The following is a 72,089-nucleotide window of genomic DNA, read 5'->3' on the forward strand; positions in this document are numbered from 1 at the left end:
CCTGGACTGGTTTGGTCGGGAGCATGTGCAACAAACATTTGAAAAACTGCACTTTAACATCAATGAATGACACTGAAGTTTAATCTCTACATAAATGAGACTGAGTCTGGATGTGCTGCTCTGTCATTAACTCCTAAGTTTAGGGAAAGTTAAAACTAAAGAGGACAGTTCAGATCAGACTTGAGAATGAGCTTATTTTGAACAAACATCTCAGACTTTCTGAGCTTCAGCACCTCTAGCAAGATATTTTAACAACAAGCAACTCAAGAGATCCAGAAGTTGCAGAGAGTTAGCTATAGCTGAGCCAAAGTACATGTGGGACGCTAACCTAGCAAACATTTCAGACTTTTCTCTGTGAATTCTGAGAAATAATTTCCTATTTAATGACAGAGCTACACATCTTAACTCAGTCTCATTAAAACAGACTCTAATTCAGTGTCATCCATCCATATTAAAGTGCAGTTACCCAAAATGTTTGTTGCATGAGCTCCAACAAAACCTGTCCAGGTAGAAGGCCACTTTGACAAACAGGAAGTGGAAGATTCCAAGCAGATCTATAGAAGGGGGAACCGGACTGTACTAAGTGTGGTCGAGTATAGAGGGGTGTTTTGTGGGTTTTTAAGGCTGATAATGATTATTAGTGAGACATTTGGAGTAGATATTCATTTGCAGTAAATGAAAGTATTTAAAATCTTGGAGTTAAACTTTGAAGAACACAAACTCTAACAGAAAACTTTGTTGATACGTTTTTTTTTTGTTTACAGATGTTAAGTTAAAGGAGTTTTGTTCATGACGTATAACCAATCAAATCACTCCAGAAGACAGAGCGACCACAGGTAGATAAAGGTTCAGAGCCAAAGTAGCACCATTTTTAAATGTATTTATTACCGTAAATCAGTAAAAAATAAAATACTGATAATCAGTAAATCAGTCAGCCCACAATTACTACAATTCTACAATGTATGTCTCTTTCCTTTGACTTGTTATTTGTACAATATACGATGTATATGATGGTGTTTTTTCATACCAAAGGCTATACTATGATGTTTTCTAAGAGACATACGATGCTACTCTGGTTGTTCTGGCTTTGGGCTGCTGCACTCCTCCTCTGTTGTTTTCTGGATTGTACTCAGCTTCATGCCTTCGTCCACCAGGCCTCCGTTGACTCGTCCCGCCTGCCGTCTCTGGAGCTGAAGCTGGATTGGAACAGACCAAAGTACAGTCCAATCATGATGCCAGCTGCCTCTCAAAAGGCTCCTTCATCTGGCAGGTGGCAGCACTTCTTCTGAGGGGAAGCTGAGCTGGTCCAGGCAGAACTTTGGAGATGTGTTCCAGTGGTTGGTGGATGTGTGGGGAGATAGAGCGGGACCTTTGAAATGTTCACAAAGGAAAACAGGGAACCCATTGGTAGTTTTAGTTTAGGCTGCTACTTTGGTATGTTTTGGGGTTTTAAGAGGTGAACAGAAAGAGGTTTTTTTCGTACTGATTATCTTTTACTTTGTTCCTGGTTGGAATGCCCATCAATGTCAACGTGAAGTTCACTTTTAGTTCTGTTTATTTATTTTTATTTTACTAACACCCATTTGCTTTTAACCCCCTCACATGTTGTGTTGTTGTAAACTTACTCTTTCAAATAAATTCTCGTCTAACCCTCTAGAAACCAGCGTTTGGACTGTTTTTGTGTTGCTCCTCACCTACTGACAGCTGTGGACTAAAGGCTATACTGTGACGTTTTTAGAGCGACATGCTATACTATGATGTTTGTTGGGCGACACGCTATACTATAGGCTTTTTTAATTGACATATTACTGTGACGTTTTTTTTTTGTTTTAGTTTTTTTGTTTTTTTTAGCAACATATAAGAATTTGAACAGTTTTAAAAGTTACTATACTTTTACTTGTGCAATGTAATTATTATTCTATGGCATTTTTTAGATGACATATTATACTCTGATGTTTTCTTGAATTACATACTATTTTGACAATATACTGCACTATGACATTTTTTGAACCACATATCATACATGACAATTTTAGGCAACATCCTATCATTTTGCGCTTTTTGAACCACATAATAATCTATGTTTTGTTTCTTTTTCTTGCCAACATGCTGTACTATGAACTACAGGCCATACTATGTTATTCTTGAGTAAAGCATACTATACTTTGACATTTTCTGAACTACATCCTATACTATGGCATTATACACAGTGTGCTTTGGTTACATGTTGATTTATAATCTAGATTTTTTTCTGTTTTTTTTTTTTTGACAGGATTACCACAGACCTGACTGTGAACACCGTTGACACCCACCTCAGGGAGACGCTGCCTAAGATCTCAAGGCTGCTTGGTCGTGGTCTTTCTGGCACGTACTCTTCCAAGATGAGCCGGGAAGTTTAACACTGATGGAATGACACCAGGTCTAAGCCGACAAACTTCCAATTCCTCCTCAACCCATAGTCTCTGGGAAACCTACATGGAGTAAGAAAAGTAGACAGAGAAGTAATTAAGTCTGTACACAACATATTAAAAAGAAATCATGCTAATAAATTAAGTACAAAGAACCGAATTCGCCAATATACTGGAGACCAGAGCTATTTAATTTGATAAGTATAACCTTGTTTAGTAACATTTCAATTATTTGAGAGCAGTCCTAAAGAATTGCCTGTAATCCCAATCATAAAATGGGTTTGGAGGAAGAACATAGATGGTAATCTGGATATACATGAGTGAGGCTTTATAACTACTACTGGTAATATTGGTGGTAGTAATAGCAACATGACTACTACTACTAGTAGTACATTAACTGCTGCTGATACTGGCACTGCTACTACAACTTGTAATACTATTACAAATGCTGATACTACTTCTATGACTCTAACAACTATTTTATACTACTACTGCTGCTTGTACTTTTAGTATTACTACTACTGCTTGTACAACTATACTACAGCTACTATTAATCGTCTGGTATTTGGTTGTCAAGCTGCTAGCTCGCCTTAGCGTTTTGCTAGTGGCTAACTAGTTAGCTCTCATAGACTGGAAGCTCTCAACAAGATTTCATAATGAAAAAGGAGCCAAAAACTATTCTTACCTATGAAAAGTCATTCCAAGTTTCCTCGTCTCAATCGTACGACGTAGTGTGTAACTGTATGCAGCACAGTGAGCCAGCATACTTCTTGTTTCCGTGTTCACGCCGTCTACATCAACGGAATGCACTGAAACTTTTCCCCCACTAGCTTAGCCTCGCTGTAGCACGCAGCTCAAAGGGGCGTGTCCTATCTACTCATTCATATCTATGACAACAACGATGGCTACACAATAAGGACGTCTGACGTAGATTAGCTGCGTAAATACCATTATATACAGTCTATGGTAAATACGTATGTGAATCGCATCATTGGCTGCAGCAGCCAGTCACCGGTCACTCACTGACTCACATTGAAAAATAGCACAGAATGAATTGTTACGTGTTTATTTTATTTACAATTTAGGTTAGATTTTTTTTTTGTGCGCAGCAGGTTTTCTGTGCGCGGAGACCGTGTCAGCAGTGCGCAATTGCGCACGCGCGCAGTTTAGAGGGAACCGTGCCTATAACCTATTTACATGAAGAACACACCGTGTGAAAATCTGGGTTTTTCTCTCTTCAGAGGGCAGAAAGACTATATTTAATCACTGGACACCACTTGTTTTTATTATATCACACATGTTGTAACTGTTTTCTTAATGAAAGTAGAGGTTTATTATCACTATTATTGCTGCCAAAAGTACTACATAGGTGTAAACAATATTTGTTGAGGAAGAGATAGTACTTATATATCTTAAGAAAGTACCAGAAATGTACAGAAAGTAGCTCTAAATGCATTTTTGAAGGAAAACAATAGTGTACTGTATACTGAATGGAAGCCATTTGTGGTGATTTTACATCTTTTGCGGCCATTTTGCATTTTTTAATGGTGGTTTTACATATTTTTTGGTGGTTTTTCCATCTTTTTGTGGTGATTTTGCATCTTTTGTGGTGGTTTTTGCATCTTTTGTGGTGGTTTTTCCATCTTTTTGTGGTGACTGCATCTTTTGTGGTGGTTTTTGCATTTTTTTGAGGTGAGTTTCAAACTTTTGTGGTGGTTTTTACGTTTGTTTTGATTTTGCATCTTTTGAAGTGGTTTTCTGTCTCTTCAAGGTGATTTTGTATTTTTTTGTGGCGATTTTGCGTCTGTTTGTGGTGATTTTGCACTCCTTACATTCCATTGCATTCCATACCATGGAACTGTACAGTATACAGCATGGAAATGTCCTCGAAATTCAAATTGAAAAAAGGTCATTTAGGGGTTTTTCTATGCTACTAAGGATCATGACCGGGTCATTTCTGACCCGAAGACAAGTCGAGGGTTAAACCATTAATATCTCTGTGGTTTCTTGCAGTCTCTTTACCTTCAGGGCGTCACAACGAATCCTTTCTTCTGATTTAAAGCCGTCTGTGTCTCTGTGACATTAAACTGGCACCGAGGAAAGAAACAAGAGTCTCCTGTTTGTCTGTAATTACAGTTTCTGAGGACGGCGTCAAATTATCCATCAGACGAGGAAATCCCCAGACGGCACAAGGAAACAGACTTTAGAGCAGGGGTGTCCAACATGAGGCCTGTGGGCCAAAAGCGGTCCTCCAGAGGGTCCAATCCAGCCCTCAAAGTGTAAAAATTCCAGAGAAGACATTAACTGCAGATTGTAAATTAGTAAAACTATAAATTTAAAATAATTTCTAGACCATGACAAGCTGTTTTGATCAGAAAAATACTAGATTGTTCTTTAGTGTGTCTTATTTTTGTAATATTTTGTCTTTTTGTCATCCAGCGTTTTTGTCGTTTTCTCATTTTTGTCGTTTTGCGTTTCGTTTTTGTCTCGCTTGTGTTATTAGTCTATTTTTTGTCATATTCTTGCTTTTGTCATTTTTTGTCAAATTTTTGTTTTGTCCATTTTTTTGTTCCTTTTAACCTTTTTGTTAATATTTTGTCTCTGTTTTGTGTCATTTGTCTCATGTTTTTGTCATGTTTCTCGTTTTTGTCGCTTTGTGTTTCCTTTTTGTCTCACTTGTGTTTTTGTCTTATCGTCATTTTGTGTTTTGCTTTATCCGTTCTGCGTTTTTTTCTTGCTTGTGTTGTCGTTTTCTTTTTTTGCCTTTTTTTCTAGTTTCTGTCATTTGTTAAATTTTTTGTCTTGTTTTTGTTGCTTTGTAACTTTTTAGTCAAATTTTTTTTAGTCAAATTTTTTGGCTCTTTGTTTTGTTTCGTGTCATTTGTCGCATTTGATGTCATTTTGTTTCTCACTTTTGCCATTTTCTCATTTTTGTCATATTTTGTTTTGCTTTTGTTTTTTGTCGGACTTTTGTCATTTTGATAACAAAGTAAAATACTGTATCGTTCAGTTCCAGATAGCCGTGACTAAATGTTGTGTTCCTTTGTAGACACTCTGATCTGGAAGTTGTAATGTGGAAATGATAAACTGAGGTGCAATGTTGGTGAAATTAAATGTATTTTTCTCAAGAAATTTCAGGTTGGTCATAATGTTTTGTAAAAAGATAATTCCTTTAATGTGAACATTTTCAGAATGTACTTTTTTCCACTAATCCAAAGGAAAATTTTTGAGTTTATAGGTTATTATGCTGTGATTTTATTGGTTCGATCCACTTGAGATCAAATTAGGCTGAATGTTGAATCTGAACTAAAATGAGTTTGACACCGCTGACTTAGAACTTGAAATATCTCCTGAAACTACCGACTTTTCATACCAACAAAGCTCATCTGTAACGTTGAATTGTTCTATATTTACAAAGAAATCTCTGAGTACAGAAATAACCTTGAGTTATTTAATTAAAGGTGTCATTTAAAAGCTTCCACCTGACCCCGGTGTCACCACAAGATATAGATTTTATTCATAGACCGACAATAATACACAAAAATATAAAGCATCACAACAACTTTTATATGCAGAGAGTAAAGAGTATAACTTTATACAAGAGACACCTAAAAAGAGCGATTCAGAGCAGAGGAGCAGAAAATCACAACTAATAAGAACAATTATAGGGAACACTTTAAACAAAGGGAGAGAAGCACTGGAACTTGCAGAGTGTATAAAAATGACGGGTAATCACACCGACTACGTGGTTAAAGAGTCCACCAGGATCAGGACCGCCACATTCAGGGACACTAGGAGCTCTACAAAGAGCCGGCTCGTCTCAGATCGGTAGATGCTACTGGTTCTGAAACGCTTTAAAGTCCCTCAGAGATCAGAATCTACCAGCATGGCTTCACTGTTTAATCTTGAGTCCCTAAAATGTTAAAGATTAGCACCTCTGGGCTGCCGGGTTAATGTAAATAAGCTGTACAAGATTCAGAGTATTGTTTTTTTTCTCCCCGCTGAGTCTTTGTCTAGTGTTAAAGAAGCAGGAGGAAACCCATCCACTTCCACCTCAGCGGGCGGCTGACAGGAAATGGGACCAAAGCTGTGACTTCTCTATGTCAGCGACAGCTTTCCCGACATTAATGAAGGTTTTTATATTTTTATTTTTGATCTTTTTTGCTCAAAACCATCAACATTATAAAGGTTAATGGTTACATTACAACATGTATGTACTAAATGTACATAGGCCTTAAAAAACATGATTTGAGAAGCTACTGGTATTTATTTACATGCTTCTATTCGTCTAAACATTTCCCTTTGTAAAAAGCTGTGCTTTGTACTCAAACTGCCTCGTTTTCACAGGTAAAAAATACACGGTCTCCAGACCTGCCAGCAGTATCTTCCATCACATCACGCAAAAACACTTTCAGCGGACAAACTTCTCACCTCATCGTCCTACAAAAATAACTGGTAGCAAAACAGACTTTAAAGTCTCCAGTCATGCGTCTGTCTGTTCCACTGGGTTCTGTTTCATTTTCCTACGGTCCTGAGTGTGCAAAAAGTCAGCATGGCTAAAAGTAAGACCAAAGTTATCGACTGCTGAGAGAATATTAACCCTGGAAAACCCAAATACGGAAGAAAAAAAAGCAAAATTTGATACATACATGCATGTATCAAATTTTGACTCATTTTTGTCAATCATTTCTCATTTTATCCAAATTTAGGTCATTTTAGACAAATTTAGACTAATTTTGGACAGGTTTCAAGTCATCTTTTGACAAATTATGAGTCGCTTTGGATGTTTTTCACTAATTTTGGACGAGTTTCAAGTCATTTCAGGCCAATTTTGACTCATTTTTGACAATTATTACCGTTTCAGATCATTTCGGACATATATATATATATAAGTTTTGCAATTTTTTTCTATATTTGGGGTTTACAGATTTACATATATACATATGTATATAATAAAAAATAATTATTGAAAAAAATAAAACCGATGCTGTATTTTTGCAGCAGTGGGTTTTACAGGGTTAAGAAAAGCGAAGGCATCTTCCTGTGCTCTTTACACGAGGATTCAACGTGTGTTTGATCTGTAGTTGAACTAAAAGTCTGCAGAACAGTTACAGTATGTGAGATGATTTCAAGTCCGGTGTTAATATGTAGATTATATATGTATATACACACATACTACTCAATACAACGCTGCAACAGTGTTTTGCAAAGTGGCAAAGCTTCCTGAAATGAATGCAGGATATATTTCACTCTGACCTCTGCCATCAGTGAGCTTCACTGGAATATTTCTACAGAAGTGCATCGTCCTCCTGATGGGTCTGGATGAATCCCTCCGTCTTTAAGGTTCTCCAGAGCTGCTGTCTCTCTACTGCGGCCTCAAACTACAGCTTAAAGAGAGGAACAACTTTAAGTTTGACTGATTCTTTGCTCTTTCAGTGATTTCTCTATTTCAAACATGCAGTTAAACATCCTGCTGTGTTCCTTGAAAGCCTGAACAGATACTCCTGCTCTACCTGTAGATTCCTTCACACGCCTCAGTTCACAAATGATGGTCGACCGTTTCAACTCCGTAAATGTCTTCATAACCTATCGAATGCCCGAATACAGAAACATCGAGAGAAATGCATTAAACATGATCTAAAACACGCTTTAAAAATGAGAGAATAATGCTTAAAAAGATTAGATTTTTTAAATTCCAGGGTTTACCCTAAAATCTGTACAAAAAATGATGTAAAAATCAAGAAAAATGAAAGTTCATCAGCTTCTCTGGCACTCAGACACCAAAGATTAAAAAACATTACAATAAATGTGGACATAACGTGGAGATGCTCCTAACACGGTACTGCATTAATGCACTTGTCCCCTTTAGCCACAAACAACATGTATATAAAAGTGCTACTGACAGCTGGTGGGGGGGCAGAGGAACGGTGGCTGGATGAGGGCGGGGGGCTCGGCGTCTTTCAGTTCTCGTCTGCATGCAGTCTGTGTGTGTGTTCAGTCGCTGATGGATGGAGGGTTTCCCCTAAGAGACGCTGGAGCAGCGGATGCTCGGGGAGCCCATCTGTGTGAGCACCTTGTCCAGCCACTGCAGGGGTCCGTTCAGGTGCAGCTCGATCCAGCAGGGGGTGCTGGTCACCGTCTGTCGCCTGGCAGAGATAAAACCAGAGCACATACAGATGTTAGGAGACGTCTGCAGTGTGAGTAAACTTCCTAAATTGAGTTTCAGCAAAGTCAAACTGCTCTATTCACATTTTTTTTAGGAATGATGTAAGACAGATGCAAGAAGCTGGACCCAGAAAAGAAAATGCTGAAACATCTTCTCTGAGTTAAAACTAAGATGTTGAAAAGCCAGTAAATACCACATTTAAAGTGTTTGGCAAACAGTTTGTTTTCTGATTTCTAAAATGCCTCATCGGCGGATCAACGGATTTAATAGAATTAGAATAAATGTGATGATCTCAGCCAAAATCTACATTAATCGTGTTTCATTTTTCACGAGCAGACTCAAGAAAGAAGGGAATAGGGATGTCGGATATTTGCTTTTTTGCCAATAACCGATATTGTCCAACTCTCGATTTCCGATTCCAAATCAAGGGATACCGATGTATGTGGGCTGTTTAACTAACTTTAGGTAACATCTCATATCTCCTGTGGTGGAAATAACACATCATGCCTCATTTTATTGTGATGCCCCACTGGATGCATTCTCAGATGCAACAAGGCTTTCAGATGGAAACATCGTCTGCGCAAAATAAGAAAACTACTTCAACTGAAGTTGTGGAAAAAATGCTATATTTATGCCATTATTATCCAAAATCCAGGCATTATTTTATCGGTTTTCGTGATAGGCAAAAAAAAACAACAAAAAACATGCTAACGATATTGACCGATATTACATTTTTATGCCAATATTGGGCCGATATTATTGAACATCCCTAGAAAATATATATATATATATAGAGAGAGAGAGAGAGAGAGAGAGAGAGAGAGAGAGAGAGAGAGAGAGAGAGAGAGAGAGAGAGAGAGAGAGAGAGAGAGAGAGAGAGAGAGAGAGAGAGAGAGAGAGAGAGACTTCCATTCCTATGGATAGATGTAAGTCGATTTTCGCCACAAGCTGAAACTCCAGTGAAAATGTAAACAAAGCCATTATGTGCAGAACGATGTTGATCGGTTCTTCATAAAAGTCATGAATACCAACGACTTTCATGTACGAATCGTTTTACTAGGACATAACAGTATTGTTGATGTTTCAATGTTTATTGTTCAGTTCCAGATTTCCCTAATGTCAGTGAACGTGCCATGTTTAGTTAGCTCACCTCTGATTGGCTGAGAGTCAGCAGTAGAGAGAGCTGGGAACAGCAGCTAATTCTGGAGCTAAGTTATGGGGTTTTTCTAGTTATTCTGGCGTTGGCTACGGTCCACAGTAACCTGTGTGAAGGTTCAATAAACCAGCAGAGAACCAGATAAAGTCTCACTCATTCATCACAGAGGGTTGCTACAATATGTTGACCTGTTTTTACAACTTGACCCATGTTGGTCGGTGTTTCTTCCTGTTCCCAGAGTTTTATTCTGTCTAATTTCACTTCCATGGAGACGGCTTTCCTTTTCTTCCAAGCACCAGAAGAGTCTGACTTATGCTGGGAGCCATAATGAAGGACAAAAAGTTAGTGAATGTAGCACAATCCAAGGTGGCGTACAACCAGAGAATGGAAACAAAGCCGTCTGACAGTGCCACGTGACGAGGTATTCATCCGCTCCATTAGTCAACTAGTTCCACGTAACCAGTTCTGACGTAACGATGAAACGCTGTAGGTCGAGGATGTCGTAAACTGAGGACTTCCTGTATAGCATTCAAATTTCCCACCGAGACAACGTGCTGTTTCGCGTCTTCCATGTGGAGTTGCTTGGTTCTACCACTACCGGATCAACTGCCCATTTGCACGACGGTAAGTCTACTTGCCTGAAATGCATTGCCAGAGAGGTTTCAGGGATTTTGAGTCATTCTGTGCTACAGATGGGTTAATTGCATTACAATTTTTAATCAGATTAATCATGATGATTGATTAAGTTGACAGCCCTAATTACAATATCTTCTGCAGAGAATGATCTCTTCTTTGTTCTTGGTTCTGAAAAGAGGCACTTCATGAAAAACTTTTCCAGACATTTGACATGTTGATCTCTACCTCCGTTAGCTGTTTCTTGATTTCCTTTGAAGGCCTTCAAACTAAAACCATTACTGCTTTTCTCCCCTATAGAAGAGAGAAGCGACGAAGCGACAGCATTCAAAGAAATCTACTATTATCTGGAGGTGGAGCTGAGCGACAGCACTTCTGTGTCAAGGTGAGTGATGAAAGACCAACATTAGCTGGAGAAAGACTGCAGACACTGTCACACAAGAAAAAGATTCATTTTATTTCAAAATGATTGCAAAGTGATAAATTAGATGTGATGTTTTGAGGCATTTTGAATGGGAGAAGTGAATAAAACAGCAGTTACAATACAACAGCTGCAGGTAGAATGCATCTGTACAGATTTTGTTTACTAGAAAGTTTTTGTGTGAATAAATTAAGTTCAAACATGACGGTTTTTGGAAGCTCTTTCAGTCGTCTTCAGGTAAAAGGGACAAAAGAAAGAATAACAAATGACAGAGCCTGGGAAACATTCAGAGAGAGTGAGGTAAAGGTGGAGGAGGCTGTTCCAGTAACCTGAATCCTGTTTTTAAGTGTCTCCACATGTCAGCTTTTGGTCTGGACATGACCTGTGAGCAGTCAGTCGCAGCACAAAGGCTGCTCCCCTGTGGAAACCTGCTGCAGCACCGAGCCAACTTCCAGCCAATCATCTGCCCCGCTTATATTCCATCTCCTCCTTTCTTACTATCAGTGACTCAGACCGTGTGGAAAACAGGGAGGGGATGGAAGAGGGAAAGTCTGACATCTCTAAAAATAGTGTGCCGTGCCAACAGGGGCCCGTTTCTCTGCGACGTCACGCAGCAGATTCACCAGAGTAGGAGCAGATGCCTGAGAGTGGAGGCGGCTGGACTGTGGAATGTGATTCACAGTCTGTTTGCTTCTATTGTGGACATACAGTCCAGCTTAGGGCTCCACCTCTACACTACTGCTGCTGCTGCGGGAGGAAACGAGCGAGTAGTTTTTGTTCAGCTCACCTGTACTCGGCTCCCCAGCCCTTGACGAAGCTCATGCGGATGGTGCACATCCTGGTCAGCTGGTAGACCGCCTCAAACCCCTGGTTGACCGACTGGGCCAGCAGGGCGGCAAACTCCTGGTTGTTGAAGATCTTCAGGTTACATCCTGGAGGGAACAACAAAGAGATCCATTAGAGAACCAGGAGACAACTAGAAGTCTGACCACAATCATCTCGGTCTTAATGTGCATCAGAGTAAGAATGTTAGCAGTTTTTTTTTTAACATTTACCTAACATTAGAGAACGAGGAAATATTAGAAGACTGGTGAAATCAGTGTTTCATAGAGCAGGAGTATTCAACTAAAATTCAAAGAGGTCCAGTCAGAGAAAATATATTAACCCTGTTGCAGAAAAACAACATGTTTTATTTTTTAAAAATATTTTATATTATACACACACACACACACACACACACACACACACACACACACACACACACACACACACACACACACACACACACACACACACAACACAGGGGGTCCTCGACGTATGTCAGAGTTCCGTTCCTACAGATCAATCTAAGTCGATTTTTGCCGTAAGTTGGAACTCCGGCAAAAATGTAAACAAAGCCGTTACGTGCATCAAGATATTGATCAGTTCTTCATAAAAGTCATGACTTTTTTTCATTTCCTCTTCATCTTTCTTCTTCATCTTCATCTTATAGCACCGCGTGACGACGTATTCATCCGCTCCGTTTGTCATCTAGTTCCATGTAACCATTTCTGACGTAACAACGAAATGCCGTAGGTCGAGGACGTCGTAAACCGAGGACCCCGTACTGCAAAACTACTCGATGCTACATAATGGCAAGGTGTAATACTAGAGTAATTCAGTCATACTTGTTAGAACTGGAAACCGATTCTGAGGAATAGTTATCACACAAAACCCTGTAAGCTGAAAGGATCGGCTCAAAACCCCAAAAGTCAGAATCCATGTTTTTGTCATCAGTACGCTCAGCTTCAAGGTGGAAATCCTCAGCCGTGGCTTCGACTGCTTCTGTCTTCCAGCACACAGAAACACTGTACAGGATTGTTAACATGGTGAAAAAATGTGACTTTCACCAGAGGGGATCTTTAAACTTTCCAGCCTTCATTAATCTGACAGTAATCAGTTCAGAGTTGTGTACTAAAAACACTTCTAGGTCAGACCTAAGAAGAAGACAGTTTACATAAAAGCGACTTATTCAGACATGAATTCAACATGTAAAACTGCACTTCTGAGAGGAGGCTACTGACCCAGACAACAAAATGCACCAGTGCTCGTATAAACATCTCGTTCAGAAGTTAAATGTGTTTAGGGAAAACTTGGAACGCTCCAAACACATTCACAAATCATGTGGTGAAAGTCAACAGACCACTGTGGAAAGGAAAACTTATTTTGGTAACCAGACTACGTTTTAGCCCAAGAAGATGTCCCAGGATTGGCGGTGCAGATATGTTGTGGCTGCTCCTGTTGACACTTGTGATGACACAGCCACAGCTACATCTGCTGTAAATCATCCGCTTTAAAGAATTAACTTCATCGCAGATTGGCTAAAAAGGTTCTTCAGTGCCGTCAGTTTTGCCACAAAGAGGAGAATTTTGTCAGCTGTCCCTCAGAATAATATTTCTTCACTAAATACGATGTTCAGATGTTAAGGTTCGGGACAATATAACTTCACACTGTTCTACGAATCAGAAACTATCATTCACATACAGACTGCTAGACATGAGCTACTGTGAAAGGTAAAGTTCTGATCAATCTGGAGCTCAACATCTGGCTCAAAGACAGAGAGAAGGTGAGAGAGGAGGTTTAATCAACTTCTCTAACTCCTCATCTCTCCCATCCTCCTTGTTTGTCTCCTTGCACACTTTGGCAAACTTCTATCGAATGTATTCTCCTTACTAGAATACCAACATGTTAAAAATGCATCCTCCTGATGACATTTGTTGAATTACTGGTGTAAGGATTTAAAGAGCTGTAACTCATGTCTGCTCTGCTGTGCCCTCCAGCAGATGGTTCAAATTACTGTACGGTTTACAGCTTTCACAGGGGAACAAGCTAAAGTTTGACTGATTGTTTCTGTTGGAAGCTCAAACGTGCAGGTTTTTGCTTGCAAGAGTCAGACTAAAACTTAAAAAGACATTATGAAAACCTAAACAAATAGTCCTGCTATGTTATACACATATATAATGACTGACCATTGGCTATAGAACTAATTTTCCGTCTGTCTCACTGGGCCACATGTGAAAATAATGTCTGTCAGTGCTCCCGTTCGTACGTCTCTCTGTCTGTCAGCTGATCACACACCTGGAGGGATCTTGCAGACCGTGGCGGGGTGCCAGCCATAACGCTGATTACAGTTTGGGCTCTGGACGAAGATTGCACTGTCGCTGAGACACTCGGCAAAGACTTCACCTCCGATGTAATACAGCCGAACACCACGGCCTTGAAGAGAACAAAGACAGAGGAATTAGATGAAACAGTTACATTGATAATATTACTGCTTTCTAGGGTTGGTCCGAATAACAATTTCAGGGCTCTGGATATTTGGGCCCAATTAGTGACGAATATCCAAATATTTGCCGGGGTCAGGTCGGGGGGGTGACAGAATATTATTCATTTATTTATATTACTCGTTGCCTTTAACCCTCCTGTTGTCCTCATCTATGGACACCAAAAAATATTGTTTCCTTGTCTGAAAAAAATCCAAAAAAATCTGCAAAAAAATTCCCCAAATTTCTGAAAATCTGCAAAGCCTTCAGGAAGAAAATTCCAATAATTCCTTAAAAGTTTCCCTTAAAAGTCTTTTTTTAAAAATCCCCCGAATTTGGCAAGAAAATCTTCAAAAAAAATCCTAAAAACATCTAAAGTGATTCCATATATATCAGTAAAACTTCTACTATTTTCTTTAAGAACATTCACATAAAAATCAACCAAAATCCAGTGAATTTCACTGGATTTTGGTTGATTTTTTTGTGAATGTTCTTAAGAAACATTTTTAACATTTCTTTTTTTCTACCAAAAAATGTTTAAAGAGTTCCCAAAAATGTTGAAAATGTGGACATCAGAAGTTTCACCGTGAAAATATATTCGCGCCCCCCCCCTCCACATTTTCAAACTTTAAAACGGATCAATTTTGACCCGCAGGACGACATGAGGGTTAAACAAACTCAACAGTCTGACAGCATTATTATCAGCATGGATATCTCCATCTTCAGCATTTTGTCTTCTGTTTACAAACATGGGTGAAGTGTCCGAGTATTCGGATCTCAAAATTAATATTCGGATACCACCACAACAACCAAATATGCGGTTCAGCCTTAGCGCTTTCATGCAAAATGTAATACAGTGGTCTCTCATCTATCACGGGGGTTCCAGAGGAAAATCGGCAAAGTAGCGACCATATTTATTTTATTAATTTATATATATTTTAAGGCTTTATAAACCCTCCCCACACACTGCAGAGCAACACTATGCACAATGATCAGATGCACCCAGCACTGTATGCTACACATTTTATTTAGATCAAATATTCTTTAAATATGTTTTATTGTTATTTTTTTTATATATTTTGTACATTGTTTTCAATTGTTTTATGCTACAAAATACTTACTTTACTGCAAAAATAGTTAAAATAATGTAGCGATGGCAGAGCCGGTCGCTGTGACTGAACCGTTGTGCTGCAATGCACCTTGGGAGTTCAGGGTGTTGGGGGTTTAAATGCCATTATTGTGGTTTATGTTAGTGTTACAGTGTTATTAGTGTTTGTGTTGTATTGTGTTTGTGTGGTTTAGTCAGCCTAGTTAGTTTGGTTAAGTGTTATGCTGTCAGGGCCTGAATGTGAAGTGTGTTTGGTCACTTCCTGCCACATTTTTTGTAGCGCTGATGAGTGTGTGTCAAAATAAAAGCATCTGCTAGTTGCATAGTGCATAAAGGCAGATATCGATACTCCGTCGTACTTCAACGCAGCTCACCACAATAATAACTCTATAAAAATACCTATTTACCACAAAATTCTGTGATACAGTGAGACTGCGATATGGCGAAGGACCACTGTTCATGAATATTTAGAGGTTGGAAAGCGTTAACGGGGCCCTGCATGATTATTATCCGAGTGGATTCATGATCCCTACCGATGTGTCTGCGTGTTAACTCCACAGCTGCGTTGCGGTTGACGTTGGACAGCAGGCCGAGGCAGAAACGCTCCGAGTTGGAGGGGTCCGTGAAGCCGTCGACCGTCAGCGAGGGCTGTGAAGCGTGGAAGGTCTCTCCTACTCGCTGGTTCAGCTCGTAGTAGGAAATGGAGCACCAGAAGGCCGGCTCGCAGTACGTCACTGGCTGCAGGTCTGAGATGGAGAAAGACGCAGTTTGTCAAACCGAAACAGAACAGGAGATACAATAATAACTTTATTTATGTAGCACCTTTTAAAAATAGAGTTTACAAAGTGCTTTGACATACAGGACAAAAACAAAAGAAGAAAAGACAAAAATAGACCAGAGAGGCAAGAAGGGGAGACATAAAATGCAAAATACAAAGTTCTATTTTAAAAAAATCTACAATTGATAAATATAAAATGAAAAAAATGCAATAGCACATTAAAGGAAAGAAAAAATATATTGACTTGGGATAAGAGAAAAACAAAAATTAAAAGTAGAATAAAAAGACAGTACAACCTGAAAAATAAGAGTAAAAAAAAAGAGACAATAACAGACTACAAAAGAGACGACAAGAAAGCAAGGTATAGATATAAGCATGTACATATAGATAAGTAGAGTGACTAGAGCAGTTAATACAAATCTAAAAGAAATTTAAAATCCGACCAAAGTCCAAAGAAACAAATGGTGAACAGGAACCTACAGTCAAGGTGAGGAGAATATTAAAAGGGTACAAATCATAGAAATAATGGATGGAAAACCAACCAGATGTGAGAGAAAACAGAAATGAACAGCAATGATAACAAAGAAGCAGCAAATGGATGAAATGTGAGCAGAAAAAGGGCTGAGGTGGCTGCAAAGGGGGAAGAAAAAACACAACCCGAAAAGAAAAAGAAAAAAGAAGAAGAAACCAGTAGGGAGAGCTTGCATCACAAAATGTCAAACCCATACGCCGTTTCCCAGAAGCTTTTACCAGACAAAATGTGGAAACTCAACCCTCACTGGTGGGACGCTGCAGCCAAGATGGTCAAATTACAGACTGATCCATGGCAGTTTTCAGTAACTTCAACCGGTTCTGGTAATTTGCTCTTTTTCCCCTCAACATGGCCACTGTCTAACAACTTCAACATTTTGTCCCTGGCTTTGAAGTCCGCAGCGGAATGGACAGTGCTTGCCAAATTAAACTGGTATAATTTTGTTATTTCACCAACAACCTTCCAGCCGAGCCCCCCCGGTGGTTTTCCGTCCTGATAGCATAAACGTAAGATATTGTTATTGATGTTGCTGTGGGGCTGAATGGTGTCAAAGACAAAGGCTGCTTTCATCATCTGGTTTCCTCTTACAAAAATGGAGTGAAATCAAACAGAGAATTCCCACCGGATAGACACACTACTGAAACATTTGTCTGTGAGTGAAGGCAGGCAGACAGAAAAGTCCACAAACAGACCTAAGTTGCTGTGTGTGGGTGAGACGGGGTTGGGCGACAGGTTTGGGGAGCTCGTGTCCATGCTGTGGGTCATCTGGTGATCGCTGGTCTCTCCATCCTCACTGAGGTAGCCGGGCGGTGGCGTTTCTGGAACACACAAAAACACACATGAGACTAAGACAAACACATTGGTTTGCTGATGAGAAAATGCATTTCCTTGCCATAATCATCACAACCAAGTGCCTAACCCCGAGGCCAGTGTTATACTTCACATGTCCATGAGGACCCATGTGACAGCCCATGTGCCAGCTGTTCATTATTAGAAATCACCTCATAGCCGGTGTGTTCACAGCTGGGACCTTCACCCGGAAGTTTCAGAGTCCAGACTAAACAGTAAACATCTTGTATTTGTTGTGTTTTACAGAACAGAAGTACAGGATGTCCTCGATTTACGTCGCAGTTCCGTTGTTGCAGATTGATGGAAGTCAATTTTCGCCACAAGTCGGAACTCCAGTGAAAATGTAAACAAAGCTGTTATGTGCATCAAGATATCAATCAGTTCTTCATAAAAGTCATGAATATCAACAATATGAATCATTTTACAAGAAGATAACAGAATATGTTGCACAGTTTTTACAACTTGATTTAATAATCCCGATGTTCGTCAGTGTTTCGTTCTGTTCCGAGTGTTTTATTAAATCTAGTTTCACTTACATGGTGTGTTGCCCTTAAAGGCAGAATTATCAATGTACTTTTATTTTGAAAAAGCCTTTATTTTCAAGTTGTCAGTTGTCACTTCCTGTTTGCTATTTTGATGTTAGCTTTACACACGTACATGCTTTTCTGGATGCACAGCTCTCTATTTTGTAAACACCACAGAGGTCTAAGTAATTAACTTCATTTTTGGACTTACTGGTTCAGTTAAAAGGATTCATTTACATCTATTTATGTTGTTTTATTTCTGTTTTTGTTGCAGTTTTCACTCTGCAATGTGTATCAAGAGCCACAGTAAAGAAGTCAAGTTTGCTACGACTCACGATTCATTTTGCAAGCACGAGTTTAACTAGTCGGACAGCTGCAGCTTTTGCGTTGGAGTGAAGACAGCACACATGGAGACGGCTTTCCTTTTCTTGCAAGCATCAGAAGAGTCTGACTTACGCTGGGAGCCATAATGAAGGACAAAAAGTAAGTGAATGTAGCACAATCCAAGGTGGTGTACAACCAGAGAATGGAAACAAAGCCGTCTGATAGCACCGCCAACTAGTTCCACATAACCAGTTCTGATGTAGTGATAAAACGCTGTAGGTTGAGGACGTCGTAAACCGAGGACCTCCTGCACTGCGTGGAATAAATAGCCGCCAATCTACTGGAATGTCTTCCAAGTGGACTAGAAAGTAGTTCAACATCTATGTTATCGATTAGACATTTGCAACTGCTAGAAAACTGACAAACACCAAGATCAGTCGGACTCTTAGACACTTGAGCTGGCTTCTCCTTCAGTATAGATTTGAAACTGAACCTTTACTTAATGGCTTTAAGATCTGCAGGGACTGGTCAGTCAGTCGTGTCCAGAGTTGAGACTAGATGAGGTGAAATGGCATTTAATCATTATGCAGCTCCTTTTAGAAATTAGACTAGATTAGCCCCAAAAGACTTGTATTTTTTCCACTGCTTTTAAGTACTCTGGTTTAAACAGCCTGTATGTGTATTAATCATGTCTGCATTTTTATTCACCTGTATTTTCTCACCTCACTGTTTTTAGCTCTTTAAGTCAATCGATTTGAATTATTCTAGAAATGTGTCTTTGTACTATTTTTGATTTACTCTATGCTACATGCTTAATTTATTTTACTTTTTCTCACATTCACCAGTAAATACTGTGAATAACCTCTGTGTATGATTGAGGTGCTATATAAATAAACTTGCCAGAGTCTGCAGCTGTCTATGTGCACATTTGCGTGGGAGTATAATCAAGGCTTCAACCTAATTCTAACCTTAACACCACGTTTCACGCTCAAATTGCCCTTTCAGTTTCTGAGAACCAGCTTAAAGCTTCTGCACAAACCAATAAATGTCCTCATGACAAAGGCTCTGAGTCAAAGGCTGACACATAAACAAGTCATCATATTTGTGGCTGAGTTGCCCAAGATCAATCTGGTGAAAATCTCTGCTAACTGAAACATAACACTGGCAAATTACAAACAAACAAATTATACTAAATTGATATTACATACCATAAATGTTCTGTTTAATTGTTCTCACTCTGTGTCTGCGTCTCTCATCAACTTGCTTTTTTTCAAATGACATTAAAGGAACTCTCCACCCTAAACATGTGGTCACATTTCATTGCATAATAAAACCGACTAGCATCTCATCCGTGCTCAACCCTGGTTTGAAGGAACAACAACGGCAGACCCATTCAGACCTCCTGAAGCCATTTAATATACAGCAAGTTAATAGTTTCCTAAACGCGCAACCGAAAATGCAATTATTTTGGAGTAACTCAGAAGGCAGTAGCATCTCATGTCAGAAATTGTAGGTGGATACAGAAACAGGAACAGTCAGTGCTCAGCTTCATAAAAGAGGAGCATTTTCACCTCATGCAGGCAACGCAAAGTCACAGATCTCAACCGCTGGAACAGCTGCAGGAATATGAATACGAAATATCCTCTTAGCAAAGAACTCAGCGTGATAAAGTGACTAATGCAGGGGTGTCAAACATGCAGCTCGCGGGCCAAAACTGGCCTGACAGAGGGTCCAATGTGGCCCGTGGGATAATTTGTACAGGGTAAATTACAGAGAAAACATTAACTGCAGATTGTAAATTTCTAAAACGAAAAATTTAAAATAATTTCTAGACAAGTTGTTTTTACCATAAAGTAAAATACTAGATTGCTCATTGCTCTTTCGTCGTTTTGTGCCTCATTTTTGTAATATTTTGTCTTGTGTTTTGTCTTCTGATTTTTGTCATTTTGTCTCATGTTTTTGTCATTTTTTTGTCTGTTTGTGGCTTGTGTTTTTTTGTCTTAATCATTTTGTGTTTTGCTTTATTCATTGTTTATTGTCTCGTTTTTGTTGTCTTTTTTGTCTCACTTGTGTTGTTTCTCCATTTTTTGTCACTTTGTGTGTCATTTTTGTAATATTTTGTTTGTCTCGTGTTTTTGTGGCGCTGTTTCTCATTTTTGTTGTTTTGTGTTTCCTTTTTGTAGTGCTTGTGTTGTTTGTCTTATTTGGTCATTTTGTGTTTTGCCTTATTCCCTGTATTTTTTTGTCGTTTTGTTTCTTGCTTTTGTCATTTTGTCTCGTTTGTGTCATTTGTGTAATTTTTGTCTTGTTTTTTTCATTTGTCCATTTTTTTGTCGCTTTTTAACTTTTTTGTCCAATTTTTTGGCTCTTTTTTGTTTTGTTTCGTGTCATTTGTCTAATTTTTTGTCATTTTGTGTCTCGCTTTTGCCATTTTGTGTCTCATTTTTGTGATATTTTGTCTTGTTTTTTGTGTTTTTTGTCTAACTTTTGTCATTTTGGTCATAAAGTAAAATACTATGTCATTGTGGTCCAGATGACTAAATGTTGTGTTCCTTTATAGATCCTTTGTGATCTGGAAGTTGTAATGTGTAAATGATAAACTGAGGCTGAATTTTGTTGAAACTGAATTCATTTTTCTTAAGAAATTTCAGGTTGTTCATAATGTTTTGCAAAAAGATAATTCCTTAAATGCGAACATTCTCAAAATTTACTTTTTTAGAACTAAAACAAAGGGAAAAATGTGGAGTTGTGGTTATTTATAGGTTATTTTGCGCTGACTTCACTGGTCCGGTCCACTGGAGATGAAATTGGGCTGAATGTGGAACCTGAACTAATCGAAGTCTCAGTTATAAAAGGGGTATCTGATACTCCAGTTGGCGTAAATTTCCCTTCACTACACCTCTTTCCTATTTCAGATGAGGGCAGGTCTGTCTGAGGACTGTATTTCTCTCTCTTTCTGTTTGTTACACAACAATTTGTGGCACTTCTCATGTAAAACAACACTATGAAGGATCCACATTCAAACAATATCACTACTCTGGCTACGACTACTCACTTTCCACTAAAACCCTCCTTTCGAATCAGCTATAAACACTTGGACGGCACATTCTACAAACTAGTCCTGACAGCCCATAATCCGCCTCTTAGTGTGAGTCATGTTAGGAAGCATGCTGGTACCTGGTATGTAGTTGCTCTGGGGCTCGATGCCAGCGGGGAAGTTGGTGTTTTCGGGGATTGAATGGCTGTAGTCATCCAGAGGTGGGAACTCACTGGGGATTTCTGTGTGTCTGGGCACCAGCACTGGAGGGAGCACTGTGTAACGGACAAAAAAAAAAAAACCACACACAGACAACAAGAAGGGTCTTAGAACGTACCAATACTGATTTGTTTTAGCCCTCATGTCGTCCTGCGGGTCAAAACTGACCCGTTTTAAAGTTTGAAAATGTGGAAAAAAAGAAATATATTTTCACAGTGAAACTTCTGATGTTCACATTTTCAACATTTTTGGGAAATCTTTGAAGACTTTTTGACGGAAAAAAGAAATGCTAAAAATATTTTTTAAGAACATTCACATAAAAAACAACCAAAATCCAGCGAATTTTGCTGGATTTTGATTGATTTTTATGTGAATGTTCTTAAAGAAAATATTAGAAGTTTTACTGATATATATGGAATCACTTTAGATATTTTTAGGAATTTTCTTGCCAAATTTGGGAGGATTGTTTAAAAATAAAACTTTTAAGGGAAACTTTTTAAGACTTATTGGAATTTTCTTCCTGAAGGTTTTGCAAATTCTCAGAAATTTGGGGAATTTTTTTGCTGAATTTTTGGATTTTTTTCAGACAAGGAAACAATATTTTTTGGTGCCTGTAAATGAGGAAAACAGGATGGTCAAGACTAGAGAACAAATAAACGCAAAAATAACACAATTCTGCAGCAAGTCAGTAAAATAGGACAAAGGTTAGTGCCATAAATCACAGGAATCATCAAACATGTAAAACACCCTCCCTTATATCCTTGGGAAAACAGTTTTTCCCTAAATTATGATAATGTCAGACAGAAGATAAACACTGTCGGAGCTCGCTCTCATACCGGGTGTCTCCACTCTCTGGTAGTGGTACGGGTTGACGCACACTTCATCCTTCTTGGTGTGGAAGGCGTACTCGCACAGCTCCACCGCCCGCAGCTCGTGGTGGGACTGCAGGTCGGGCCAGCGCCACAGACGGCAGTAGATGACGTGGGGAAGACCTTTTCTGTGGGAAACCTGCAGACGGCCATCCAGGGACCTGCAGACACCAGAAGAGGAGGAAGAAGAGAGGTTTGTTAGTCATTTCCAACCTTTAGTTTTAAGTATTTTTGGTCCAGAACAACAAAAAATGTCTGTTTTGCATTTGGATGGTTTCTTGGTCTCCTATGTGTTGTATAACATGGGAGAAGTTACTGACTGACATTATGTGGAATATAGGATTAAATTATTTTGCCATAATATTTCGTTCCTTTTGTCTTCAAGGTTATGACAACATCACCGTTTTGGACAAGTTATTGTCTGACCTGCTTTGTCTACACCCAATTGTGTTTCTACTTTAAAAAAATAATTAACTTATGTACATTCTCAAACTTTTTTCTACTTTCATTTGGATTCTAAGGGCTGTTTGTGTAAATTTAAGAATGCTCAAGTGTTATAAATGTAGTAATAATGATGCTCCACCTCCTTTTGGTTGGTTGTTACAGGTTGTGGCGTAAATATAAAGATGTGATGTTTAATTTTATTTTATTTTACAAGTGCAGGTATACAACCGTTTTTTTCACAGCCTAGAAAAATCAAAACATTCTCAATAAAGATATTCAAATTGGTCTGCACATGTAAATTCTAGAAGTGGGACGTGATTTATTTTATATAATTTCATATTTTACAATTAATTAATTGCAATTAATTGCATTTTTGTCAGATAGCAATACTTGACACAATAAGTAAAGTTTTTCAATTCAAATAAATTTTGGTTGACAGATGAAATAATGAACAGACATATACATGCGTATAATTTAAAATTTGTAAAAAAAATTTTAATGGGACATAAAGAAAAAAGTGATTTTGATGATTTAAAGCCTGGATTTAGTTCAGTTTTTCCACTGTATGATACATAACAAAAGCATAAGTAGTTCAAGGACCTTCAAAAAGTTGAAAATTCATAGATTGAATCTGTTTTCATAGTTTCTGGGTCTGATAAATGGTGTCACTTTGATGGTTCTTTTTTTTAGGAATATATATATATTTTTATTTTTTAAAAAAAAGACATTTTTTTTTATACATTAAAGTTATTACAAGACAAACAGACAGGCCAATTGTCACATAACTCTGCCGAGGCTCCACCTTCTTGACGAAGTAATAATTTAAACAAAAATGTTTGTTTCATTTATATTTATCTGCATTTTTCATCTGTCTACATTCACAGATTACTGCAAACTCAAAGTCCAATTATAGCGATTATATTCAACATTTTAAGACTTTCAATGCACTTTCAACATCTTGAAAAGCAGTCTATTATGGGATGGCTACACCAGGACTGTCGTAACTAACACTAGCTCTGGTGCTAACAGCAACATGTTTTGCATTGAAGTGATGTTGTCGGCTTGAAGCACTGCGGTGATCAGAAAACTCTTTGTTGAACAATTTGAACACAACCAGGCTTTTATCCAAGGAAGATTTTTAAAAGAAAACTTTCCTCCCCACTAGCTCAATGCAGTCTTGTTTTCCTTCACTGTACACCAAACTTTCTTGTGTGCTGATATGATCACTCGGTGTGTATCTTCTTCACAGCTGGAAAACAGACTTTAGGTTCATTAGCGCCACCTACTGGGCTGGAGTATTCATCAGAGTTACCGATGTGCCAGAAATTAGGAAACTGACAAAGGTGTGATTAAATGCATTATTTTTTCTGTAATTAATTAATCAAAATTAACGCATTAAAGTCTCGGCCCTAGTAAATTCACAATACAAACTTCTGTTCTCTAAAACAACAAATACAAGATGTTTAACTGTTTAGTCTGGACTCTGAAACTTCCGGTGAAGGTCCCAACACACCGGCTATGAGGTGATATCTAATAATAAACAGCCGGCAATGATACCGCATTGTGTATAACAGGAATTTCATTGTGTTGTGTAACATCTGCACTCATCTGGTATACAATGCCCCCAGCAGGATGGTTATTTAGGCCGGCAGATAGTAATGAGCGATAGCTTGACGTTGCAGATTGACATAATGGGGCTGTAGCCTGTAATCTCAGAGCACAATGACCCTTGAAAGAGAGAGAGACAAAAAACACACTCATCATCTTATGCAAGAGGCAATGACCACATATGTCCCCTCTATCTGTCTATCTCACCCACTCACTCTCTCACACAAATATAGGGTAAGGTTCAAAAGCTTAAGCTAAAGCCCTTCAGAAGGACAAATAGCATTCCCCAAATAAAAACAATCCATGCACTGTCCAACTGCGGAAATGCTCAGCTGTGTCCTATCTGGGTCAACCGTTACATCCAGCATGTTTTAATTCTTAAATGCATGAGCTTCAGTCACTGTGGGGACTGCATGTTGGGAGACGGGGCGTTGGATTTGCACAAAAACATTCAGCTAAAGAAGCAAGACATGTGTGGAGAAAACTTGGTTGAGCTCAGAATCTGAAAAACACGTCCCTCAAGCCAGCAGCTGATTACTGGTATGGCATGCCCACGCTACAACTGTGGATCCAGAAGCATAACAGGGGACCAAATGGTCGAAGAAAATGTCGACATAATCCGGAAGAACTGTCCTATTTTCTACAAAACTCATACGACAGAATCCCTCATATGATGGAAGTCAGGTAGCGCAACGTTTTTCATAAAATCCACCGAAGTAATGCAGTATTTATAAGAATTTGAAGTTGACAGCAGGTAAAGCACTCAAAACAGGATATTATTCTTCCAAAAGAGGCGAGAGTCAGATCAAAGAATTAAGACTTTAGGTTTTTAAATCAACAGCAGATGAAGTACGTTGGTTTTGATTACAGTGCTGTGATTAAACATTTAACACTGAGAGATCTGGCTGCTCTCACAACTCAGTAACTAACATGGAACAGAGAAATAAACACCAATAAATTAGATTATTATGTAATCAAATACAAAACCCTTTCATAAATTAAGTCTTTGTGAAGCTCATAATGGCCACTTTGTCAGCATTTTTAAAGTTGTATTATAGCTTTCAGTGGTATTAAGCTCACATTTTCTTAGTTTATATTTATAAAAGTCCACTTGTGACTTTTGTTCCTCTTTTCTGTTGCAGTTTTACTGTGATTTATTGGAGCTGTTTCCTTTTACCACATTGCATAATTTTGCAAGAGGAATCCAGATCTTTTGCACCAAGTAGCATCAAAAATTCACCTGAAATGTTGTCAGGTGAATTAAAGTCAATTTGTTCTGAAATTACTGATTACCATCTTGTTTGACTAAATTAAGGCAACATAAAGTTAGTAAAACGCCTAAATGTTTCAAAAAGGAATCCGAAGCAGAAAGTGAATCCTGGGAAACTGTCCAACAGCCGTGATCGCATGAGGGAAACACATGGAAAGTGCATTTGCAGAAAGGAATGGTGCTCACATGTGAGGAAAAGAATAACCAGGACAAAATGTGCAATCAAAAACTGGAATAACGCCTCTCTGACGGTATCCACAAAAATCGTGCATTAAATGAATCAAAAGGGTAGCACAGCGATTGGCTACGGCACTAAAACCACTAACAGATGAACTAATTACCACTGATCATCTTGTTAGAACGTGATGTTCTGCTGGGAAACTTTGGGTCCTAGCATTCATGTGGATGTTACTTTGACACGTACGAACCATTTAATCAGGCAGGCTTTTTGCTGCTGAGGCTGACTGGTGTATATTGTAAGTTGCGTCTTACTAATTTTGACTGTGGATGTGTTAAATACGGGGTGTCCAACATGCAGCCCGCGGGCCAAAAGCGGCCTTCCAGAGGGTCCAATCCAGCCCTCGAAGTGTAAAAATTCCAGAGAAGACATTAACTGCAGATTGTAAATTAGTAAAACTATAAATTTAGAATAATTTCTAAACCACAAGTTGTTTTGATCATAAATTAAAGTACTAGATTGTTCATTGTTCTTTAGTCATTTTGCGTCTCATCTATGTAATATTTTGTCTTGTTTTTGTCATTTTTTTGCCTGACTTTTGTCGTTTGTCTTGTGTTTTTGTCATTTTGTGTCTCGTTTTTGTGGGTTTCTGTTTCCTTTTGGTCTCACTTGTGTTGTTTGTCTTATTTTGTCATTTTGTGTTTTGCTTTATTCGTTCTTTGTCTATTTTTTTGTCGTTTCGTTTCTTGCTTTTGTCATTTTTTGTCTCGTTTGTGTCATTTGTGTAATTTTTTGTCTTGTTTTTGTCATATGTCCATTTTTTTGTCGCTTTGTAACCTTTTTGTCTAATTTTTGTCTGTTTTGTTTTGTTTCATGTTGTTTGTCTCATTTTTTGTCATTTTGTCACTTGCTTTTGTTGTTTTCTGTCTCATTTTTGTAATATGTCTTGTTTTTGTTGTTTTCTGTCTGACTTTTGTCGTTTTGACCATAAAGTCAAACACTATATCGTTCAGTTCCAGATGACTAAATGTTGTGTTCCTTTGTAGACACTGTGATCTGGAAGTTGTAATATGGAAATGATAAACTGAGGCTGAATGTTGTTGAAATTGAATTTATTTTTCTTCAGAAATTTCAGGTTGTTCATGATGTTGTGTAAAAAGATAATTCCTTAAATGTGAACATTCTCAAAATGTCTTTTTTTTTGCAGTAAAACAAAGGAAAAATGTGGAATTGTGGTTATTTATAGGTTATTATGCTGTAGTTTCACTGGTCCGGCCCACTGGAGATCAAACTGGGCTGAATGTGGAACTTGAACTAAAATGAGTTTGACACTCCTGTGTTAAATGGTCAGACGGGGCCAATTCGTCGCTGGTGCGTGCATTGCGTCTCTGCCTCTGAATGGGTGTGTGGTGAGAATGCGTGGGCTAAGACAGATGTGCACAAACTACAGCAGCTTTACTGGATATTTGGTGTCGTCCTACTTGGTGTCCCCCTTTCCAGTCAGTGTTTTTAAAGGAAGGAGCTGCAGTAATGTTCTGAGTCACACCAATAAGCTCAACAGCTGAACTGCACGTGTGCAGCACGAGAGGATCTACACTCAACCAGAAAGAAGAAGTATGACTTTATACAGCAGTAACAACAACCAACACCTACGTACATCCCTTCACTTTGCCTTTATTTCAGTACAGGAGTCAGTTTAAGTCACTTATGTGCAGTGCAATGTCCCAGTAGGTTTTATAGGTGCACAAATGTTCAAGGAAGACGATAAAAAAGCAGACTGATATAAAATTCTACTCTGCACTGCTCACTGAACATCAGGACATTATGCAGTGTTTGGAGGTGTCAGATTAAGACCTCCAAACGCCTGGATTTTGGAATTAACACACATTAAGTTCTTCCTGATAATCAAATCAGCTGACATGTGATCCTGTTCAGACCGTTAAACACGTCTTGTGTTTAGGGTGACATGTGATGCAAAATATTTTGTTCTTAATTTAGATCTTAGACCTTCTTGGATTTTAAGGTTCCCTGTGATGTTTTCTTGTGACGAAACAAAAGTATGTTTACATGCAGTGTTTCTGCATACTGTATAACTCTAACAAACACGTTCAGAGCATTAACTTCCTCATAAACCATTTCGAGGAAGTGGTTTTTAAAATATTGAAATTGCTAAATTTGGCCTGCAACAACTAATAATGACATAAATGATAATAATCATGAAACATCAGAAAACAGGGATGAATTTCTATCAAAATATTTGCTAGCACAAGGTGTCAAATTAAACTGCTTTATGACAAGTGCCAAAACAGTGAACTTGCATGCGCTTCTACAAACACAACAGTTGTGCCATTAAAAATCTAAAATTGCTTCGTTCCATAAAAATAATAAATTTTGAGTATTGGGTCATTTTGGTAGAATTTAGTTTTGCTAACTTTTCTTGTAAACAGTAAACAAAAAAATATAATTTGTATTTGTTTGTGTCTGTCTAATGCAGCCACACCTTTCAAAACACAAAAAAAACTTTTCCAGAAATATTTCATCATATTTGAGATTGTGTAAAATTTTAAAGGTGTCCGAAAATTTTTTCCACCACTGTAGATGAACTGACAAACAAAATGACCTTGCGCTGAGCACAGGCGTGTGTTATGCATGTTTACGTTATGTACAGATACTGAATCACATGATCTAAATATGTTGTGGGCGGCGGGAATTGATGGGACTCAGAAACACCCCCACAATTTAATCAGTTGTTCCTTGGATCATTTCTGATGGATAAGTCCCAATAACTCCTCAGTCCTAGATGCGTTTTTCCCACATGTAAACACGCCACATCTGAAAATCGTACGCTTGGTGGTAGAGCTGTACCCAAATATCTGAATATTCGGTCGTTACCGTAGTATAGGAATATTTATTTTGAGATCCAAATAGTCGTATGAGGTTTGTAGCCAGTGTTCAACTCCTGCCGACCTTCTTCTCCAACTATCCTGCCCCTGATTGGACAAACGCATCGACTCAGGACCAACATGGCGGCTCGGTCGCAAACTCTTTTATTACGAAAACAGTTCAGCAAAAAGTATTTCTGAAAGCATTTGAGGCGAGAAATAAGCTGTGCAGCAGCTGAATCTGTCCTGGTTTTAGTTCATCGACGGCTAGTTTAGACGTTTGACGAAAGTTTTGTGATGCGTCAGACCTCTGCAGGCCACATCAGATTTGCATAAAGTAGAATTTGAGTCTACTTTATGCAAATGAGCTGCAGGGAGACGGACTGGATCACAGCTCCAAACGCACCGCAACCGGACCAGCATGCAGCACGGTGTGTTTCACACAGACAATGAATGGGATGCAGGAAATTGCCAGATGCAGTGGACACGTACATTTAATGGTATGTCTATACAAACACTTTTTACACATGCACACTAGAAAACATCACAGACACCTGCTAACAGCAAGGAGAAGAGCTGTTGTGTTTACCGTGTTTTGTTGGATAATATAAAAAAAGTTTTTAAAAAATGTGTACAACCGCTTAACGAGAACAGGGCTGAGGATATGGAATACAGTCCAACATAATGACCTACTGCACAAATGAACTTCACTGCGTAGACAGTCAGGTGGATGCAGAAGGCCTGAATTTAACAGAGTACATCTGAGTGAAATGGTATACTTCACAGTACTGCAAGGCCAAGTCTTTTTATCCTCTTATATGGTGGTTAATTCAATTTCAAAGTAAACCAACAGCATCAAACACAACATGAAACACACGAGGCAGGTCCAGACAAACACTGGATCCCTCTCAATCCCAATGACTCACTCTACTAAAGAGATTTATGAAGGCATGCTGAATAAGACTTTGATGAGAAACGCCACCCTGGCAGCAACAATGGCTCCTGTGCGTATTGTTTAGAATAAGAGCCAGTCGACTTCACACCCAAAATAAAACACTTCAAAATGATTTGGAGCTCACGGTGCTCCAGCTATGGAGTGAGGAGGGACAACCATGATCCCAAATTCCCTGCTGGGCTTCTGTGTGTGTGTTCCAGACAGAAGATTTAAAGGACATGGGTGGGATCTGAGGCCTTCCAAGAATTCAGACGAGCAGTTTTCAGTCCTCAGCTGCTCTTTAAAGCACCAGTAGCTCGTTGATACAGATCACCACTCACTCATCTGATCCATGTCATACAGAAAGAGGAGATGAATCCCCATGATAAAAGAACAGCTTTATTAATAGCGTATAATTTGTCGCTGGAAGCGTCCAAATTCATCATGTGTCACTAAATAATTGTGCTTTTAGAGCGTAGCTACAGTTGTAATAGCATATGGACGTTACAGCTCAATTAACAGAATATTTACTCTCATTATTAGTTTTGTCATTAAACAGTTTCTGAAAGTACAGCGTGATGTCTTCGAATGTCTTGTTTGGTTTGATCAACAGTCTAAAACCAAGAAAAGTCATCATATCTACAGCAATATTACATACAGACGTATTCTACTTCAGTGGATCTCTGACAAACCTCCTGACCTCTCAGTGGTTACAGGGTATAATGGAAGCAATGACCTACGGACTTAAGGATAAATCTCTGTTATTTTATAAAACTTGGAACCCATTTTTGAATTACATCGGTATGGAGAGTGCACAGACCCTACAGAAGGGTCTCTATGGACTTATCTGGTCAGACATTCCTAGAAAGAAAGAACCACACTTGAGTTTTGGTATCAACCAAACACCATATAAGAACACCGTAACACCTGGACATCTGCCTACGTATCCCTTCAACTGTCAATTTGAGACTTCAATGCTGTTGCCGTTGTTTTTTCCCCCCATATTTCAGTACTACATATTAATCTTCTGTGAATTTATTTTTATTTACTAGATATTTTTTTGTTTGTTTTCACCACGTGGGAGTTTTTGTTCACCATGTCCTGTGTAATAATAATAATGATAATAATAATAATAATAATAATAATAATAATAATAATAATAATAATAATAATAATAATAATACATTTTATTTGCAAGCACCTTTCTTGACACCCAAGGTCACGTTACAGGAAAAATAAATACAACAGAACAAATAAAAACCATACAAAAAGATTTAAAAAAAGAGATTAAAAAAACATACATAAAGAAAGAGGCAGTTAGAGAGAATAAATAGTCTTGAACAGTTGAGTTTTGAGTCTGGATTTGAAAAGAGGCAGAGATAATATGAGGGGCTTTCATGTTTTTGTACAATACTTTTGTATAAATTGAAAAAGTAATAAAGATATCTTTAAAAAAATATCACATACAGACAAGCCTTAAATTGTTATTGTGAATTACTTCGGCACATTTAACCTAACAGACTTCAATGTAATTCCAGTTTGATTGCTAAAATTTGCCAACAGGTGATACATCACAACCTGTGATAAATATCTAGAATTTAACTTCACAAAAAAATGTATTATTGGTTAATAACAAATGGTAAATCTGTGAATCGTTGACTCAGCATGAACTTTGCAAATTGCTTGTTTTGCATGACCAAAACATTTCCTATTACACAAGATAAATAAAAACAGTAAAAGCTAAAGTTTGGGAAGCTATAATGAGGGAATGGAAATGGCATTTTACACTGGAAAAAACAATTAACAAATAGCTGATTATCTTAACATGTAGATTACTGGTCTACTTGTTTATTCATCTCATGGTTTTTCAATTTTTTTCTCAAAGGGAAGACAAAATGTCTGAAAAATATACCAACAAAAAACAAATCGAGGTCAGACACCCTCAACACTGGAAGAAGTGCCCCAGCAATGACTCAATTATATCAAAATAGAATTTTTTTTTGTAAATGTCCTATCCTGCATTGATTTTAAATCCATCTGTGGAAACGTCATGTGAGGCTAGTTAAAACACGTTGACTCTTCATCTTTCTGCTGACGTTTCTCTGTCAACACATAGTTTGGAGTGAAATTGATGTTCAAAAATGAAAGCGACAAATTGGTATAGATTTTTTTTTTGCCACTGGGGAAATTGTGTCAACATCATTGTGTTCCGTGACCTGAAGCTGAGGCTGAACCTGACCTTTTACACACAACCAGCACATACATGGTCGTACACGCACAAACGTAAGAGCATGAGCGAGCTAAAACGGCTACGGGGTGTTCACAAATTTAGAACTCAAGCGCGTAAAGGATGACATACAAATATGAGTGATTGTGGAGATTAGTGGGTAAATACACTACGGATACGTGTGTTTTTGGCTGACTCACTGAACAGACTCAGACAGAGCAGATTGAGCTTAACTAAGCCGGAGAGAAGGGGGGCAAAACAAACACTGAGGCATGCCCAGTTACGCTCGGAGACACAAACATATACACTGTGTGTGTGTTCAGGCCAGCAGTAGTCAGTCCTCCCTCCTCCCTGTGGGCTCAGACCTTTTGACATGGACTCTTTACAGCTCCCAGTTCAAATGAAAGTTTAAATTCACTAAACGATACCAGAAAGCACCTTTTTAGCATCAACTTTATTTTCTGTTGTTGTTCTGAGGTGATTATTATTATGATGTAACTTTAAACTGGCACGCTCAATTAAAACATTAACAACAGTTTTGGGCATTTTAAGTCCCTGCAAGCGTATGTAAACACTGCGACCTCCAGCCGCCAATCTGTCCTTTGAGAGCACAGAGGGCGGAGGACAAAGATGGATAAAGAAAGGAGGGTGCTGCTGGACAATAGAGCTGGCAGACTGTCTCAACAGCTCAGGGCAGCTCAGAGTGTCTGTGACCGAGCCCACCAAACCCCCCTTTGCCTCTCCTCCGTCTGTCCCACTGTCCCACTATCCGACCGCCCCACCACTTAGTGTGGGGTGAGGGTGGGAGCGTGGGGCTGAAATGGCCTTTGTGCCTTTCATAAAGTCTGTGGCTAGTCTGTCAAGCCATGACCAACAGGGCTGCAGTCCAGAAGAGAGGCTCTCCAACGACAACATGTGAAGAGGCAAATCATTCACTAATTCTGTACAAGGGGCTGCAATAACCTCTAGATCAGGGGTGTCCAACATGCGGCCCATGGGTCAAAAGCGGCCCTCCACAGGGTCCAATCCGGCCCACAAAGTGTAAAAATTTCAGAGAAGACATTAACTGCAAATGGTAAATTTGTAAAATGACAAATTTAAAATAATTTCTAGACCATGACAAGTTGTTTTGTTCATAAAGTAAAATACTAGATTGCTCAGTGTTCTTTTGTCATTTATTGTCTCATTTTTGTAATATTTTGTCGTTTTTGTTGTTGTCATGTTTTTGTCTGACTTTCGTTGCTTTGTCTCATGTTTTTTGTCATTTTGCATGTGCCTCGTTTGTGTTTTTCGTCTTATTTTAATCATTTTGTGTTGCTTTATTAATTTTTTGTCTCACTTGTGTTGTTTGTCCATTTTTTGACACTTTGTCTTTTGTTTTTTGTCTCGTGACATTGTCGCTTTGTTTCTCGTTTTTTGTCGTTTTGCGTTTCCTTTTTGTCTCACTTGTTCAGTTCATTTTCAGTCTGTTCAAGCTTGTTGGTGGATTAATTTTCTCTGGAAGTGTTTCATGTGCTGCGTAGGAGCTGTTCTTGTTCTCTCAGGTTAATCCTTTGTTGTGCCACTATTCAAAGAATCTGCAACTGCATAATTACACAGAACGTTACGTAGTTAGAAAAATAAAGACAGTTACAGTCCAACTTTTCTCTGCACACATCCTCTCTGCAAGCATTCTTTGTCCAGCTCTTTCCCGAATCCAAACAATACAAGAGGCTGTGGTGGGGCGTGTTGTTTTGGAAACCAGCGAGACAATGAAATAATTCAGGAAGAATAGTTCAGACTAGCAGATCCATGAGTTTTTTAGGTCACTTTGTTTTTAACTGTGTTTGCATTTGCTCCATGGCTACCTTGCATGTCCTGTGTTTCTTGGGACTGCTGGTTGTGCACGTCATGAGAAATCAATGCGAACATGTAATTGAGAAGATGACTAGTGCAGCCAATACTAGTAAGCAAAGTCAGCAGCAGTTCTGGATCGATGCCATAAATTCTTAAGAAAAACTCACACAGGTCTGACCTAGCAATTTCCTCTGCTGTCGTCTCAACATCTACAAGGTTGTAGCCTCCTTGAATGTTGACATGTGGCGCTTTTCCACCAGCACCTACTTGGCTTGACTCTACTGGGGTTGTGAGGTTTTCCATTAGGACGTAGTACCTGGTAGTATTTTAGTACCTACTTGGCCGGGGTTCCAAGTGAGCTGAGTCGAGCCGATAATGTGACGTCTACAGAGTGCAGACCACTGATTGGACAGGGAGTGACGACACATGACCTGTACTGTGGGGGAACGAAGAGGTCGAGATTTTTCTGTCTTTGGTGGCGGACCAAAGAATCCAGAGGGAGCTGGACTGTGCGACTCACAACGACAAAGTACAGAGTCGGCCAAAATAATGTTTACACACATCAGGAAAAGAAAGACTTCCATAAATATTTCAGTACCAAATTTATTCAGGCATCATGAGATTAATACAAGTTACCTTTGGCCTCTACAATTACATGAGGTGCTCAAAGTGGTGGCCATTGACTTCCAGACATATATGTTATGTTGTAGACGTCACTTGTTGATGCTACATCCATGAGGGTAATGCTATCTGTTGGGAAAACATCGTACAACAGTACCCAATGCTATCGTAATTTGATCAAACTTCGAAAGAGGTATCTATATGTATAGACTCTGTATATCAGGAGGTCTCCGAGTGGATGGCCGCCCACAGATAAAGTAGGACAATGAAGCAGTGTCGGGAGAAGCTGAAAAAGCTCAAAAGTGACTATCAGTCCATCAAGGACCACAATGGCCAGAGGGGGCCAAACCAGAGGTGTTGGAAGTGGTTTGGCCAAATGGACGTCATTTACGGGCACCGACCAGCGAGCAACGGGAGGGAGAGTGGCCTCGACTAAGCCGCTGCATTATTTGAAACAATGTTAGAGGATGAGGAGAGTTTTGTGACTCCACCCACGCTGAGGTGGTACTCCATTGTAATGGAAAACGACCTAAACCGAGCCGAGTAGGTGCTAATGGAAAAGTGCCTATGGTTTCTGTTTAAGTGAAAAGGAAGACCGTCTAAATATGGGCAGGGATGAGTAGGTTGTAATCTTCAGCTAGTGGACATATCTTTAATCATCCAGCACAACGTACACAAGCATGGGAACAATAGTGCTGCAGCTATTGTCTAAGCAAGTATATCAGTGACCTAAGACCTTTCAAAAGAGGTCAAAACCCTGCATATACTATATTTTCTCATAATAATACAGCCAGAAACATCACATGGATGATTGTCTAATTAGAAATGGTAACACCAAATCTCTTATCTCATTTTACATATCCGTATGACATCCAACCCTACTTGTCTCATGGAGCTTTCAGTTTTCCCAACTCGCTGTCAGTATAAAAATTGTTCTTTTCTTCCATTGATCGCTAAATAACCCAGTAATTGAGAAAACACTGAAAAGACTAATCATTAAACGCTAAATGGTAACATCTTGACTCGCATGTAACCCTTCTGTGTTTTATATTAACATAAACATTTATTACTTCAATTAGACTTTTACAATCTTTTGTGTTACATAAATGTTTCATCATTGTGGACCAACAAGTGATCAAGTGCACAAACGCTGGACTGTGAATGCATTCCAACAGCGGTGAAACATATTCCACACACCTCCCACTCTCTCTGGAAAAGCCATTAGACTTCTCTTATTCTAACAAAGGTGGAGGTGGGTGGAAAGGGAACAAGAATAGTGTGAGAGAAAAAAACAAGCCCGACTGTGGCCCATAGGAGATATCATGGGGCTGAAGTGTGCTGGGACCAGTGAAGGAGGGCCTAATGTGAAATACAAAACCGGCAGACAGACGACCAGTCGGGCTAGACGACAAATAACAGCGTCTGGACTCAAAAAGCCGGGGAGACGATGGAAGACTGGGAACCATTAGTTTTACTGCTAATCGTCAATGAACGGAGCAGTACGTCTCCCTTGAAGAAAAATGATGAACGGCTGAGAATATTCCAGATGCAAGTCATCAGTAAATTTCTCCACGGTCTTCAGTCCAGTTGTTTTTTTTTCTAGAGTAGGGCAGAGTGTAAGTAGGTCTACTGGTCCAGTGAAATCAATGCTTGTTCATTTTTTTAATCGATACGATCCACTGCATCTTCCTCCATGTGGATATGATATTGCACGGTGAAATTTGAGTGTAGAGTGAACTGAAAATGTACGAAAAAATACAACCATTACTTACTGATAACTCACTCAGTGTTTTCATAAAACTCTTGCGATTAAAATGTAGATTTTTTTCCAGTCAAAGTTCCATTCTGCACTTAATAAGGAACTATGGATTCTGGTTTCAAGGGTATAGGCTACAAAACTTCGTCCACAAATGTTACACTTATCGTCAGTTCTCGAGTTTACATCAGTAGTAAGTCCAAATATAGTTCTAAATAATTGAGTTTTATGAGCTCAGATGTGGCTGAGAGTAAAAGAAAATTGAACAAATCAAAAAGGAGAACGTGCCTATCCTGAGAAAATCGAGTACTGAGGGAAAAGTACATTTGTTTTTTGATCAAATGAGAAACAAAATGACAAAAACATGAGATGAATGACAAGTCAGACAAAAAAGACAAAAAACGACAAAAACAAGACAAAATATTACAAAAATGAGACACAAAATGACAAAAGAACAATAAGCAACATAATATTTTACTTAATGATCAAAACAACAAAAGTCAGACAAAAAAAGACAAAAAACAACAAAAACAAGGCAAAATGTTAGAAAAATTAGACACAAAATTACAAAAAAATGAGACAAACGACACGAACCAAAACAAAAAAATGAGACAAAAAAGTTACAAAGTGACAAAAAAAATGGACAAACAACAAAAACGACACAAAAAATTGCCCAAATGACACAAACAGGACAAGAAATGACAAAAATGACAAAATAAGCCAAACAACACAAGCGACACAAAAAGGAAACAAAAAATGACAAAAAATGAGAAACAAAACAACAAAAACACAAGACAAATGGCAAAAGTCAGACAAAAAAAGACAAAAGACACCAAAAACAAGACAAAATATTGACTGATGAGCAAAAAATAATTTTGCGTACAGGCTCAGTTTTTCCAATCCTTACCAGTTTTCTTTTGGTGGATGGGCATGAATGATTCTCAATCGCGAAACTAAATAAACTGTTTATATATTTGGTGTTTTGGGAACTGGAGTCTAGTCTAACATGCAGTGGGAGAGAGGGAGGGTATGCCAAGCAAATTTTCCAACCCTGGTGCTCATGAGAGCTACTGAGTTGAGAAACAAAGATAAGGTTTTCCACTGAATCTTTTTTTCCATTTAACAAAGTAAGCCAAAGTTTAGAAAAATTCAAACCTAAGCAACCATGGAAAAATAAAGACTTTAAAGGGCAAAGTTTGATTATGAAACTAATTTCAAACTTATACCTATCACTGCATCAGAAAGGCTAACGCATATGGACAAAACCACTCATGCTATACCAACTATTCTCCACTTAACCCAACCTGCAGGTTTGTAAACAGTGTAAGGAAAATGGACTCAGAGTTCCCAGCAATCCAGACAAAGTGGGACATCTTTGTGTATGCCTTGTATTGGGATGTTGAGACACTATATGATGGATAGACACTGTATTCTCTACTACACATTATGCCAGACACTAGAGAAATTCTACACCAAATACCTACAAACTACCCACAGATGTGGTTCTTCAACTCCAAATCTTATCAGATTGCAGTCCACGGTCTCCGGTGTCACTATATCAGGTGTCCCGGACAGTAAAGTGTCTGGGGAGCTCTTAGCTTCCTCTCCCCTGTTGAACCTCTGCTCTTTCACGCCAAGTTGTTTTCCCACACATATCCAGCTGTAGTCCAGCACATGAAGCAGCGGCGGCGGCAGCAGTGGCAGCCAGTGGAGCACAAAGGCACATTTGTTGTCTGGTGAGCGTGTGTGTGTGTGTGTGTGTGTGTGTGTGTGTGTGTGTGTGTTTGTGCCTCGTGCATGTGCACTCCCCCGCAGATAGTGAGACGGCCACGGCCAAGTCGAGGCAGAGCTGTCTCTAACCCCTCCACCCGCGGTGCGAGCCGCAAACCAAACAGCAGCCCACGCCCTGCTCAAGGCCCCGGCAGGCAGAAAGAGCATTCCTCTGAGCTGAATAACCACACACATGCACACTAACACCTACATACAGCTACATGTACAATGACGTTAAAGTCATAGATTATTTTATTTTTAGTCAGGTTGCTTGAATGCTATGGATTTTAACTTAGTGTGATAATACGGTAAACAAAATTTCAAGTTAATCACACTGAACTCAGTGAGATTTCAGGCAGAACAATTAAACCAGGGGTGTCAAACTCGTTTTAGTTCAGATTCCACATTCACCCCAATTTGAGCTCAAGTGGACCACACCAGTAAAAAACTAGCATAATAACCTGTAGATAACCACAACTCCTTACATTTTGTTTGTTTTAGTGCGAAAAAATAAATAAAAATCTGATTTAAGGAATTATCTTTTTATAAAACATTTTGAACAACCTGAAATTTCTGAAGAAAAATAAATTCAATTTCAACAACATTCAGCCTCAGTTTATCATTTCCACATTACAACTTCCAGATCACAGAGTGTCTACAAAGGAACACAACATTTAGTCACAGCTATCTGGAACTGAGTGATGTAGTATTTTACTCTATGATCAAAATGACAAAAGTCAGACAAAAAAAACAAAACAAAAACAAGACAAAAAAATTACATAAATGAGATACAAAACGACAAAAATTAAACAAATGACACAAAATAAAACAAAAGAGACAAAAAATTAGACAAAAAAGTTACAAAGGGAAAAAAACTTGACACAAACAAGACAAAAAATGACAAAAGCGAGAAACTAGATGACAAGAAAATAGACAAGCAAGACAAAAAAAACAAAACAACAAAAACAATACACAAGACAACGAATAAAGCAAAACACAAAATAACAAAAGTGAGACAAAAAACACAAGCGAGACAAAAAGGAAACACAAAATGACAAAAAAGAGAAAAAATGACAAAAACGAGACAAACGACAAAAGTCAGACAAAAAAACAACAAAATATGACAAAAATGAGACACAAAATGACGAAAGAGTAATGAACAATCTAGTATGTTACTTTATGATCAAAACAACTCGTCACGGTCTAGAAATTACTTTAAATTTCTAGTTTTACAAATTGATAATCTGCAGTTAATGTCTTCTCTGGAATTTTTACACTTTGAGGGCCGGATTGGACCCTCTGGAGGACCGGTTTTGGCCCATGGGCCGCATGTTGGACACCTCTGAATTAAACCTTTCCAATGAATTGTCCACAAATTGTTTAATTCATCTATTTGTTGTCTCTAAAGTAATTGTTATTCATTTAAATATTAAAAATATCAGCAACAAAACTGACTTAATATAAAAGCAGTTGCTCAGCAGCAGCAGCCAGGTGAAGCCACTGAGGTTTGTTGAGCTCAGAACTCTTTGGTTACATCGACACAAGCACTATAACGCAGGTACCACGGTCTACAAACACACACAGACACTTAGTGTACGTATCCGTCTTGACTCACACTAGTGTCTGTCAAGCAAATCAAACAATGACAGGAATCCTGAACCCTGCTGAGGAGGGCAACTTATTACCGTCATTAGAGCAGCCAACCACACACAGACAGACAACACACATAAACTCTGGGTGACCTGTCTTGTACCGTGTCGCTGTTGAACAATGCTGTCTCGGATGACTCCGGTGTGATGCTTGACATGAAAGCTGTCTGAGTGAGTGAGAGACAGTCTGTGTGTGTGTGTGTGTGTGTGTGTGTGTGTGCAAAATAAGAAAAATAAGAAATTCGATAGCTACATCTCACCGCTTTGTAAAGATGCAGCTATGGTAAGTGTTTGTAAGTGGCTTAAATGTGCCCAAATTTGGATTTAATCTGGACAGGTGCTGCTTCAAGTTAAATGTCTGAGTGCATGACCATCATTCGTCTATGGCAGGGATGTTTAACTCATTTTAGTTCAGGTTCCACATTCAGCCCAGTGACCAGTAAAATCACAGCATTAATAGCCTATAAATAAGAACAACTCGAAAGTTTTCCTTTGTTTTAGTGCAAAAAAGTACTTTCTGAAAATGCTCTCATTTAAGGAATTATCTTTTTACAAAACATCACAAACAACTGGAAATTTCTGAAGTAAAATAAATTCAATTTTAACAGTATTATGCCTCAGTTGATCATTTACACATCACAACTTCCAGATCACAGAGCGTCTACAAAGGAACACAACATTTAGTCACAGCTATCTGGAACTGAACCATATAGCATTTTACTTTATGATCAAAACGACAAAAGTCAGACGAAAAAACACAAAAAAAAAACCAAGGAAAAATATCACAAAAACGAGACACAAAACATGAGACATGGCACGAAACAGAGAAAAAATTAGACAAAAAAGTTACAAAGCAACAAAAAATGGACAAACGACAAAAATGAGACAAAAAAATTGCACAAATGACACAAACAAGACAAAAAAAATGACAAAAGCAAAACACAAGATGGCAAAATACAAAAAACAAATGACAAAAAACACAAGACAAATGACAAAAGTCTGACAAAAAGACAAAAAGCAACAAAAACAAAACAAAATATTACAAAAATTAGACAAAATTACAAAAGAACAATAAGCAATATAGTATTCTACTTTATGATCAAAAGTCAGACAAAAGAAAAGACAACAATAACAAGACAAAATATTACAAAAACAAGGCACAAAATGACAAAAAAATGGACAAACAACACAAGTGAGGCAAATAAAGATACAAAAATGAGACAAAAAATGCAGAAAGCGAAACACAAAATGATTAAAATGAGACAAAAAACACAAGCGAGAAAAAACGGAAACACAAAACGACAAAAACAAGAGAAAACAACGAAAGTCAGACAAAAACATGATAAAAAACAGCAAACACAAGACAAAATATTACAAAAACAAGGCACAAAATGACAAAAGAACAATGAACAATCTAGTATTTTACTTTATGATCCAAACAACTTGTCATGGTCCAGAAATTATTTTAAACTTATAGTTTTACTAATTTACAATGTGCAGTTAGTGTCTTCTCTGGAATTTGTTTCGCATGTTGGACACCCCTGGTCTATGGCTTTGTATTTGACACGCCAAAAAAAAATAAACAAATAAACTCATAGGACAAATATGATGACTAACAACTGGTTCAGGACATACAAAGGAAATCACAAAAAACAATCACTCCAAAGCATTTACACACAATTAAAACGGACAGCATAAGGAGTATGAAGCAGTGCAGGTATTTATATTCTTGACACAGCAGCTCCAGTGTGTGTCTGTGTGCTTTAATGTAGTCTGTCTGTCACCCACACACAAGCAGACACGCTCCTTTTGATGTCGAACGGCTGTCTAGCTGCAAAACAAACCAGTTCTATCTGAGCTATTAGCGTCTATTTTTTTTTTTTTTTGTCAGCAAACCACATTCACCACAGTCTGACTCTGATAAGCTTGAGAATTCAACTCACTGCTTCTTGCCAAACAGTCTGTCTCCTTAATCTAAACCCTCGGCTTTCTGGTTTACCTTTCTCTTTTTACGCTCAAATTCCAACCCTTTGTTGTTTTCACTTTTTTAGAAATACAGTCTTCTCCTGTCAATCCTCACTGAGTCATCTCCCCTCGTTAAAAGTCTCCATCATGACGAGCCGTCGCTTCCAGCACCAGACGTCGCTTCCAGCACCAGACGTCGCTTCCAGCACCAGACGTCGCTTCCAGCACCAGACGTCGCTTCCAGCACCAGACACAACGGGAATCCCCGACTCCTCTTCAGCGATCTGCATTCCCTCTTTATCTCTTCAGCGCTTTCTCTCATTTTACCTCTGCCGTAGTGCCCTAACCAACCTGACTGATTAAAACTTGTTCTAAGATATAGGAAATACCATTATCTATATCTTTTTCTGAGGAATTACAAAAAGTTTTTCTACAAAAAGTACAAGTGTTCAAGAAAAGCAAAAGGGAAATCTAAAACTAGCAAAACACTACTATGGCAGCGCTTCAGTAAATCCATTGGCTTTCACTTGTAGATCAGAGGTGTTCAACATGCGGCCCACGGGCCAAAAGAGGTCCTCCAGAGGGTCCAATCTGGCCCTCAAAGTGTAAAAATTACAGAGAAGACATTAACTACAGATTGTAAATTTGGAAAACTATAAATTTAAAATAATTTCTAGACCATGACAAGTTGTTTTGATCATAAAGTTAAATACTAGATTGTTCATTGTTCGTGTCGTTTTGTGCCTCGTTTTTGTAATATTTTGTCTTGTTTTTTTGTCTGACTTCTGTCGTTTTCTCACATTTTTGTCGTTGTGTGTTTCCTGTTCTTCTCGCTTGTGTTTTCTGTCTTATTTTAATCATTTTGTGTTGCTTTATTTGTTGTTTTTTTGTCTAGTTTTTGTATCTTTTTTGTCTCAGTCGTGTTGTTTGCCCATTTTTTTGTCATTTTGTGTCTCATTTTTGTAATATTTTGTCTTGTTTTTGTTGCTTTTTGTCAGATTTTTGTCATTTATCTCCTGTTTTTGTCGTTTTGTTTCTCATTTTTTGTTTCCTTTTTGTCTCGCTTGTGTTGTCTTTTGTCATTTTGTCTCATTTTTCTAATATTTTGCCTTTTTTGTCTTTTTGTTGTTTGTCTATTATTTTGTCGTTTTGTTTCTTGCTTTTGTCATTTTTTGTCTCATTTGTGTAATTTTTTGTCTCATTTTTACCATTTGACTATTTTTTTGTCGCTATGTAATTTTTTTGTGTAATTTTTTGTCTCATTTTGTGTCGTTTGTCTCATTTTTTGTCTTGCTTTTGTCATTTTGTGTCTCATTTTTGTAATATTTTGCCTTGTTATTGTCTTTTTTTGTCATTTTGATCACAAAGTAAAATCCTCTATGGTTCAGTTCCAGATAGCTGTGACTAAATGTTGTGTTCCTTTGTAGACACTCTGTGATCTAGAAGTTGTAATGTGAAAATGATAAACTGAGGCTGAATGTTGTTAAAAATGAACTTATTTTTCTTAAGAAATTTCAGGTTGTTCATAATGTTGTGTAAAAATATAATTCCTGGAGAAAGTCATATCATAGGCTAACCAGATCAATAAAAGATAACCCCTTAACTAAATTTAACACCCCAACGAATCTCAACAACTGTTTAAACAGTGACATGAAAAGAAACACAGTTGTGGGCACAGTTCTTGTCCTGTAAAAGGAGAAATTTGTTTGTGAAAAGTGTACCGTTTCACCGCTTCCTTTCAATCTTTCCTCTTTTTTTTTTTTTTTGGGCAGTCTCTCTTTCTAGTTTTACCTCTGAGCTTCACTGCGTCCTGTCCTGACATGCAGTTGTGTGAATCAGACTGCAGTCTTGCTGCCAGGAGGGATGTGTGTGTGCACACGACAAACACACTCCCCAGCACTGGCCCAAACCCAGTGTAAGTTAAGGAAGGTAAGAGTGAGGAATCCACTCCCCCAGGCTCTGTAAAAACACACATCCCTCTCACACCGCATACATGCACCACACACCTTGTGTGATTTCTCTGAATACACCACCAGTGTTACCCCACAAAACCACTATTGGAACTTGACACAATTTTGGTGTAAGTCAGTTCCCACCAGTTAACCCTACTGACTCAGAACCTGCAGCATTAACAGGTGAATATTTCTGTTAAGACTTGTTTGGCTTCCATACATAATTTTCTCCTATAAAGTTGTCACTGTTGAAACATGACAGGAATGTTATAAACTGTCATGAATGTGGATCGACTTATCATCAGCCAGTCTTCGTCAGCTTAACATTCATCCTCTTGGTCAAGTTTAGTGTAGAGTGCATAATAAAATGGGGACTTACTTCAGTTCTTGGTGTTGAAAATTTGATTCAGAATTGATTTGACTCTCAATTTAAATGTATTCTTGATTCAGTAAGGCCAACAAAGAGCACTGTGTTCTGGTTACATTTTGTGAGAAGATGTAGCTGTCTGTTATTTTTCAATATATTGCATAATTGCATTAAAAATAATGAAATAAAAGTGTAATTTAATGACCAGCCTCACTGGTAAAATGTGTTGGTGTAAACAGAAGTTTTATTCATGTATACTGGAGGAAGTAACACAGAGTTGTTGTGTTGTTGGTCATTTTATGTCTCCAGTAGTGTAAAAAATCCACTCAGCTGCAACTTTCAGGGAATGCCAAAGCGATCCAAAATGCTTCTGAGAACGTGGATCGACTTATCGTCAGCCAGTCTTCGTCAGCTTAACTTTATTACAAGACAAATGTTGATCACTAATCTAGGAGCAGAGTCACAGATCACTTCTGCAAATAGAAAACTGTGTTGTGATCTGACACCACTATGGTCAAAGTTTAGGCACCAAAATGGCTCGATAAGATCAGGGAAAGGTCGTGGGTTTGGGTTAAAATACCTCATTGGTTAATGTTAACAAAACATTGTGGTTAGGGTTAAAATCTGCTCTTTCTTAAGGTCAGAGGACCTTAATCCTTTTGGTCAAGCATAGGGAACCATTATGGTCAAACCCATAAGAAACTAACACCAACTCTCCTCAGGAAACAGGAACTGAACGTCTATCTGACAATTTGTTGACCTCCATCCTCTGTTTTCTACATTGCTCCTGATTTACCCAACAGATATAACTGAAATACACTCGGCTTCTGTTTATAAATGAAGGTCTTAGTCACTAAACAACACAAGGAAAAACATTTGTTAGTCATCCTGTCACGTTAAAGCACTGCAGGCCACCATGCTTCACAGCCACTCCTCGACCATCGGAAACTGGTAGACTTTCATGGCCTGACGTACTTTACACTCCAATGTTTGTGAGTAACCCAAGTGTACAGCTCACAGGAAGAGGGGATTTTAAAAGGAGAGTGGAGAAAAAAGCGAGGGAGGGTCAATACCACAATGCCACAATTGCTCGCTGTTGAGTGACTAAGTCTTGATCTTGGATGGGAGCTCAAGCTTTCACTTTGCCTTCTGTGTCTCAAAAAAGTAAGAACAGCTCATTGTCAAACCACAGAGACCTGAAAGGCAAGTAAGCCAACAGCCCTGCCCAAGTCAAAGCCCGATATACTTTGTTTTCCAATTCAAATGGGAATCTAAGTCAAAGTGACTGTGACTAATGCTTTTTCATGGGATGCGGGCTTTATCTCCAGTGTAAACACATCGGGACATACGCCCACACAGGCTGCCCCGCTGCCCACATCCACCACCCTCACCCAGAAATAACGCTGTCTCGACTGAACTCACCGTGTTGTGATATCACGGCTTTCTAGCCAGAGGTAGACGTGTTATTTCAAATCCTATCTAGCAGGTCACAGCTCTATAAAAACCAGACAACTTTCCCAAAGCTCCTGAGAATCTCATTTTAACCACCTGACAAACAGAACGTGTGGAAAACTTAGAAGAGCTTTGGACAAAACATTTAAACATAATGAACAGGAGAAACTATGTAGTATTTTATTTATGATAGAAAAGGCAAAAGTCAGACAAAAAAAAGACAAAAAACAACAAAAACCAAGACAAAACATTACAAAAACAAGACACAAAATGCCAAAAATGAAACAAACGATACAAAATCAAACAAGAAACAAAAAATTAGACAAAAAAAGCTAAAAAAAAAAAAAAATAGACACAAATGAGACCAAAAAAAATCACATAAATGACAAAAAATGACAAAAGCAAGAAACAAAATGTCAAAAAATAGACAACACATGCAAGACAAAAAAAACACGAATGACAAAAACAATACACAAAAACAAATAAAGCAAAACACAAAATGAAAAAATAAGACAAAAAACACAAGCGAGTCAAAAAGGAAACACAAAAGAGAAACAAAACGACAACATGAGACTAACGACAAAAGTCAAACAAAAAAGGACAAAAAACAACAAAAACAAGACAAAACATTACAAAAATGAGGCACAGAATGATAAAAACAAGACACAAAACGACAAAAAATGAAATACATGACACGAAACAAAACAAAAAAGAGACAAAACATTAGACAAAAGGTTAGAAAGCTACAAAAAAATGGACGACCGACAAAAGTCAAACAAAAAAACAACAAAAACAAGACAAAATATTACAAAAATGAGACAATAAATGACAAAAGAACACTGAGCAATCTAGTATTTTACTTTATGATCAAAACATCTTCTCAAGGTCTAGAAATTATTTTAAATTTATAGTTTTACTAATTTACAATCTGCAGTTAACGTCTTCTCTGGAATTTTTGCACTTTGAGGGCCGGATTAGACCTTCTGGTGGGATGATTTTGGCCCGCGGGCCGCATGTTGGACACCCCTGCTCTAAGATAATATGACTACATCGCTTGTTTCCCCTTTTTCCAGTAACTCTACTTGAAATTACTCCCCCAATGATATGCCATATGTTATTTCTGCTTTTCCACCGACAGATGCGACTATTGACTCATTCAGCGCCGGCTTCCTTCAGCATCACCGCAAACTGCCATCAGGAGGGGTAGCAGTGAGCCTCATCGGAGAGTTCATGTGTCAGAGAGATAGGAGCTGACCTCTGCATGGACAGGCCCGAACATGCTGCTGTCAGCCAGCCAGAACGTAGGAGAATTAATAGAAACAGCGGCTCTCCAGGGACGCTGACAGCCAGCCCTGATCTGGGGTCGTCTTAACGCACTCTTCCCTTCTGCATTAGCGGTGGGAAACGTGAAACCCGGATAACGGCGAACATTATTTAACTTTCCGGGTAGGCTTAACTCAGGCCTGTGCAAGCTGCGATATGCACACTTGTGGCAATCAAGAATGTGGGAGTGCCCTGCGCAGGGTTCGGTTTACATCTGACACAGTGTGCTGTTAATCCGAATGGCCCGAGCATGCAAGTGAGAATTTGTGAACGCAAGCAAAAAGTTTGGGGCTTCAATGAGTGATTTATTACAACTTTCAGAACTGTAATAAAAGCTATGTTGCCTCTAAGTCACACCTGAGTGAAAGTAATGGAGTCTAACATGAAAAAATACACATTACAATGCTCAGTTCTTGTGGCGACTGTTGTGTTGATTCAACTTTATTGCCATTTTGGAAGCTACACACTGGGGCTGTTGAATTCTTTGGAAAAATAATGAGAAGTCTTTCTGTTATTTACACAGTTTTTGTGGGGGTTGCAGCTGATGACTGTTTAGATGATTGACTAATCTGAAAAAATAAATAGATTAAATGATATTTAGAACTGCCACAGCTTAAAGCGGCTGACCTAGCAGTCCAAAAGTTAATCCACAATTTTCAACTTTCTGCCATAGACTACAAAGAAAAGAATCAAAAACTCACATTTAAAAAGCTGAAACCAATGAAAAACTATGTGACTGATTAGTGAATTGACTGCCAACAGTTTATTATATCCTTGAAGCAGCTCTCTCACTGGTTTACTGTAAATGTGAGGGACAAAATGTACCAAAAGGTGTAATGAAAAAAAATGAAATTCCACATTGTACCTCCTGAAAAGATGCACATATTTAAGAAAGTTTTTAAGTGCCCCTCACAAGCTCTTACCTGTCACAGCCTTTCACATAGAAACAACTGAATCACTGAAGCTACCAGCTGCATTTTAACGTGGGGGACAAAATGTACCAGAAAGTTTAAACACAAACACATCACACAGGCTCATTCCTGCCTGTGAGGGAGGAGAGTGGCTGCTTATTCCAAACCTGAATCACTGAAGCTGCTGGCAGTACTTTAATGTCAAATGATCCTGTTAATTATTAGTTCCGAATGATGTGACGATAGACAAAAGATTACTTAGTCATCAGAATTCCTGCCAACCAATTTTCAGCTCATCAACTCATGAATTTATTGACTAGTCCTTGGAGCAGCACTACGACAGGTATACTGTAAATGTGTGGGGGACAAATTGTACCCAAAAGTGGGGTGAAAATATGTCAATCTGTAGACAGATATAACCTTATATTCCACATTACTCAAACTGATATGATGCACACATTTCAGAAACTCCTGCACCTCACAAGCTCTCACCTGTAGCTGAATCACTGAAGCCACCAGCAGTAATTTGCTGTCAAACATCAGAGCTGCTCTTTCTTTCCGAACAGTGTGAGGACAGACAAAAGGCTGTACGGCTGAGCACTGAAAGGAGAGCAGAGAGCCCAGCTCCACAGACTCGCCCACGCACTAACAACGCTAGAAAGCGTCCCAGATTAAGGCCAAGTTATATAACTTGGACTCCATTAGTGCTTTTGCGGTGCATGTGCTCTGCTGGCTGCTTAATGCACAAGCTGTGTCTTCTCTGGAGCAAAAAAACGGCTGTCGGTTTGGTGGCAAGAAACTACCGATGACTGTTTGGGTTGAGATAAGTGAAGTGTGCACATGATGGCAGCAGGAGGGCACGTACGGCGGCTAACCGATGGTCTACTAGGACCAGCGTTAGCCCCGTGAAGCGCTTACCTCCGCCACCATGTTGCCGCACAACAAACCCGAAGGAAACCGAGAGTTTCAAACACCGGGGCGAGAAAGGAACAGGAAATGTCAACTTCTCAGTCAAGTAGTGATGCCATACGTGTGCAAGGTGCCGCTAGAGACCGAGGGTGGGACACACACGGGGAGTTTCGTGTCAGATTAAAGAGAGGAGAGCGGACAGACTGAGCTAGCTGGGATGCTGATCTTACCTCGGTATGGTGATGCATTTCGTGTTGACACTCTGGGTGGTGATGGCTTTCTCCAGTTCGTCCAGCTGCCCCGTCTTCTTGAGCTTCTTCACCAGACTTTTCACCGCCTTCTCGCACCACTTCTCCTCCTGGCCGTTCTGCTCTCCCTTCTTCCAGCCCAGGAGTCTCTTGACGATGGGGGGAGTGAAAGGCAGAATTGACATCTTGAGTTCAGTAAAGTCCGTCCAGTGTCGCGAAGTCCGTCGGTTTTGGACGAAAACACGGCAGCAGTTGAACCTCACGGCGGCCCAAACTGTTCGAAATCGAGCGTTATTTAGCCAAACGTGACTGGTTTTGCTTGTTAAAATGCGCACAGGAGCATCTCGGAGTCTAAGCCCTCAGTTTTAGCGCACTTGGTCCGTCTGGCTGGAGCTCAGCGGCGAACTGTGCACCGGTAGTCTGTTGCGCTCTGGATGTAGTGCCCCTCCGCCGCGACACCTAGTCCCGTCTGCGCTTCTTCAAACCGCAGCTATTTTAAAACGCAAGGGAACCTGAGTCGCACCCGAGCCACGTCTTTCGCTTTAACTGAGAAGAGAAACTTCCCGTTCCCAGCGTGGCGTTTCTAACTTCAAGAGTGGCAAAGTTTTGCTAAGTTCATCCGCGGTGCTGAGTCCGCCGACTGAAGTCTGCCAGAAGTCTGCATCAAATGCAAATGCAGGAGCTGCTGCTGAGAGTCTCCATTCAGGCTCCAGACTGCACAGCAGACCTGTGAAAGGCCAGTCTGAGCAGCTGGCCAAATCTGCTGCCTTCATATTGCACAACCCCCTGCATTTTTCCCCTGCTGATAATAAAATGGAAAAAAAAAACGTGCATGTGGCTAAATGAGCTGTCACAATCACACTCATGCAGGGATCACTTGATTTGGGAGTTATGCAACACTTTGAGTGCACATAGAAAGTTCAAATGTATTGTTTTGGTCTTTAAAAAACTCCCTAAATGAGTCAGTTTATCTATGTAGCATAATTGCAGGGCCATGATGTTCTTTCCCCCCACCACACGGCAATAAAGTTTAGGATTAAACTCTAAAAAGGGAAAATCTACTCTTCTTTTCCATTTTATTTTTAGAGATGCGCGTATTCGTAATTGTCTAACTGGCAGCCACATAACTGACATTGCATAAGGATGCATTCCTGCGTGTGTTTCTTGTATAAATGGTTGAGGTTTGACATTCGGCATCCAGCAGAGGACTTTCCAGTAATTGCTACTGGGTTGTTGTTTGTCTCCACATGAGCTGCTGGAAGATGGAAGGTGATAGAAGATGGTGAACTTGCCTGAGCTTGTTAGAGGTGTACGAACTCAGCCTAAAAGAAGGTGGCAGTTTGGCTCGCAGCTTCACGTTCAGCCCCTAAACCGCAACTATAGCTGGGTGTAGGAGCACATTACACGTCCAACCCCCCTCCTAGCACGCTCATTACTTCATGCACACCCAGTGTCAAGAAGTCAAGCACCAGATGTACAATAGATGTGCAGCAGTGCAGCGAAAGAGAGAGTGATAGTGGGACAGTTCAGGGTGTGAAACTGCCTTTGTTCCTCCGGCTTCAAAAGAGACACTTTACTGCTTTCAAGCACGGTTTCCAAACTCGGGTGTCTTATTAGCAGGCGCTTCAAAGAGTCGTAAAAGCTGCACAAAGAAAGCTCGCTGGGTTTCCATTTACAGAGCGATAGAGAAAAGAAATATAACTCGCACGCTGATACTTTTAGACAGGGGTGTCAAACATGCAGTCTGTGGGCCAAAACAGGCCCTCCAGAGGGTCCAATCTGGCCCTCAAAGAGTAAAAATTACAGAGAAGATTGCAAACTTTAAAATAATTTCTAGACCATGACAAGTTGTTTTGATCATAAAGTAAAATACAAGATTGCTCATTGTTCTTTTGTTGTTTTGTGCCTCGTTTTTGAAATGTTTTGTCTTGTTTTTGTTGTTTTTTGTCTTTTTTTGTCTGGCTTTTGTCATTTCATCTCATGTTGTCATTTTGTTTCCTTTTTGTCTCGCTTGTGTTTTTTGTCTTATCTTAATCATTTTGCTTTTCGTTTTGTTAGTTTTTTGTCTCGTTTTTGTCATTTTGTGTCCTTTTTTGGCTTGCTTGTGTTGTTTGTCTGTTTTTTTGTCGCTTTGTGTCTTATTTGTTGTTTTTTGTCTGACTTTGTCATTTGTCTCACGTTTTTGTCATTCTGTTTCTTGTTTTTTGTCGTTTTTTTGTTTCCTTTTTGTCTCGCTTGTGTTGTTTGTCCATTTTTTGTCGCTTTGTGTCTTGTTTTTGTAATATATTGTCTTGTTTTTGTTGTTTTTTCAGATTGTTCATGTTGTTTTGTAAAAACATTTACACTAGAACAAAAGAAACATGTGGAGTTGTGGTTATTTATAGGTTATTATGCTGTGATTTTACTGGAGATCAAATTGGGCTGAATGTGGAACTAACCTGAACTAGCATGAGTTTGACACCCCTGAGATATGAGGATGGTGATGGTGGTTAAGTGCAGAGCTGTAGCCGGGGCCTCCACTGACAGTTCACAGTCATATGAGAATAGTAGCATTGACCTGTGGTTACCATTTCGGTATGTGTGTACAGGCGCGTTGACCTGCGTCCAGCACTCCTCCTCTCTGTACACAGTGTGTAGTTTGTGCTAAAAATACAGCTGGCTTTAGGCTCAGCAGGACAGACCCCTTTCCTTTAATCTATTTTGGTTACAGAGCAGTGTACATTTTTATATCTGCTAAAGGCAGGTTCTTTCTGCACAGCTGAACCATCGGTCCATAGCAAACAGAAGGGAATATGGACATGGGAATGCCAGATTTGCATTTTAAAAACAAACAAGTACCAAAACAGGCCAGGATTTTTGTGTGGATTGATGATAGTGAGCTTGACAACCCTGACAATTTTGTTTCGGTGCAGGCCTCAAAGTTTGGTTGCAGTGCTGCTGTACACTGCAAAAAATGCTCCTCTAAAAACAAGAAAAAAACTTATTTCAAGGAACTTTTATCTTGAAATAAGTGAAAAAATCTCCCAATAGAACAAGTGAAAAATGGCTTGGTAAGATTTCTTGAAATAAGATATGATATTTAGAATATTGAGATCTTAAAATTAGCTGTGAAAACTTATTTTAAGGTCGCCAGAGGAGCTGGTGAGGAGCTGGATAGGAGCTGGAGAAGAGCTGGAGGAGCCGGTAGAAGATGGTGAGGAGCTGGTGAGGAGCTGGAGAGGAGCTGGAGGAGCTGGAGAAGCTGGTGAGGAGCGTGAGAGGAGCTGGAGGAGCTGGTGAGGAGCGTGAGAGGAGCTGGAGGAGCTGGAGGAGCTGGTAAGGAGTTGGAGGAGCTGGAGGAGCTGGTGAGGAGCGTGAGAGGAGCTGGAGGAGCTGGTGAGGAGCGTGAGAGGAGCTGGAGGAGCTGGTGAGGAGCGTGAGAGGAGCTGGAGGAGCTGGAGGAGCTGGTAAGGAGTTGGAGGAGCTGGAGGAGCTGGTGAGGAGCGTGAGAGGAGCTGGAGGAGCTGGTGAGGAGCTGGTGAGGAGCGTGAGAGGAGCTGGAGGAGCTGGAGGAGCTGGTAAGGAGTTGGAGGAGCTGGAGGAGCTGGTGAGGAGCGTGAGAGGAGCTGGAGGAGCTGGAGAAGCTGGTGAGGAGCGTGAGAGGAGCTGGAGGAGCTGGAGAAGCTGGTGAGGAGCGTGAGAGGAGCTGGAGGAGCTGGAGGAGCTGGTGAGGAGCGTGAGAGGAGCTGGAGGAGCTGGAGGAGCTGGAGAGGAGCTGGTGAGGAGCGTGAGAGGAGCTGGAGAAGCTGGAGGAGCTGGTGAGGAGCTGGAGGAGCTGGAGGAGCGTGAGAGGAGCTGGAGGAGCTGGAGGAGCTGGAGGAGCTGGAGGAGCTGGAGGAGCTGGTGAGGAGCGTGAGAGGAGCTGGAGAAGCTGGAGGAGCTGGTGAGGAGCTGGAGGAGCTGGAGGAGCGTGAGAGGAGCTGGAGGAGCTGGAGGAGCTGGAGGAGCTGGAGGAGCGTGCTGCCATGTGACACATGCTGAGGCCCTCCAGCACCTGTTTACGCCCTCAGGGACACGACCGGCCAAGACAGCTGGTTTGTTTTGGAGGAGTGCGCAGCGAGACGGGGCGGATGTGGGGGTGCAGTGTGGAGGATGGGATTACAGATGGGCTGCAGCAGACGGGGGCGTAGGACTGGGCGGTCTGGGGGCAGAACGGGGGGCTTCTGTGAGAAGAATTACTGAACACAAAAGGCACGTCAGCAAGACTGAATGAGCAGCGACCACGTACAATCCGATGGATGATAATGACATTGTGCTGCTGCAACCTCAGGGGACGTGGTCCAGTGTGTGTGTGTGTGTGTGTGTGTGTGTGTGTGTGTGTGTGTGTGTGTGTGTGTGTGTGAGATGTCAGCTGGTGTCCCAGTAGAGACGAAGGGTCACAAAGAATAGACAACGTGAGACTGTGGATGGATGAGATAAGGAAACAGATGACCATATGTTTGGCCGAGTGTGAGGAAAAATCAGACTGATGAACAGAATGTTTTCAGACTTTTTTTACACCATAAATACAAGATTGACTGTATATAGCACGCACATCAAATTTATTTTAGTTCAGGTTCCACATTCAGCCCAATTTCATCTCCAGTGACCAGGAAAATCACAGCATAATAACCTATAAATAACAACTCCACATTTTTCCTTTGTTTTAGTGCAAAAAAGTACATTCTGAAAATATTCACATTTAAGGATTTATCTTCTTATAAAACATTCTGACCAACCTGGATTTTCTTAAGAAAACTAAATTCAATTTCAACAACATTCAGCCTCAGTTTATCATTTCCACATTACAACTTCCAGATCACAGAGTGTCTACAAAGGAGCACAACATTTAGTCATCTGGAACTGAATGATATAATATTTTACTTTGTGATCAAAATGACAAAAATCAGACAAAAACAAGACAAAATATTACAAAAATGAGACACAAAACAACAAAAGCGAGAGACAAAATGACAAAAAATTAGACAAATGACATGAAACAAAACAAAAATTTGACAAAAATAGTTGCAAAGCAACAAAAAAATGGACAAACGACAAAAACGAGAAAAAATTACACAAATGACACAAATGAGACAAAAAATGCCAAAAATGAGAAACAAAATTCAGGTCGTTCATAATGTTTTGTAAAAAGATAATTCATTAAATGTGAACATTTTCAGAACGCACTTTTATGCACTAAAACAAAGGAAAAATGTGGAGTTGTTATTTATAGGTTATTATGCTGTCATATCCTGGTCACTTGAGATAAAATTGGGCTGAATGTGGAACCTGAACTGAAATGAGTTTGACACCCTTGTTTTAGAGTGTTTGAGCTGAGTAAAGGTGAGCTGGTGTGCTTGAGCTGCAGTGATCACCGTTGGCCTGGGTGGGGAAAGAGACGACGACTTCATAGGTTTGTATGTTGTGAAATGGAAAAGTTTGACCTGAGAGGAAGTTGAAAAATCTCCGTATAGTTAAAAAAAGGCCAGTATTTGTACAGGTCTTGTTTCCAGTGTGCGTGTTGTCGCCAGCATGCGTCTGTTTGTGTGCTTTTATCCCATACCTGTTTATGAGTGAACAGAGCTCGGGGCGACTGCGTAAAAAAGTGTTTTTTGGTGATCTCCTTGGCAATAACAAGACACTCTGAGAAAGCCATCAATCGCTCAGCGGCTCCTGACAGCTCCTCCAGCACTGGTGGAGCACATGGTGTACCAGAGAGTCAACATGCACTGGAAAAAACAACAAGAAAAAAAATATTTCAAGAAACTTTTACCTTGAAATAAGTGAATAAATCTGCCAGCAGAACAAGTGAAAAGGGGCTTGATAGGATTTCTTGAAATAAGATATGATATTTAGAATATTGAGATCTTAAAATTAGCTGGGAAAACTTATTTTAAACTCTATTTTACCAGGATTGTCAAGCTTAGGTGTCTTAAAATAAGCCAGATATGCTAAAAAAAAAAACAAAACAGTTTTTCACTCAAAAATAGATTTTTGCTTTCATGTAACCTCCTAATTTGAGACGTATTAACTCTCCTGCTGTCTTCATTTACGGGCACCAAAACATATTGTTTCCTTGTCTGAAAAAAATTTTAAAAATCAGCAAAAAAATTCCACAAATTTCTGAAAATTTGCAAAACCTTCACGAAGAAAATTCCAATAATTCCTTAAAAATTTCCCATAAAAGTTTTCTTTTAAAAAAAAAAATCCCCCAAATTTGGCAAGAAAATTCTTGTAAATATTTTTAAAAAATTAGTAAAAATCTTCAAAAAAAATCCTAAAAATATCTAAAGTGATTCCATATATACCAGGAAAACTTCTAATGTTTTCTTTAAGAACATTCACATAAAAATCAACCAAAATCCTGCTGGATTTTGGTTGATTTTTTTGTGAATGTTCTTAAGAAACATTTTTAACATTTCTTTTTTTCCACCAAAAAATGTTCAGAGATTTCTCAAAAACTTTAAAATGGGTTAATTTGACCCGCAGGACGACACGAGGGTTAAACTTACTTTGAGTTTTCTTGTAAGATTCAACTCAAAACAAGATAATTTCAAGATTGTTTGATCCATCTTGCTGAAATGTCTCTTGTTAAGTGAATTTCTCTTAAATCAAGTGGGATGAGACATTTTGACTAAAAATAAGACAAATAGACTTGGTAAGATTTTGAGTTTTTTCAGCGTGGTAACCGTCCTACACATAAAACACACTCCACACACCCTTCCACATGCAGAGCTCTACAGATGACAGCCCGCCTTCCCTTCTCACTCTTCTCTCTTTTGTTTGCACTACCTCCACAAACACTCCCTTTTTTCCACATCTGCATTCAGATTTATTCCTGTAAATGAGTGTGTGTGTGTGTGTGTGTGTGTGTGTGTGTGTGTGTGTGTGTGTGTGTGTGTGTGTGTGTGTGTGTGTGTGTGAGCGTTATATATGATAATCCACTCAGAAGGAGGAAGCTGTTCTCGGTTCAGGTCCTCAGTGACGAATCTTTTGAAACTTCAGGCTGTTGCTCAACTCGCTGAGCTATGAATAACAGGAAGACAGCTATTTTTCCTCTCAGTCTAATCACCTGTCACTCAGCAGACTCCTCAGGCACGCAGAAGAGCAAACCATCGATACGAGTTTGATTTATGAAGCTGATACAACATGTACAGGAATCTGTGGATACACAAACTGATGAGCTTAGTTTGGCTTTCAAGGGTCGTACTCTGCACTGTAAAAAAAATGTTGTTTTTAGGGTAAAATTCTATCAGCTGTGGTCGCCAGAACGCTACCATAAAATTACGGTAAAATATTTTCCACATTTATGGTAAAGAAACGTACTGATATTGTTGATTTTACGGTTAAAAAAACAAGATCATTGTATATTTTACTGTAAAAACAAGTTTTAACCTATCAAAACATTTGAATATTTACATAAATATTACAGCGTTTTTCCATTAATAGCACAACAGTTAATATATTTAACATTTATTATGTGTATTTTTAGCAAAAATTGTAGTTAAAGCTGTCATAAATATTAAAGTATATGTCCGTTATTAACACAAAAGTAACGAACTGTATTTTTTACATGTAATAAATGCAGAAATTTCCACGTTATTTGTTATAAATACACTGTAAAAAATGTTTTTATGGTAAAATTCCAGCAGCTGTGGTCACCAAAATGCTATGGCAAAATTACAGTAAAACATTTTCTACATGTACAGTAAAGAAATGTATTGATATTGTTGATTTTAGGGTTAAAAATGTGCCTCATTCCATATTTTACCATTAAGAATAAAGTTTAATCTTTAAAAATTCGAAAATTGACATGAAAATACCATAAGTTTGTGTAACTTATTGTAAATATTACAGCATTTTTCCATTATCAGCCCAACAATTAGTGTATTTAACTTTTAATGGTGAACTGCGCTGGATTTTGGTTGATTTTTTTGTAAATGCTCTTAAGACACATTTTTAACATTTCTTTTTTCCACCAAAAAATGTTCAAAGATCTCCCAAAAATGTTGAAAAATGTGGACATCAGAAGTTTCACTGTCAAAATATATTTTTTCCCCACATTTTCAAACTTTAAAACGGGTCAATTTGACCCGCAGGACGACACGAGGGTTAAACTTATTTTGAGTTTTCTTGTAAAACACAACTCAAAACAAGATAATTTCAAGATTGTTTGACTTAACAAGATATTTAAGATGCAGTGTCTTAAAACAAGTCCCTCCATCTGCTGAAATGTCTCTTGTTAAGTGAATTTATCTTAAATTGAGTGGGATGAGACGTTTTGACTAAAAATAAGACAAACAGACTTGGTAAGATTTTGAGTTTTTGCGGTATAAGGCAACACGAGGGTTAAAGGGCTGAGAGTTTGACCCAGTGTGAGGGAACTGGTCAGTGGGCGTCCAGCTGTAACACACCAGTACAGCAGAGTCATACGTTCGTGGCTCATCAGCTCTGAGTGACTCTGCTGAAGCCACTTCTTCCTGATAGGACGTGAACTCACACGAGGGAATCAAACACAAACATGTAACTCACAGCTCAGGTAGGCCTCTTCTCTTCCCTTATATAGCTGTAATCTTTGCAGCTGCAGAGAAAAAATTGACTTCCAGTTTATCTCTACTCCAGCTGTTACTCACCCAAAGAAATGACAACCCCAGCGATAACCTGCTGCTCCTGCTATGACTGATTAGAAAACACAAGCTGGCGTTGCAGCGCTGCCATGACTTACATCTGAGTCATGAGTCACTATAAATGGCAGTTGGTCAATCCCTGTGAGAGCAAATTTCCTGTTGTTAGCATGCCTGCATAATCTCATTGATAGCAGACAGGATATTGAGTTGAGGTCATCGGGTTTGAGAGCAGCGCAGAGCGACGGGCCACAGATGAGGCTGTCATTTGGTATCATTTAGCAACGCATGCTCTTTAAGACAGGCTTCGCTAAATTGATTCAGGATGGGTCTAAAGCTGATGAATATTAGGGAAGAGGCTGAATGTTGTTCAGGAATCAGTTGCAGAAAGTGTCCAATCTTGTCTAGAGATGTAGATTTTATGGTGTAAAGGTAAAAATTTCCTCCTGAATTCTTTCATTGTGTTGATGTTTGACAAGAGCTGCATTCTCAAGCCTCTTGCACACACTTAAAAGCAAATACTGCATATCAGTGGAATCAGCTGATCCTTTCTCAATCATTAAACACAAATGTAGAAGTTTTATTTACATCATTTAGACTGAAAATGTATTAAAAAATGTCTTATATTCAGATGAATTACAACTTTTAAATATGCACTGACATAAAGTCTGTCAGTTGGAAATATTGACTTGAATGAACCGACTGCTGGCAGTTCACTTAAAGCTAGAGTAAGCAGGACCATTAAAACTCCCTGAAACAAACAGACCACATTATAACACTTACAAAACATCCTATTCAAGTCCAACAGAGACTAACATAATATTAATGTGACCAGTTTCTGTTTATTCTACCAAACAGGTAAATAATTACTGGTTAATTACTGTAACAAAGTTGAGCCAATATGCAAATAAAATAACATAGGAATATGTTAGCATGCTACACAATAAGTTTAAGGTTGCAAATAAAGTTTGGAATGCGATTTATCTAAGAATTTTTTTATAGGAGGGGGACCTGTGGAAGTAAATCTAAAAATACCATGTGGTGTTTGGTTATAGGCGGCCATGTTGATTTTAGGCCTGAAAACAGCAAAAATGTCAACTATAATACAAAAAGTCCAGCAATTATATGTTGACCTGACTGATCCGTTCTCATTCATTAAACACAAATGAACAAAGTTCTCTCGAGCGGATTTCCAAGCGTCTTATTTCCGCTCGGCACGTTCGTGCTGAAAGCGTAACTCAGCCTGAAGTAGCATAGGAATGTAATTTTGGGGAGATGGTTTGGTCAGACTGGCAGCTAGACAAATCCAATCATCTCATTCAGGCCAAATGTAGAAAGAGAGCGGATTTTTTTAGTTTTAATTCAGGGCACGATGCTGCCAGGTTGTAAAGTGACTTTCAACAAATAGAACAAAATACTTCTGGAAAACATTGCGTACTCTAGCTTTAATTGATTAGATCCAGTTTTGGAAAAAACATAAGGATTCTATTAGAAGAGTTCCCAGCAACAACAGTTTTGGAGATTAAACTCTCCAGACATCCCTTAGAAAACACAACAAAATGAACACAAATGCCAATAAGACCTCTTGCAAGAACTTTCAATGTCATTTTTTTTATTTTTTTTTTTAAACCGATTTTGGTGTAAAGTAACTCAAACAATGATGGTAGCTCAAGCAAATCTAGACATCGCTCCTTAAATTGGAAATAAATGTAATTTTAAGTTTGTGTTTTAATTTTAAGTAAGTTTCAAGGTGAATGAACAGTTACTAAACTCATTTTCTCACATTCAGTGAATTCATTTGGTTTTTGAAAACTTAAAACATTACTTTGAAGTAATTATTCAGTTTTATTAAAAGAGATTTAAGTGACTTTACAGCGCAGCGGTCTAAAATAACTACTGCATAACATCATACCATGATTCCCATTTATACATCATCGGGTTCTCTTGCTAATGATTCTAATTTTACTCCAGGGCAAGGCTGCTTTCAAGGCCCTCAGCACAGCTATTAGAATAATTATCACTTGAACAGGTGATTTAGATGAGAAGAAGTGCAGCCCTTGAAGCTAAACATTGTTTTTTAATTCCTCAGTGAGGTATATATGGACATAGTTACACATTAAACACTAAAGGAGCAAAAATAATAGACAGCAGGCACTGGGTCACCTGAATATCTCTTCTTTGAATATTTGAACTGCACACTATCGTTCAAAAGTTTGGGGTAACCTGGTGTCAAGAAAAGCATTTTTTTTTCAGTGAAGATAACATTAAATGAATGATAAATCCAATGTAGACAATGATAATGTGGTAAATGACTATTGTAGCTGGAAACAGCTGATTTTTAATGGAATATCTCCATAGAGGTACAGAGGAACATTTCCAGCAACCATCACTCCTGCGATGGTTCCTCCTCTAATGCTACATTGTGTTAGCTAATGGTGTTGAAAGGCTCATTGATGATTAGAAAACCCTTGTGCAGTTATGTTAGCACATGGATAAAAGTGGGAGTTTTCATGGAAAATATGGAATTGTCTGGGTGACCCCAAACTTTTGAACAGTTGTGCATATTTTTAGTGTATTTTTACTATATTTTACTTTTTTTTTTTTTTTTTTTTTTACTGTATTTGTACTATATTTTTTAGTGGATTTTTAACTGGATTTTTTTTTCTATGTTGTTGCTGGATTTTTACTGTATATATATATATATATTTTTTTTTTTTTACTATATTTTTACAGAATTTTTACTATATTTTAACTGTATTTTTATTGTATTTTTACAAGATTTTTTACTGCATTTTTACTGGATTTTTTTTCGATATTTTTACTGGATTTTCAGTATATTTTTACTGTATTTTTACTGTATATTTTTACTGTATTCTTACTGTTTTTTCTATATTTTTAAAATATATTTTTACTGTATTTTACTGTATTTCATTACACTAAAATTTATAAGTTTGGGATCATTTCGAAATGTCCATTTTATTGAAAGAAAAGCAGTTTTTTCCAAAGAAGATAACATAATGGCAGTGTACATTTAGACAGCTTAGTTATGCACACAGGACTAAGAAAATCACACATTTAGATGAAGAAGTTGAACCAAAAGATAAATCCAAGTGTCCTGAACGGGACAAGAAAGCAGAAAGAATATGTATGTTATGCCTTATCTTTGATTAGCCAGACTTTCTCTGCTGATCCGGGGGTTTAAACTGACCTTTAGCCATTGCCACTTTTCTTGAAGTCAAACTCAAGCTTGTCTTTTTCTGTATCTAAAAGCCAATAAAAACGAACACATATATTAAACATCATCCAGCACATGCATCAAAGCCTGAGTGCAATAAATGTGCATTTGCTCAAATCTAATTTATTTTTAAACTGTACAATGATTCATCTTCACATTAAGGTGTTATTAAATAAAAATCTGATTATTCCATCAGAGAGAAAAACAAAAGTGGATTTGCCGTATGGTTAAATTGCTCCACCTAGAGGTAAATTTGCTTCATTACAAGCATTTTCACTTCTTTTTTTCCCCTTTTCTGACACAGAGGAGCAGTTTTACTGAACAAAATGAATCCTATCACTAAATAATTAAACTTTACTAATTCTGCTCCTCTAAATCTTTATTTTTCTGCCGTAGATGAACCACTACGATGAGCTCTGGCTGTTACCAGTTACATCCCACGTTTATTGCATTATGTCTAAACTCCTCTGCACTGGAAAAAAAATGCTCCTCTCAAAACAAGAAAAAAAACTTATTTCAAAGTAGTTTTATCTTGAAATAAGTGAAAAAATCTCCCAATAGAACAAGTGAAAAATGGCTTGGTAAGATTTCTTGAAATAAGAAATGATATTTAGAATATTGAGATCTTAAAATTAGCTGTGAAAACTTATTTTAAGGTCGCCAGAGGAGCTGGTGAGGAGCTGGATAGGAGCTGGAGAAGAGCTGGAGGAGCCGGTAGAAGATGGTGAGGAGCTGGTGAGGAGCTGGAGAGGAGCTGGAGGAGCTGGAGAAGCTGGTGAGGAGCGTGAGAGGAGCTGGAGGAGCTGGTGAGGAGCGTGAGAGGAGCTGGAGGAGCTGGAGGAGCTGGTAAGGAGTTGGAGGAGCTGGAGGAGCTGGTGAGGAGCGTGAGAGGAGCTGGAGGAGCTGGTGAGGAGCTGGTGAGGAGCGTGAGAGGAGCTGGAGGAGCTGGAGGAGCTGGTAAGGAGTTGGAGGAGCTGGAGGAGCTGGTGAGGAGCGTGAGAGGAGCTGGAGGAGCTGGTGAGGAGCTGGTGAGGAGCGTGAGAGGAGCTGGAGGAGCTGGTAAGGAGTTGGAGGAGCTGGAGGAGCTGGTGAGGAGCGTGAGAGGAGCTGGAGGAGCTGGAGAAGCTGGTGAGGAGCGTGAGAGGAGCTGGAGGAGCTGGAGAAGCTGGTGAGGAGCGTGAGAGGAGCTGGAGGAGCTGGAGGAGCTGGTGAGGAGCGTGAGAGGAGCTGGAGGAGCTGGAGGAGCTGGAGGAGCTGGTAAGGAGCTGGAGGAGCTGGAGGAGCTGGTGAGGAGCGTGAGAGGAGCTGGAGAAGCTGGAGGAGCTGGTGAGGAGCTGGAGGAGCTGGAGGAGCGTGAGAGGAGCTGGAGGAGCTGGAGGAGCTGGAGGAGCTGGAGGAGCGTGCTGCCATGTGACACATGCTGAGGCCCTCCAGCACCTGTTTACGCCCTCAGGGACACGACCGGCCAAGACAGCTGGTTTGTTTTGGAGGAGTGCGCAGCGAGACGGGGCGGATGTGGGGGTGCAGTGTGGAGGATGGGATTACAAACTTATTTGAAGCTATATTTTACCAGGATTGTCAAGCTTAGGTGTCTTAAAATAAGCCAGACAAAAAAAATAGTAGTTTTTTGCTCAAGAATACATTTTCGCTTTCATGTAACCTCCTAATTTGAGATGTATTAACCCTCCTGTTGTCTTCATTTACAGGCACCAAAAAATGTTGTTTCCTTGTGTGAAAAAAACCCCAAAAAAATCAGCAAAAAAATTCCCCAAATTTCTGAAAATTTGCAAAACCTTCAGGAAGAAAATTCCAATAATTCCTTCAAAGTTTCCCTTAAAAGTTTTATTTAAAAAAAAAAAATCCCCCAAATTTGGCAAGAAAATTCTTGTAAATATTTTTTTAAAATGAGTAAAAATCTTCCAAAAAATCCTAAAAATATCTAAAGTGATTCCATATATATCAGTAAAACTTCTAATATTTTCTTTAAGAACATTCACATAAAAATCAACCAAAATCCAGCGAAATTTGCTGGATTTTGGTTGATTTTTTTTATGAATGTTCTTAAGAAACATTTTTAACATTTCTTTTTTCCACCAAAAAATGTTCAAAGATTTCCCAAAAATGTTGAAAATGTGGACATCAGAAGTTTCACTGTGAAAATGTATTTTTTTTCCACATTTTCAAATTTTAAAATGGGTCAATTTTGACCTGCAGGATGACACGAGGGTTAAACTTATTTTGAGTCTTCTTGTAAAATTCAACTCAAAACAAGATAATTTCAAGATTGTTTGACTTGACAAGATATTTAAGATGCATTGTCTTAAAACAAGTCCCTCCATGTGCTGAAATGTCTCTTGTTAAGTGAATTTATCTTAAATCAAGTGGGATGAGACATTTAGACTAAAAATAACATAAATAGACTTCGTAAGATTTAGAGTTTTTGCAGTGTGTGGGATTTAATTTCTTGATTCTGTCCGATGCAGATCATACTTTACAGGAGTGTATTAGATTGAGTAAAATTCCTATTTGAGCGATAATTGCACATTATATGCTCTATACCAGCCTTCCATTTGCATTTATATGACAACAAACCCCCTCAATCTCAGATAACATATGCATAGAAGACGGAGCGTTTGGTCACAGACCATTGCTTTTCTTTGTGGCTGATATAATTTCTCATTCTCCTAAGCCCCATTCACACACCCCTCGACAATATGCAAATAATGTCCCTGGGCTACCATTGTGTTGCTGCACTTGAACAATGTGAGAGAGAGGAACACTTCTGTTGTTGGAGTTGTTATCAGATTCCAGGAGCCTTTAAAAATGGCTGCAGCCGATCATAATGTGGCGACACAAACAAAGAGAACTATGTAATCTGCCTGATGAGGGCCTGTTGTTATGAGCAACATGGAAATGAGATATTCACACTGATGCAGCTCGTCTCAATTTATTCCACCTTTATTTCTATCCTGCGTGACATTTGGTCATTTTGAGATAAAGAGGCAGAACGTGATCGCCGGCAATAACCTAAACAAATCATCTTTGCATGACAGCAGAATAAAGCTGGACCATCGGAGGAACATTTCACACCCAACAAGATCATAAAATATAATTTGATTTGTTCTATGGAGCCGTATTATTTCATTAAAGTACTTTAAACGACTAGATATGGGGATGTTGTAATGATGTTATCTCAACTATTTCCTGGTTTGTGACCCTTTAAAATGAAGCAATATCTACCCCTCATCTAAAGTTGTGGCCATTTGAAGAAGTTAAAGTTTCTAGAATTTCGCAAAAACACGGATTCATCCCCAGACCTCATAGGGAATCTAATTTTGAACAAGATCCTCCATCATTTTGAGTTATTAAAGGAGTTCGAGTTATTGAAGTGTGTGTTTGTTTCAAGTTTCAAGTGCCAACAAGCTGCAGTTCCCCAAATGGCCACTAGAGGCTGCTCCAAAACCAAGTCCATCCCATAGAACGTCATGTTAAAATGACCAGCTTCACAGCAGAAATAAACATGTTAACAGCCTGGTTTTAAAACGGCTTTGGTTTGGATGGCTTGTGACAACTCTACAGTGGGATAATTTTATTTTACCAACCTCTTTAAATTATATTAAGGTTTAAAGTTAAGGAGAATTAAGAATGTGGCTGCTTTGAGTGACAAATTGGTACCGTTAAAGGACAGTACAGAAGCTAGACGGCTCTTTACTCATTCTTGAAATAACTGGAAGTAAGGAGGAGCTTCTAAACCGCTGTCATGGAGATGCTGTCTAGTTTATATCCAGTCAATGAGAATAATTTATTATATTATTCTATTTTAGGGTTTAGACATTGTATTGGGATTAAGGGTTGAAACGTAAGTATGTAAAAGCTCAATTCAATTTAATTCAACTGTATTTACATAGCACCATTTCACAACATATGTCATGAGATGGAACTTCACACAGCAAAGTAAAGTACCTACAGATTTATAGCTAAGGTTAAAGGCTGGTTTAAGGGCGTGTCATTGGCATGAAGCATTCAAAAGTGTTGCTTAAACAAAATGAAAGTGCCATAAAGCCTTTCTCTTATGTTTACCCACCAAGGAATCTTTGTCATCCTATTTTAAAGAATTTGTAGCACACAAACTAGTGAATATTCTGAATCAGACAGCTCCTGACACACTCTAAAAAATAATCTGCGGATTCAACCAAAAAAATGCAACATTTCTAAATTATAACTGCTAATAAAATAATGTTCAACCAACAAACTACACTGAGCTTTTCCTCTACAGTCAGAGAGATTGTTAATTACCTAATTATTGGTTGCACAAACACAAGTTGATTCATTAAAAAGAAAAAAAGCTGCTCCTAGTAGCATTTCTATGTTATTTAAAGGGAATGCTTTAAGTCATATGTATTTAATTACAATAATTCTACACACGTTTTTATGTTGGCAAATTTAGAAAATTAAGCTGCTCTGGTGTCTGGTGGGTAGAAGAGGGAATTCAACATCCTGAACTTATTTTTGACTGGACAGTGCATATTAATGAACATACAATCTCTTAATAGTTTACACAAGGTTGCAGTAAATACACAAGATTTAGCTCAAGGCTCATTTCCATCTGTTGTCCCACACATGAAAGAAAAACATACAAGGATACAGATGTATAAAAGACAATATAGTAAAACAAAGACAACAAAAAATTAATACTGACTGGATTAAAACCTACTCTAAAGTGTTCCTATTTTAGAAAAGTGCTTTCTAGGCAGAGTCTGTCATAAAGTGCATATAGCTAAAGAGCCTGTTTTTAAAGCACCTGAATTCCTCAATGTTTACACATTTGATTGTTAATCAGCCATGTCTTATACTGTCTCTTAAAACGGACTAAAGTGGAGCTTCCTCTGGTAGCTTTAGGTAAAGTATTCCAGTTTGTGCAACCTTTAATATATAATGCTTTCTGTGCAAAGGAGGTCGTTCTAAATTTACGAGAAACTAATGCAGAAATCTGAATTTAAATTACACCCAGTATTAAGTTGGTGTAATTACCAACATCAGTGACTTATCAAAATAATGTTTGCAACTTAAAAGGCTATGTAAAGCATTAAACTAGAGTTTCTCTTTTTCAGCCAAGTATTTAATTGACGGATGGAAAAAGGTACCTTGAACTGTTGAATGCTCTTACTGCTCCAACACCAGGACTGGAAAAACTGAAAACATACGACTTATTATATTTGTACCACATGATGGCAGCAAACGCCCACTGAGGTGATGGTGAAACTTCAACTTCCATCTGCAGATAATAATAATAATAATAATGGATTAGATTTATATAGCGCTTTTCAAGGCACTCAAAGCGCTTCACAATGAACCCATTATTCATTCACTCACACATTCTCACTCGGCGGTGGTAAACTACGTTTGTAGTCACAGCTGCCCTGGGGCAGATTGACGGAAGCGTGGCTGACAATCTGCGCCTACGGCCCCTCCGACCACCACCAGCATTCACACGCATTCATACTCCAGTGTGAGTAGCAGCACTGGAGGCCAGGTGGGTAAAGTGTCTTGCCCAAGGACACAACAGCACATGACTAGGACAGAGTGGGAATCGAACCGCCGACCTTTCGATCATTGGACGACCCGCTCTACCACCTGAGCCACAGCCACCCCCGATGTAACGAACCCCACAAGAGACGAAGATAATTATTTGCCAAAGCCTAAATTCTGATCTAATTAAAAAATGTTGTTGTTATGCTGCAGAATGTGACACCAGATGTGTTTGTGTGGTCATTTACTGGACATGAAATGTGTGTATTTGCATGTGCTTTAGGTGGTGTGTGTTTGCAGTAGCTCTCTTAGTGGATTCTGGGGTTTCTAAAGAGAAACTAAAGGTGTGGTAGAGAGTCTGACTGTGTCCATCCAACTGTCCATGTGTCATTATTCAGTAATATGTTGGATCTGTAGTCTGTAGAGCAGCAGGATGAATCTTACAGAAACAGACTGGGTCAACAGGTGAACACATTTACTACAATATCTTTATAAATAACTTTCAATGTTACTCAATTGTATATATAATATTTAGAAGAATCTTTCTGTAAAAATGCCAGGTGGTGTTTGGTTAGAGGCGGTCATGTTGATTTTAGGTCTGAAATCAGCAGAAATGTCGACTATGATACAAGAAGTCCCACAATTATATATTGACCCTATTGCTGCCACACCAGAAAAAGAAAAACAGATCATGTTATAATAGAATCCGATATATATTTGATAGGATTATAGTGAGATGTTTTAAAGTTATAACAAGATCTGAGGAGCTTTGGGTTTTTGAGCTCATCCAGGAGACTTCAATACCATCAGTTATAACAACATATTATGACAATATTACAAACTTATCATGTCAAAAAGACAAAACAAAACAAAACCCTTGTCTCGTTCGGACAATATGATTTTTTTTATCTTATGATTTAAAACATTTCATGCTATATAATACAGTAATAACTTAAATTGCTGTGACGTGACCTCATGTTTGACAGGAAATGTTGTTTCTTGACAGATAAATTGAGGAATATGATTTATTTAAACAATTAGACTACTGCTTGGGTTGAAACATGTCGAGATTCTGGTATTATTGTGTGATACTATGATAAGCTTTATACTAATATACTACATACTGTATACTACACTATATATCTTGTCTTAACCCTCCTGTTGTCCTCATTTACAGGCACCAAAAAATATTGTTTCCTTGTCTGAAAAAAATCCAAAAATTCAGCAAAAAAATCCTCAAATTTCTGAAAATTTGCAAAACGTTCAGGAAGAAAATTCCAATAATTCCTTAAAAGTTTCCCTTCAAAGTTTTATTTTTAAAAAATCCCCCAAATTTGGCAAGAAAATTCTTGTAAATATTTTCAAAAAATAAGTAAAAATCTTCCAAAAAAATCCTAAAAAAATCTAAAGTGACTCCATATATATCAGTAAAAGTTCTAATATTTTCTTTAAGAACATTCACAAAATCCAGTGAAATTCGCTGGATTTTGGTTGATTTTTATGTGAATGTTCTTAAGAAACTTTTTGAACATTTTTTTTCCATCAAAAAATGTTCAAAGATTTCCCAAAAATGTTGAAAATGTGGACATCAGAAGTTTCACTGTGAAAATATATATTTTTTTCCACATTTTCAAACTTTAAACCGGGTCAATTTTGACCCGCAGGATGACACGAGGGTTAAAATCCAAGCAGCATCATCGTATCAACAGTGCTTTATTATTCTGAAGGTGCAATGCAAACCATGGTGCAACATTACACCAACATTTCTGCGGTTTGCGCTTTTATTTTGGGAAAACGCTCCCCAGGTTTGGAGGATGACTTTCAGGACTTTCCAGCATACCAGAAAGAGAATATGAAAAGAAAAAGGGACAGAGAGGCTGATTTGAATGCGGCGGCGGAGGCCAACTGCAGCATTGCGGGGCATGTGTTGGCAACTCCTTCAGCAGCCTTAGTAACACCAGTAGTGGAGCTAATGTTGCCTTCAGGCGTCGGCCTCGGAGCTGCAACACTTGCACGCTGATAGGCCGACAGTTTTCTCACCTTCACCTCCGTCTGATTGACAGCTTCATGAGAAAACACGGAGAATCCCTGTCAATGCACGTCAGCAGGCGGAGGGACTGTGAAAGGATCTAACCCAGGGGTGTCCAACATGTGGCCCGTGGGCCAAAAGCGGTCCTCCAGAGGGTCCGATCCAGCCCTCAAAGTGTAAAAATTCCAGAGAAGACATTAACTGCAGATTGTATATTATTAAAACTATACATTTAAAATCATTTCTAGACCATGACAAGTTGTGTTGATCATAAAGTAAAATAGTAGATTGTTCATTGTTCTTTTGTGGTTTTGTGTCTCATTTTTTGTAATATTTTGCTTGTTTTTGCTGCTTTTTGTCATTTTTGTCTGACTTTTGTCATTTTGTGTTTCCATTTTGTCTCACTTGTGTTTTTTGTCTTATTTTAATAACATTTACTAATTAATAAATGTCTCCTTGTATGAGAAAGAAGTGGTCTTCTCATATATTTAAATATAATTGCTACTTAAATTTTTGTTCACATTTCACCAGATTTCCCTTTTAGCTAATGTGCATTCTTACAAGCATTTTCTCAGGATTGTGGGACACAGATCCACTGTCAGTCTCTGGATGATGTTACAGACTAATGAAGCTGATAACATGTCAGGTTCATTAGTGTTTAGCCAAAGGCTCATTCTTTCAGTCGATTACTGTCGGTTTTAAATGCTGTATGTTCAATTTCCAACCGTGACAACTGACAGGCCCAACCCAGCCTCCGACGCCAGAATAACGTTGCACAGACTAAAACAGACTCAGTGTGGAAGCTTATGTTTGTGTCTTTTTGCTGTTTTCTCTCTCTTGCTTTCCACCACTTTTATTTGCGTTTCCGTGTCGTGCTTTGCGTGCAGCTCCACTTCAGCGCATCTACTTTGAGCCGAAACTCTGTCAGCTGTTTATATTGTGCACATGTGAGTTGACAGAAGATCTGGTTTCCACCGGGAAGAATGGGGCTGGTCAACAGCGGTTAGAGGGAGTCACTTTAGGAGCAACGAGGGCAAAACAACACTGTACGGAGTGGACCAAACACACTTAACCCTCGTGTCATCCTGCGGGTCAAAACTGACCCGGTTTAAAGTTTGAAAATGTGGGTAAAATATATTTTCACAGTGAAACTTCTGATGTCCACATTTTCAGCATTTTTGAGAAATCTCTGAACATTTTTTGGTAGAAAAAAAGAAATGTTAAAAATGTTTTTTAAGAACATTCACAAAAAAATCAACCAAAATCCAGCGAATTTTGCTGGATTTTTATTTAAATGTTCTAAAAGAAAATATTAGAAGTTTTACTGATATATATGGAATCACTTTAGATATTTTTAGGATTTTTTCTGAAGATTTTTACTAATTTTTTTAAAAAATATTTAAGAATTTTCTTGCCAAAATTGTTTTTTTTTGTTTTTTTTTGTTTTGTTTTTAAATAAAACTTTTAAGGGAAACTTTTAAGGAATTATTGGAATTTTCTTCCTGAAGGTTTTGCAAAATTAAAGTTTGAAAATGGGGGGAAAAAATATTTTCACAGTGAAACTTCTGATATCCACATTTTTGGGAAATCTTTCAACATTTTTTTGTAGAAAAAAAGAAATGTTAAAAATGTTTCTGAAGAACATTCACATAAAAATCAACCAAAATCCAGTGAATTTCGCTGGATTTTGGTTGATTTTTATGTGGAAGTTCTTGAAGAAAATATTAGAAGTTTTACTGATATACATGTAATCACTTTAGATATTTTTAGGATTTTTTGAAAGATTTTTACTCATTTTTTGAAAATATTTACAAGAATTTTCTTGCCAAATTTGGGGGATTTTTTTTTTTTTAAAATAAAACTTTTAAAGGAAACTTTGAAGGAATTATTGGAATTTTCTTCCTGAAGGTTTTGCAAATTTTCAGAAATTTGGGGGAATTTTTTACTGAATTTTTGGATTTTTTTTCAGACAAGGAAACAATATTTTTTGATGGCCGTAAATGAGGACAACAAGAGGCTTTAACAGGATCTGAGCTGAGCTGAAAGCACAGCGAAGGGCCGGGAAACGGAGGGAGGGCGGAGACTCCTGAAGTCTCCCCCAGCGAGAGGAAACCTGAGCAGGGTCGGTGCTGGAATCTACCGCACTGGCATCCACCAGAGCCAAAACCTCATTCTGGAAGTTTGGAAAGCAGAGCAGAGTGACAGCATTTCCTGCATCCATTTAGAGTCCCACAATATGGAAAACATTTAAACCTCCTAAAGAAGAAAAGTCCTGCACTGGTTGCCATTTTTTGGAGGGTGGTATTTTGGGTAAATGCGAGTTTTTGTAAAGGAAACCTTTTATCTGTGAACAATAACAAATTGAAAGCAGGAGGGGAGTTGGTTTGATGCTTGATTGTGTGTCTCAGGGCAGAATAGTGCTTTGTTATGCATTTGTAAAGGGAATTACACTGAAAATTCAATGAAAGTAGTCAAACATCCAGCGTGTCTCTGGAAATGCGCTGCAGCTTTTGTCTGGGTGGTGTGGCTCCATGCCAGAATAACCAGCCATGATATTTACACTAACCACTATTCAACCACTATTTAACCACCATATGCTGCATACATTTTCACTGTTTTCAAAGCTATGACTACATCCATTGACAAAAATACCAAAGGAACAAGAAAAGGACATGTTAGTGCTGAGATTTCTCAATCATTCCTGCTTGAACCTGAATAAAAGAACTAAGTATAAGATCCCTATTCAGATTTTATGGACATTTTAGTACTGAGACCTTAAAAAATCCCATTTAGTTAAAAGTTTTATGTCAACAGTTGGTAGTTTTGCCTTAAAATTCACCTTTCACAGCAGAGGTGTCAAACTCACTTTAGTTCAGGAGCAACATTCAGCCCAATTTGATCTCCAGTGGCCAGACCAGTAAAATCACAGCACAATAATCTATAAATAATCACATTTTTCCTTTGTTTTAGTGCAAACAAAGTTCACATTTAAGGAATGATCTTTTTGCAAGTCACAGGTATCTGGAACTGAATGATGTAGTAATTTATTTTAATGATATAAACGACAAAAGTCAGACGAAAAAGATATAAAACAACAAAAACAAGACAAAATATTACAAAAACGCGACAAAAATGAAACAAACGACACAAAATAAAACAGAAGAGACAAAAAATAAGACAAAAAGTTACAAAAGGAAAAAAAATGATACAAATGAGACAAAATTTATATAAATGACACAAAACGACGAAAAAAATAGACAACACAAGCGAGACAAAAAAACACAAAACGACAAAAACTCAACAGCAATTGGCTTGTTTTTGTCGGCCTGTTGCACATCAGCTATTTGTGCCACACGACACACGACAATAATGCTTGAAAAGCCACATTTTCGGTGGTCAAAAGTTCCTTCCTTCATCCTGGAACCAAATTTGGCAGAACGATTGTGTTTTTAGATTTATTTTCATCAGAGCTGACTGAACGGCTGCACTGTACAACATGAGCTTTCAAATATTCTGCCGTGTTTTGCAGTTTTCACTTGTGTGGCTCATGTTTAACTATTCAGACATATAAATCAAGAACAGGAATCAAATCTAGAGCCCCAAATGTTAAATCAACAGCAGGAATTTTTAAATCAAAAGCTGGAATTATTGAATTGAGAACCAGGATTACTCATTTTAGAACCAGGATTACTAAATCTAGAGCTTGAATTTCTAAATCGAGAGCAAGAATTATTGAATCTCGAGCCTGAAATACAAGATTAAGAGCAAAAACTATTTAATCTAGAGCCCATAATCGTAAATCGAGAACAAGAATTACTAAATCTAGAGCAGGAATTCCTAAATCAAGTGCAGGAATTAATTTAAGAGTCAGGATTACCATTTTAAGAAGCAGGATTACTAAATCTAGAGCCTGAAATACGAGATTAAGAGCATAAATTATTAAATCCAGAGCCTGAATTCCTAATTTGAAAGCTGGAATTATAAAATCTAGAGTCTGGATTACTACATTGAGAACCAGGTTTACCA

At 38.6% G+C, this 72,089-nt stretch overlaps 1 protein-coding gene across 1 annotated transcript; it reads right to left on the reverse strand.

Moving 5' to 3' along the window:
- Window positions 1-5,902: 5,902 nt before the first annotated feature.
- On the reverse strand, window positions 5,903-49,332 carry smad3a (SMAD family member 3a). The gene is made up of 8 exons (XM_023276977.3): window positions 48,611-49,332; window positions 22,294-22,487; window positions 21,379-21,513; window positions 17,197-17,322; window positions 15,728-15,940; window positions 13,902-14,039; window positions 11,572-11,716; window positions 5,903-8,554 (listed from the first exon to the last, which is right to left on the reverse strand). The coding sequence occupies exons 1-8, from the start codon at window positions 48,811-48,813 to the stop codon at window positions 8,431-8,433; spliced, it is 1,278 nt and encodes a 425-aa protein (XP_023132745.1). The 5' UTR covers window positions 48,814-49,332; the 3' UTR covers window positions 5,903-8,430.
- Window positions 49,333-72,089: the final 22,757 nt, after the last annotated feature.

The sequence above is a fragment of the Amphiprion ocellaris genome, chromosome 1, assembly GCF_022539595.1.
Source record: "Amphiprion ocellaris isolate individual 3 ecotype Okinawa chromosome 1, ASM2253959v1, whole genome shotgun sequence".
In the NCBI taxonomy this organism is placed as follows: Eukaryota; Metazoa; Chordata; class Actinopteri; family Pomacentridae; genus Amphiprion; species Amphiprion ocellaris.

What these genes read in the sequence shown, in the direction of transcription:
- smad3a (XM_023276977.3), bottom strand. Translation starts at nt 48,813, where the DNA reads ATGTCAATTCTGCCTTTCACTCCCCCCATCGTCAAGAGACTCCTGGGC. An exon ending in AAATGCATCACCATACCGAG is followed by an intron (nt 22,488 to 48,610) that starts GTAAGATCAGCA and finishes TGGTGTCTGCAG; the next exon opens with GTCCCTGGATGGCCGTCTGC. An exon ending in GTTAACACGCAGACACATCG is followed by an intron (nt 14,040 to 15,727) that starts GTAGGGATCATG and finishes GTTCTCTTCAAG; the next exon opens with GCCGTGGTGTTCGGCTGTAT.